Source organism: Ziziphus jujuba, chromosome 1, assembly GCF_031755915.1.
Source record: "Ziziphus jujuba cultivar Dongzao chromosome 1, ASM3175591v1".
Classification (NCBI taxonomy): domain Eukaryota; kingdom Viridiplantae; phylum Streptophyta; class Magnoliopsida; order Rosales; family Rhamnaceae; genus Ziziphus; species Ziziphus jujuba.
The window spans coordinates 44,185,544-44,257,072 of record NC_083379.1 but is presented as its reverse complement, the minus strand read 5'-3'; the positions used below and the strand labels follow the sequence as shown (position 1 = coordinate 44,257,072).

The 71,529-nt window shown below is 31.8% G+C and overlaps 7 protein-coding genes across 11 annotated transcripts in view; 3 read left to right on the top strand and 4 right to left on the bottom strand.

Annotated features, from left to right (window-relative positions):
* The window catches only part of LOC132803399 (polyadenylate-binding protein 6-like), a 4,769-nt gene extending 1,939 nt beyond the window's left edge, over positions 1 to 2,830 (top strand). Inside the window, exons 2-6 of one of the 2 annotated variants that reach the window (XM_060816260.1) lie at positions 963 to 1,272; positions 1,934 to 2,007; positions 2,103 to 2,245; positions 2,403 to 2,488; positions 2,600 to 2,830. In XM_060816260.1, coding sequence (XP_060672243.1) covers positions 963 to 1,272; positions 1,934 to 2,007; positions 2,103 to 2,245; positions 2,403 to 2,480 — 605 coding nt within the window. In that variant the 3' untranslated portion in view covers positions 2,481 to 2,488; positions 2,600 to 2,830. The remainder of the gene's footprint in view (positions 1 to 962; positions 1,273 to 1,933; positions 2,008 to 2,102; positions 2,246 to 2,402; positions 2,489 to 2,599) is intronic. The other variant, XM_060816257.1, reaches the window with a different exon arrangement.
* Positions 2,831 to 14,440: 11,610 nt separating this feature from the next.
* On the top strand, positions 14,441 to 18,630 carry LOC107404383 (polyadenylate-binding protein 6). Of its 4 annotated transcripts, none has more exons than XM_060812959.1 (8): positions 14,441 to 14,807; positions 15,606 to 15,915; positions 16,768 to 17,027; positions 17,108 to 17,404; positions 17,483 to 17,751; positions 17,837 to 17,893; positions 18,069 to 18,213; positions 18,341 to 18,630. In XM_060812959.1, the coding sequence occupies exons 1-8, from the start codon at positions 14,576 to 14,578 to the stop codon at positions 18,388 to 18,390; spliced, it is 1,620 nt and encodes a 539-aa protein (XP_060668942.1). In that variant the 5' UTR covers positions 14,441 to 14,575; the 3' UTR covers positions 18,391 to 18,630. The 4 variants fall into 4 exon arrangements, 2 of the variants coding, with proteins under 2 accessions (XP_060668942.1, XP_024924392.3); XM_025068624.3 differs by having other exon boundaries at positions 14,442 to 14,807; positions 18,066 to 18,213; XR_009634950.1 differs by lacking the exon at positions 18,341 to 18,630 and having other exon boundaries at positions 17,483 to 17,689; positions 17,808 to 17,893; positions 18,066 to 18,157.
* A 1,328-nt stretch (positions 18,631 to 19,958) lies between these two features.
* LOC107404386 (GDSL esterase/lipase APG) lies at positions 19,959 to 22,669 on the bottom strand. The gene is made up of 5 exons (XM_016011335.4): positions 22,148 to 22,669; positions 21,756 to 21,886; positions 20,954 to 21,187; positions 20,600 to 20,855; positions 19,959 to 20,385 (listed from the first exon to the last, which is right to left on the bottom strand). The coding sequence occupies exons 1-5, from the start codon at positions 22,413 to 22,415 to the stop codon at positions 20,189 to 20,191; spliced, it is 1,086 nt and encodes a 361-aa protein (XP_015866821.1). The 5' UTR covers positions 22,416 to 22,669; the 3' UTR covers positions 19,959 to 20,188.
* Positions 22,670 to 26,403: 3,734 nt separating this feature from the next.
* LOC107404388 (UDP-glucosyltransferase 29-like) lies at positions 26,404 to 28,189 on the top strand. Its single transcript, XM_016011336.4, has one exon. The coding sequence runs from the start codon at positions 26,511 to 26,513 to the stop codon at positions 27,888 to 27,890; it is 1,380 nt and encodes a 459-aa protein (XP_015866822.2). The 5' UTR covers positions 26,404 to 26,510; the 3' UTR covers positions 27,891 to 28,189.
* A 68-nt stretch (positions 28,190 to 28,257) lies between these two features.
* Positions 28,258 to 31,580, bottom strand: LOC107404389 (GDSL esterase/lipase APG-like). Its single transcript, XM_025068622.3, has 6 exons — positions 31,434 to 31,580; positions 30,092 to 30,816; positions 29,610 to 29,740; positions 29,253 to 29,486; positions 28,862 to 29,117; positions 28,258 to 28,755 (listed from the first exon to the last, which is right to left on the bottom strand). The coding sequence occupies exons 2-6, from the start codon at positions 30,342 to 30,344 to the stop codon at positions 28,559 to 28,561; spliced, it is 1,071 nt and encodes a 356-aa protein (XP_024924390.2). The 5' UTR covers positions 30,345 to 30,816; positions 31,434 to 31,580; the 3' UTR covers positions 28,258 to 28,558.
* A 2,629-nt stretch (positions 31,581 to 34,209) lies between these two features.
* On the bottom strand, positions 34,210 to 40,228 carry LOC107404390 (LRR receptor-like serine/threonine-protein kinase IOS1). Its single transcript, XM_016011338.4, has 14 exons — positions 40,099 to 40,228; positions 39,863 to 39,983; positions 38,923 to 39,466; positions 38,047 to 38,522; positions 36,902 to 37,037; positions 36,733 to 36,804; positions 36,550 to 36,621; positions 36,374 to 36,454; positions 36,067 to 36,233; positions 35,772 to 35,989; positions 35,545 to 35,671; positions 35,365 to 35,427; positions 35,051 to 35,249; positions 34,210 to 34,934 (listed from the first exon to the last, which is right to left on the bottom strand). Exons 2-14 carry the CDS (start codon positions 39,951 to 39,953, stop codon positions 34,517 to 34,519), a joined length of 2,664 nt encoding a protein of 887 aa, XP_015866824.3. The 5' UTR covers positions 39,954 to 39,983; positions 40,099 to 40,228; the 3' UTR covers positions 34,210 to 34,516.
* A 2,708-nt stretch (positions 40,229 to 42,936) lies between these two features.
* LOC107404822 (probable LRR receptor-like serine/threonine-protein kinase At1g05700) lies at positions 42,937 to 48,760 on the bottom strand. Its single transcript, XM_016011825.3, has 14 exons — positions 48,587 to 48,760; positions 48,313 to 48,415; positions 47,487 to 48,021; positions 46,665 to 47,146; positions 45,736 to 45,871; positions 45,564 to 45,635; positions 45,403 to 45,471; positions 45,221 to 45,301; positions 44,916 to 45,073; positions 44,283 to 44,500; positions 44,053 to 44,179; positions 43,874 to 43,936; positions 43,567 to 43,765; positions 42,937 to 43,462 (listed from the first exon to the last, which is right to left on the bottom strand). The coding sequence occupies exons 1-14, from the start codon at positions 48,587 to 48,589 to the stop codon at positions 43,045 to 43,047; spliced, it is 2,664 nt and encodes an 887-aa protein (XP_015867311.2). The 5' UTR covers positions 48,590 to 48,760; the 3' UTR covers positions 42,937 to 43,044.
* Between the last annotated feature and the right edge of the window lie 22,769 nt (positions 48,761 to 71,529).

Genomic DNA, 71,529 nt, shown 5'->3' with positions numbered 1-71,529 from the left:
GTGATTGGGGTTTTGGCGCTTCTTCTTTTTTTATGAGTATCTGTCACTGTTTGTTATTTATTTTTTGTTTTTATGGAATGGCATGCCTTATTCTCGTTGATACAACATCTCTATGCGAAATTGTGCTCTGTATAATATTGGTTGATGATTTCTTTGTGAAATCGAATGGGTCTTGTTGCTTTTTCCCTTTTATTCTTTTTTTTCTTTTTTTTTACCCCGCTTGCTTAATAATCAAACATTAATAAAATATGTTCTAAATATCCTTTTTTTGCCATTAGAAATGACGAGCTAGATCGTATCTTTCTAAAAAAATTGAGTAAAGTTTCATTCAATTTTTTTTTTATTTTTGGTGATTGGGGATTTTGCGGTGCTTCTCTTTTTCTATGAGTTTCTGTTTCCTATTTTTATTTTTATTTTTTGTTATTTATGAAACGTCATGTCTTTCTTTTTGTTGATGCAGCTTCTATATGCAAAGTTGTTCTCTGTGAAATGGGTTTTTTATTCTTCATTTCTTGAACCTTGAATGATTGAATCTATTCTGTGTCCTTTCGGTTCTTCAAGAATTTATAGGTGATTCTTCTTCTTGTTTGTTACTAAAACTTGTAACTTTGCTCTGTTTGTTGTTTTTATTTCCTTCTACTTTCTTTTGGTGAATGTGGTTTTTGCGGTTCTTCTTTTTCTATGAGTATCTTTTTCTTTTTTCTTTTTTGTTCTTCATGGAATGGCTTGTCTTTCTTCTTGTCGATACGACTTCTTTCTATATGCAAAATTGTGCTCTGTATAAAATTGGTGGTGATTTTCTAGTTTGTATGATGATTGAATTTGCCCACTTTGTTTGTCAAATCAAATGGTTGTTGTTGAATCTTTAGTAAAAAATTGAATAGACTTTCATTTTGTAAGAGTTTTATAGTTTTGCATAGCTATCGGTAATTTACTCTAACTTTCTCCTCTGCTTTGATCAGCATCCACAGCTTTAACATTTCTAAATCACAAAGAGCTGAAGGGACAATCAATGAGAATTATGTGGTCGCAGAGATACCCATTGACAAGAAAAACGGGTATTGCAAATCTTTTTGTTAAAAACCTTCACCCATCCTTCACCAGTGGTCAATTGCAGTCTATGTTCTCCAAGTTTGGGAGGATATTATCTTGCAAGGTCGCCTCAGAGAATGGCAACAGCAAGGGTTTTGGTTTTGTGCAATTTAATTCTAAACTATCTGCTATGACTGCTCGTAATGCTCTACATGGTACACTGCTTAAGGGGAAGAAAATGTAAGCCCTCTATTTGTTTGTTCCTATTTTTCTTCCTTATCTAGACCTCTCTTCGATGCTGAAAACACCTTCAAGGATATAACTCTTTTAACCTGTCATCATCTGTCATCATGGCTTTGGATTTTTAGCTCACACAGTAAAGAATTTCGTTGTTATGTAGAGTAAAAAGGGTCAAAGGTGGTGAATATAATATCATTGTTAAGGTCAAACAGTGGGGAATGAAACACCATAGCTTCAATTTTATGGTGTCCCACTGGATGGAAAAAAAAAAAATGTGCTTCAGTTTCCTATCAGAAAAGGTGTATGAGCAATCTCAGAAAGAAATAAAACAATAAATTTCAACCTTCTAGCTGACTAATCTCTTATCACTCTGATATATCTTGACTATGTGTTATCCTATCTTAGCAAATGCTATTTTTAAGATATAGGTTTTAGATGTTTCAAAGAGATTCCCCTGGTTCATATCTTTCTTGGCTGTTTAGTGCATTAGGTAGCAACTTGTATTCTTTTCTTATTACAAATTCTAAATTCTAAATTCTATTCTTCGATTGTTTACCTGTTTATACATAGGTTGAATATTAAAGTTTTAAGATTATTGATCTGTCTCTTTTCTGAATTTATGCTGTTGCAATTGATTTCCCATTCTGTTGGTGCCTCTTAGATATGTATCAAAATTTGTAAAAAAGAGCGTGAGAACAGTAGCCAATGAGGAGACTATGAAGGCTTCACTGCAAGGTAAACATAAACTTATGTATCCCATAGTTATAAATCTCATAGTTATAAGCCATGTCAACATATTCTCTAATAAAACAATTTAAAATATGGATCAGGGCAAAACAAACAATTATTTATAGCCAGGGCTCAGCAGGAGGAGATTGTCAACTGCCACACTGAAAAGTTGAAGGCTTCAAGCCTGCCCGCAAAGAACTCAACCCATCCTGTCCACTACTCTTCTTTCTACTCTTTGGGAAAGGTATTCCATCCCGTCCAGTACTCTTTTTCTTTCTTTCCACTCTATGGCAAACTGTTTTGGTACAAACGTTGGCGTGCAGAATCTTATCCACTTCTCCACAAGTGTAGAGAAACAGCTTTCTTTCCTACCATTTTTTCATTCTTTCCGTTTCACCCAGGTATTCTTACATGATTATGAAATCACAGGACCTAATCAAACAGAGGCAACAAATCAATACCGGGAAACAAAGTTTTAAATCTGAGTGTATGTTCAATTTTCCTCCTTTGTCTTTGACAATTATAGTACCTTTTATTTTATCTTTATAGCATATTATATGCTAGCAAATGATCTCTCTCGTTTTTCTCTCCTGTCTAGCCTCTGTATGCGGCAACAACTTTGTCCAAGATACATAATTCCTCAGCTGCACAACATGAGATGGATTGAGGCAAATGCTAGGACCAGTGTAGATATGCCTCTGCATTGCCCTCTGCTTGAACCTTGTATTTTTCTTTTTTCCATATACTTTGCAAAACTATGGAAAATACAACACAGTGTATAAATCTCAAATAAGACCACTACTTATTTTAAGATTTTTTGTTTTTTTCATCTTCTGCTTTTTCTGGAGGTTGCCATATTCTCCGCTTCTGCTTGCTTTCTTTCTTTCTTTCCCCTTTTTTTTTTTTATCTTTTTTTTTTTTTTCTGTGCACCACAGTTTGCTTTCATTGGTTGAGATGTCAGAGCTCTTTGCTAGCAGACATGAAGCCTCAAACTTTTTATGGCTTTTCCCTTCGGTTCTGTATGACTTAGCCTTTGGTTCCATATGGTTTAGAAGAGCTAGAGCTTTATATGCTCATCCCAATTAGAAAACAAAAACAAAACTATATTACAAGAAGCTATCATATGCAGGATATTTACTGACTCACTAAAAAAAAAAAAAAAAAGAAAAAAAAAGAAAAAAACCTGTAAAGAACCAGACAAAACTCTCTAACAACTCAAACTAGAAAAATCATTCTCAGTGCCACGAAGGAGGAACTAGTAAAACAGTGAATCAACTTAAAAAGAACGTAAAATACATAAAATTAACAAACAAGAAAACTCAAGAAACTGAATACAAGAAATAATTTTTATCAAAAAAAGAATACAAGAAATAATACTAATATAAAAATGCAGGGTTTCTATAAAAAGAAACAGAGACAAACAAAACAATAAAAAAATAAAAAAAGCATAAAATTAACAACACATGGAAAACCAGTGGGAAGAAAGTAAAAGTTTATGAAAAGAAACAAATAAGTAAAAGAAATAATAATAATAAGAGTAATGAAACAGAGAGGGTAAAAAAAAAAAAAAAAAAAAAAAAAAAAAAAAAAAAAAAACCGTATACTAGAATTGGTAGAGCACCAGCTTTTAGAATATATGGATCAATAAGCTATTAAAAGCAGATATTTTGAACAACAACAATAAAAATAAATATTTAGTCAACAACAACGAAACAAATATTTAGAATTTATATTTCTTTTACGGTAAGCTATCAAACGCAGGATATTATCAAAGATGGAGAAAAAAAAAAAAATATGCAGAGAACCAGAAAAATTCTCTAACAAAGCGAACTAGAAAAGTCATCCTTAATACCACTAAAGAGGAACCAAACAAATAATGAAATAACTTAAAGAAAAATAAAATACATAAAATTAACAAACATGAAAACTTAATAAAACTGTAGGAAGAGAGTAAAGTTTCCTAGGAAAATCACATATATACGAAATAATATCAATAAAAAGATGCAGGATTTATTCAAACAGAAATAGAGAGATATAAAAATACATAAAATTAAAAAAAAGGAAAACCAAAAAAAAAAAAAAAAAAAAAGGAAAGCCAAAAAACTATGGCAAAAAGTAAAAGTTTACGAGGAGGAATAGGCAAGTGATAGAAGTAATTATGTTGAAAAGAAAAAGATGCAGTTTTTAGGGTTTTATAAAGAAGAAACAGATTTTGTAGAGTACTAGACATTCAATGGCTCTAGAAGTGTGGTATGAATATTTACTTGATAGACACTCAATTGTTTATTGGATAAACATTCAATTCAAAAATCACTTATCACTCAATCCAAAAATTGATCATTAATGGGTAATATCTAAATTTCATTTAATTATTGATGATCTGTATATTTATTTTTTCCATTTCAAAAAAATATCTCTATCTTTGTATTTTTTTTAAAAAATTACATTATTGATAATGATTGTTCTGTTGCATCTATGAAAGCAGTCGTAGCGAATTAATTATGTGTATATATATTTTTTTCTTATTTTTACATATAACCTCTACTATAATGCATTATTTTTGTGGTTTTATCTAAAGCATAATTAACGAATAATGTACATATTTATTTTTTTTCTTTTTAAAAAATAATAATAATAAATAATAATAGAGTTTATTTTTTTTAGATGAATGTCTATATGTATGATGTGTGGTAAAAAAATTTAAGAAATTGACAAAGCCATTTGAGATGTTTTATATTTCTATTACCATTGCATTATTAATTACACAAATAATTTTCTCATTATCAAAAATCAGAATCATATGGATAAGGATCGAACCAGAAGAAAGAAAATGGAAAAGGAAGATTAATCAAAATCAACAACCGTAAAGATATTTGTAGCAGCTTACGTGGAAATGATTGAAATATATAATGAATCAATTATATTTTTAACAAACATAATTTGGTAATAAGCCGGATCATCTTTTCAAGGTTTACAAGCAAATTGCATAACATATGGACCTTGAAAATGTCAAACGCAACAATTTTAAGACCAGGAATTTGCTTTTTGAGATTGACTGCAGAGGAGTTGAGCTTCTTATCGAATCACTGTGGAAGCTAGAGAACCAGCCATTTTCATGAAAACCAAATAAGGTTTTTGCAGCTGGAAGGCAGCCCATTGGAGGAAGTGAAGCCACTCTGGACTCTGCCCAATTTTCCTGCCTCCCTATCCATACAACTCCTTTAAGTTTGCCAACCTTATTAAGCGTTAATTAAACTTTGAATTTTATGGTTAATTTACTCAAAAGTAATTCAGAATTTCAACATTAAACAAAAGTTTATTAATGCAATATCCTGAAAGACAACATTTTTTTATATATATATATACATGTCGAGAAACTATAAACCAGTCCATTAATATTTCTTCAACATAATTACTCAAAAACAGGGGATTATGGCGTCCGTTATGCAATTGAACACTCATACCCACATAATTACCATTCAGTCTCTTTCCCTTTGGCAAAGTAACGAAAACAAAAATAAAAAATAAAAAATGCGTTGTTCCTACTTTTAAGTGTTTTAAATAACTGTCTTCAATAAAAATGTATATAAATGTGTTCACATATTCAAGTAAGTGTTCAATTTTTTTTTCTGCTGAATGTTTTTTTTGAATCAAAACTACAGAATAGACCATATTTTCATGGCTATAACTAGAAACGATTGTAGAATTCACATTTTGGTAGCACCGAAAGTGGAAAAGAAAAACATTTTTAAAAAATAAAAATCCAAAATGAGGATAATTACAGAAAAAATGGTTGTAGATAAAAAATTCCATTACATAATATATGATGATTTTCATAAATCCTGGTTTTTGGAGCTTCCCCCACTATTGAACCTTAAATAGGGGGGAGCAAATTTATGCAGCACGGAACAATCATGTTGGATGATGGAATCAACAATTTATATTTTTTTTTATTCTAAAACATGCAAAAGAGGCTATCCTTTAACTAATAAAAATTCATGTAAATCTACCACATACCACATAGTCTATTTCCTTTGCTTGGGTGCCAAGAAAAAACAACAAATTAGGTCACCTACTTGCTAGGTGGAATTTTGTGAATTGTTGTTCAGGTGGATTACCATCTATTTTGCTTTCTGACACGTTTTTAGAGGTTGCTAATCAGGATAGTGGTCTTTCTGCTGCTATCTGATTTGATTCTTCCCTGATGTATTCCTCTTTTTGGTTAATACAACCTTCCCTTCCTACCCAAAAAAAAAAAAAAAAAAAAAAGACTACAATATTTGTGTCCGTGCGCATGTTTGCTTTTAATGTATTTTAATTTAATTAACTTTATACACTATTTATTTATTTTTAGTTTAATAATAAGTGTGTAACAAACCACGCTTGTACAGTTTTAGTGGTTCGGATCAAACTGTGATTTTGAAACAAAGGGAGGGTCTTAATCATTTTATGTATCTATTGAACTTCTTTAAAAAGAAAACTGTGGTTATAATTAATTAATTCAAGTTAATCATGTTTAAGGGTTGGGTAAGATCTGTAAAAATGAACTTACGGTGCTGAATTCGTTTCTGTTTAGAAGTGTGTAGAGAATTTATTGCCAACTCGAACCCCAACAGACCTCTTTAGAAATTTATAGCTCCTTATTTTAATAAAAAGGCGATCACCAGATTTTGAGCACCATGAATTATAGCTTTTAGATACGAGTTAAAAAAAAAAAAAAGGTATCCTACAGCTTTAAGAATTTGTAGAGGGTATTAGCTTGGTATCAATATGACATGAATTTGATAAACACTCAATTCAAAAGTTATTAAATCACTCAACGCAAAAATCTATCTTTAATGGTTAATGTCTAAGTCCCAATTAATTAATTAATAATGTGTATATTTATTTTTTTAAAAAAAATAATAACATTGATAATGATTGTTTTGTTGAGTCACACAATCTAACACATATTCAAACTGCATTTTTTTTTAACTAAATCATAATAAAATTAATAATGTGTATATTTAATTTTTTTGTAAAAGATAATAACAATTGATAATGATGTATTTATATATATTTTTATTTTTAATAAAGAATACATTATTGATAATGGTTGTATATTATTGATAATGATCGTAATTTTCAACATTTGATTATATTATTGATAACAAAGATAATGAGTCACACAGTCTAACACATACTCAAAATGAATCTATTTTTTTTTATTTATCTAAATCATAAGTAATTAATTTTTAAAATATTATAATAATTGATAAAGATGTATTTTTATTTTCTTTTATTTGTTAATAAAGATTATATTATTGATAATGATTGTAATTTTTAACAATTGATTATATTATTGATGACAAAGATAGTGACTCACATAGTCTAGCACATACTCAAACTGCATCTATTTTTTTTTTTTTTATCTAAGCCATAAGTAATTACTTATGTGTGTACTTTTTTTAAAATATAATAACAATAGATTATGATGTATTTATATTTTCTTTTATTTTTTAATAAAGATTATATTATTGATAATAATTGTAATTTTCAACATTTGATTATATTATTGATAACAAAGATAATGAGTCACATAGTCTAACACATACTCAAACTGCATATATTTTTGTTTATTTATCTAAATCATAAGTAATTAGTTATGTCTTTTTTTTAAAAATATATATATATATATATAATAACAATTGATAATGATGTATTTATATTTTCTTTTATTTTTTAACAAAGATTATATTATTGACAATGATTGTTTTTTTGGGTGATATGATCTAACAAATACTTTGAAAGAAAACATCTTCCATGAACCGTATATATATGTATATATTGGACTACTGGACAAGGCTTCTTCTGGGCAAAGCTTGGGATAGAAGGAGGAGAACTCAGACATTAAAGACCCATGACCAAGGATAAAAGAAAATTGTGCATTCATTTGATTCACAAATTTTACTGCAAACCAAATAAAAGTTATTAATAACCAAAAACAAATAAAAGTTATTAATTAGAGAACCAAAAAGAAAAAAGAAAAAAAGAAAAAAGAAAGCTTGTTGTCGGTTAGACAAAGATCAAATGGTATCACTTTATTTTTCGTCATTGCAACTTATTACTTAGCAATTGCATAAGGTTCATAACCATCATGTTTCAGTAAAGCAAATAACAACTCAAATTACATAAATTTGTTGATACATTTTAGTTTAGTAAGTATTACGATTGGGCTTATGCTTTAAACATATAATTTCGATATTGAGCCTTTGTTATATTAATGATTAAATCATGGCGGTATATATATATATATATAATTTTTTTTTTTGGTAATATCGATTAATTTGTGAGTATGGTTAATTGACTAGTGTTTTTGGGTCTTGCCCAAGCAAAAATTTGAAATAGTATACTCAAATTGGGTGAAATATATCATTTTCTTCTGATCATCACCTAACTCTTCCAGTTATTAATTACTACTATATCCACAAAACTAGTTTGTAATTTATTGATTCATCGCCAATTATATCAATTGGAAAAGCAAGAATCTAAACACAGCAATAGACCAAAATGAATTGTGGACAAATTAACAATATATGTATTGACCAAAAATCCCAGTCCATTATGTACTTTATGTCATCTTAAAGAGATGGATTATTTATTAATAATAATAATGGTGACGTGGCAGAGCAGGGCTGGCCACTAGTTGTGTTAGAGCAGTTGTCATTGCAAGAATCCTTCGTTTCCATCACATGAGAAGCGTCTGAAATTAATTGACAACCAAAATGCACAAAAAAAAAAAAAAAAAATAATAATAATAATAATTCCATTAAAAACTTATTAAAACTAAATCAAAAAACTAGAAAAGAAGATGATCAATTAATGGGTATTAAATAGTATATAATTACCAGTAGTTTGTGAATGGTTGGAGAAAATGGAGTGTGCACGATCATGAGCAGAGTGATGGAGAGGAGAAGGATGCTTACAATTACGCATGCAATCGTCATAGCATTTACGACTCCACCTACATTTAAGGCCACATTTGAGACCACAAAGTCTGTTTTTGGAGTGAACCGCAGGGGTTGAAGAGATCTCAGCTGCATGATCCACCTCCACTGCACTCGCCAATAATAAAACCATGCTCATCACCAAAATCAATATTGCAACTCTCATTAACATTGTGTTTCCACCTTCCATGCCTCTCTCTTCTTTTCACTCTCTTTTTCTTAATATAATTTCTCAATGATGTTTATAATAAGATGGTTTAATGTGTTTCCAAATTCAAACTAAACCTCTAATTTATAGATGAAATCTTTTATCCATATAAGAAAATCCTCATAATTATTTAACATAGCCTTTTTTTTTTTTTAAATTACTTACTTCAAATGTATGTTTGTAGTAATAAGAACAAGAACTCATTAAGCATATGAAGTAACTAAAAGTAAACTAAAACATAAATTTTGTTAGAGGGCTCCTAATTAAATTAACTCCACCCCGTGGAGTGTTTGAATCCCATTAAGAAATTAAACCAAACTAAGTACTTTTAAATAAACATTAATATATTGTACCTTACTGTAGGTTCAATATTAGAGTTTTAAGATTATTGATTTGTCTCTTTTCTGAATTTATGCTGTTGCAATTGATTTTCCATTCTGTTGGTGCCCCTTAGATATGTATCAAATTTTCTAAAAAAGAGCATGAGAACAGTAGCCCATGGAGATGTTAGAAAATAATATGAATATAATATGAATATATGTATATACATGTGGATCTACAGATGTAAACAAAATACAGGAAAAATAAATAAATCAAAGATTAGATTTGAAACCTGTGAGCCTTAGTATTCGATCTGCTTTTGATGAATTTGTCCGAGGCCTGTGTAGTACCACAGTTTTCTTAAGACAATTTCCGTTCCACCGGTGCAGATGTTTCCCGACAGTTGTCTTCCAGGATACAACGGAGTCTAAGCTTTTGGATGTAGTACCTTCAAAGCTTCCCTTCGAACTCTCGGTATACCTTTGCTTTACCACTCTCTAAATGCAAACATTTTCGAAAATTATTTCACTGTTCAAACAAGAATAAAAAAAAAAAACAATCGTTTTTCTTACTCTCTTATCTCTTTTTTTTTCTCGTACCCCAGAAAAGCCTCTATTCCTTCTTTTTCTCTTTCCTTTTTCCAAAAACCCAAAATGGCAACAAAATAAATTTCATTTAATGCCCACTATTACAAACCATCCAAACCATTCAAATTCCTTCCAAATCATTCAAATTCCTTAAAACATTACAGGAGAGGCTATGAAGGCTTCACTGCAAGGTAAACATAAACTTATGATTCTCAGAGTTATAAATCTCATAGTTATAAGCCATGTCAGCATATTCTCTAATAAAACAAATCAAAATATGGATCAGGGGCAAAACAAACAATTATTTATAGCAAGGGATCAGCAGGAGGAATTTGTCAACTGCCACATTGAAAAGTTGAAGGCTCCAAGCCTGCAAGAGAAGAACTCAACCCATCCTGTCCACTACTTTTCTTTCTTTCCACTCTTTTGCAAACTGTTTTGGTACAAACGTTGGCATGCAGAATCTTCTCCGCCTTTCCACAAGTCTAAAGAAACAGCTTTCTTTCCTATCATTTTTTCATTCTTTCCGTTTTCACCAAGCTATTCGGACATGATTATGAAATCACAGGACCTAATGAAACAGAGGCAACAAATCAATACCGGGAATCAAAAGTTTTAAATCTGAATGTATGTTCAATTTTCCTCCTTTGTCTTTGACAATTTTAATACCTTTTATTTTATCTTCAGAGCATATTATATGCTGGCAAATGATCTCTCTTGTTTTCTCTTCCTGTCCAGCCTCTGTATGCGGCAACAACTTTGTCAAAGTCACATAATTATTCAGCTATCACAAGATGAGATGGATTGGAGCACCATTTGAATGAGGCAAATGCTAGGACCAGTGTAGATGTGCCTCTGCATTGCCCTCTGCTTGAACCTTGTATTTCCTTGTGATACAACACTGTGTATAAATCTCTGATAGGACCACTACTAGATGTTTTGAGATTTTGTTTTCATCTTCTTTTGCTTTTGCTGGAGGTCGCCATATTCTCTAATTCTGCTTGCTTTCTATTTTTTTTATTTTTTATTTTTTGGCACCACAGTTTGATTTCATTGGTTGAGGTGTCAGAGCTCTTTGCTAGCAGACATGAAGCCTCGAACTTTTCATGGATTTTCCCTTCAGTTCTGTATGACTTAACCTTTGGTTCCATATAGTTTAGAAAAGCTAGAGCCTTACATGCTCATCCTAAGCAGAGGAAGAAATAAAATATAGATGGAACGAAATACAAGCAGAAAACCCAAAAAAAAAAAAAGGAAGCCGAATTCTCTAACAACGCAAACTAGAAAAATCATCCTCAAGGTGGAACCAGTAAAATAGTTGAATCAACTTAAAAATAAATAAATAAAATACATAAAATTAACAAACACAAAGCTAAAAAAGAATAAGAAAAAATAGAAAAAATACTAGTAAAAAGATGCATGGTTTTATGGAAACAAAAACAGAGACCAAAAAGAAAAAAAATTAACAACATATGGAAAACCAAGAAACTGTGGGAAGAGTAAAAGAGTAATAATAATCACAATAATAAAAAAAATGCAGGATTTTATAAAGAAAAAACAGAGAGGAAAAAGAAAATAACAAACCGTATCCTATTGCCTTTAGAATTTGTAGAGCACTAGTTTTAAAAATAAAGAAAATAACAAACCGTATCCTATTGCTTTTAGAATTTGTAGAGCACTACTTTGAAAGATATGTGGATCAATAAGCTATCAAACGCAGATATTTAGAATATTAATCAAAAAAAAAAAAAAAAAACAAAACGAAAACAAAACAAAACAAAACGCAGATATTTAGAGCAAAACCCCAGCCAAATTTTCTAACAAAGCAACGTGGAAAAATCATCCTCAATACCACTAAGGAAGAACCAGAAAAATAATGAATCAACTTAAAGAAAACATAAAATATATAAAATTAACAAATGTGAAACTTAAAAAAACTATGGAAAGCAAGTAAAGTTTATCAGAAGAATCATATAAGAAATAATATTAATAAAGAGATGCATGGTTTATGGAAAAATAAACAAAGACAAACAAAAATACCTAAAATTAACAAACATAAAACACCAAAAAACTATGAGAAGAAAGTAAAAGTTTATAAGAAGAAACCCGCAAGTAAAAGAAGTAATGATAGTAACAGTAATAAAACGATGCGGGTTTTTTTTTTTTTTTTTTTTTAAATTTATTTTTTAATTTATTTATTTATAATTAAGTACAGGGTTTTATAAAGAAGAAATAGAAAGGGTAAAAACATAAAGTCTTATCCTATAGCTTTTAGATTTTGTACAGCACTAGAGTTTCAACGGCTATTTAAATCAGTGTGGTATGAGTGTTACTTGATTAATACTCAATCTAAAAGACACTTATGGATCTATTCAAAAATTATCATTAATGATTAATGTTTAAATTTCAATTAATTAATTAATTATGTGTATATATTTATTTTTTTTAAAAAAATATCTTTGTCTATTTATTATTTTTTAAGAAAATTATATTATTAATAATGATTGTTTTGCTGTGTCACAACTTTGAAAGCGATAAATAGCTTCTTTGATCGTGCTTATTTTTCTTTTTGGTTATGTTTAAATCCTAATGAATTAATGATGTGTATTTTTTTTTCTTGTTTTAAAAAAATAATAACGATTGATAATAATGCATTTATATATATATTTTTATTTTTATTTTTAAAATTATATTATTGATAATGATTATTTTATTGGGTCACAGACAACAGCTTCTGTTATAATATATATTTTTTTGCTTCGATCTAAATCTGAATTAATTAATAATGTAGGTAATTTTTTTTCCTTTTGAAAAATTAATAATAAATAATAATAATGTATCTATCTATTTTTTTAAAGTATATTATTGATAATATGATTATTTGGTTTAAGTTTTATTGTCTGAAAGTATACAGTTTTCTGCGCATGCTGCAACAAAAGTTATTTCTCCTTTTCGAAATGCAAAAAATCTTTGCAATTTTATGATTAGCTATTTGCTAATATACTAGATTTTTCTTTTTAATGGTTACTCCCCTTATGATTTTGTTGACTTTTCTATTAACTTTTGACCAAGTTAAGCACATGATATTGTTGTAACATTATTGACAAAACTATGGATTCTAACCCAAAATAAAATTGGTTATTTCAATTATACTAAAAAAGATTGATTATTGTCATATAATATGTATATATACACACACACAGCTGTTTATCTCACACACTTCAAACTTAACTAGTCAACCATAGTGTAACATAATAGTATACCTTTATGTGTTTTGTGTTTTGTTTTGCAATAGTATGTACTTGTAATTTCCAAGAGTGCAAAATACAAAAAATAAGGTCTTACAAGGAATTTAGGAAATATAATTATTTACGTAGCTAATAAAGCTTTCATGATTATTCTTAACGCAATGTATAAAGGCAGACTAAGCAGAGTCCAGTATTGGTTTCCCACATAGCTCTGTATTTGCAGTAGATTGCAAAAAATAGTTCAAATCAAATAACAATAATAATATTTCAAAAGAGCAGATATACCTATTTACAAATAGCGACTACACACTCTAGAACTCTGTTGTCATAAGGTAGACCAAACCCTATAACTCAAACACATAAACACAAATTACAATTTTATTCTTTAAAATGTATAGCAAATAAGCCAAGCAAATATTCAAATTATCTTATTCAGGAAATATTTTGATTGGTATATAAGATTTCCTTTAATGTACAAAAATTTTCAATAACAAACAAAAGTATTATTTTTTTCATTTAAATAAATATTCACGTTTGATGATGACAAAAATGCGAGGTGTATATGAAACTTAATAAGTTTTATAGTAAATATTTACCTATATAAATATAAGTAGTACCTACCTTTAGACTACTTTATAAAAGTCTAATAAATAGTAAAAAAAGGAAAAAAAGAAAAAAAGAAAAAGTAATTACTATTTATCCATTGCTTGATTATTTGATGCTTCATGAATCCTATTCATTTATATTTTTATAATGGAATTTTAATAGTATTCTAAAACAGAATTAAGAAGTTTCAAAATTTGTTCATAGCACTAAAATAAATATCTTAAAAAACAGAAAATAGATAAAAATATTTTTTCGATTGTCAAGCAGATTTTTTTTATTTTTTGGACAAATTGTTTGAGAACTAAAAAGGAGAAAAAATAAAGACAATAAAAGTCTTTTGGCGAAATTATTGAAATTACGTAAAAAGAAATATGTGCAGGTATTAGAAAAAAATAAAAAGTCCATATATATATATATATATATGGACCGGCCTACGTAGATATATATGTGTGTATATATATATGGACCGTACTACGGAGAGACACACCATCCTCACCGTTACAACAAACGCACTCTCTCTTCTCTCTCTTTCTCTCTCTCTCTCTCTCTCTCTCTCTCTATATCCAACCTTTTCATTTTCTCTGTGAAAGCTGTGAGTGGATTTGAAAAAAAGAAAAATGGCGGCAGAGGTGGGTGTTCTACCAACGCCGAAGCCACCATCGCCGGCGGATGATCCTGTGAGAAAATCGTCGCTGTACGTGGGAGACCTGGACCCGCAAGTCACAGAAGCAGACCTCATGGATACGTTTCGTTGCATGGGTCCCATTGCCTCTGTTCGTCTCTGCCGCGACTCTCTCACCGGTGACTCCCTTCGCTACGCCTACGTCAACTTCTTCTCTTTCTCACATGGTAATCATCTACTCCCTCTTTCTCTTTTTCTTTTTCCCAAATAACGCCTTCCTTCTTGCACTTTCTTGAATATATTTTTTTGTTCTCTGTAATTGTTTTTTGTAAAATGGGTTTTCGATTCTTTGTTTCTCTCCGATTTCGTTTCTTAAACTTTGAATCTTGTTCTGGTTTCCTTTTGGTTCTTCAAGAATTGAGTGGTCATTCTTCTTCTTGCGATATTTTGCTCTTTTTTTTTTTTTTTTTTTTTCATTTTCTTGTTTTTATTTCTTCGTCTTTCTTTTCGTAATTGAAGGTTTTTGCGGTTCTTCGTTTTCTATGATTTATCTGTTTCTTATTTCTTGTTTTGTTCTTTAAGAAATGGTTTGTGTTTCTTCTTGTTGATACAGCTTCTATATGGAAAATTGTTCTCTGTGTAATATTGGTCGTGATTTTCTAGTTTGTGTGATAATAGAATCTGCTCACTTTGTTTGTGAAGTGGAATGGGTCTTCTTGTTTTTTCACCTGCACTTTCTTTTTTGCTTATGAAGTTGAATGGTGATTTTCTAGTTTGTTTGTGAAGTGGAATGGGTCTTGTCATATTATTCCCTGCAATTCTTTTTTGCGCCGCTTGATTAATAATCAAACATTAAGAAAATAAGTTCTAAATAATCTTTTTTGACGAGCTAAATCAAATCTTTGTAAAAAATAAGATAAACTTTCAGGCAATTTCTTATTTTAGGTTTCATTTTGGCAACTTAGAGTTTTGCATGGCTATTATTGGTGATTTGATTTTTTAACTTAGTCCTCTGCTTTGTTCAGCATCTAAGGCTCTAAATTTCCTGAATCATACGGAGCTGAAGGGAAAACCCATGAGAATAATGTGGTCGCAAAGAGACCCATTGACAAGAAAAACGGGAATTGGAAATCTGTTCGTGAAGAACCTTGACCCTTCAATCACCAGTGGCCAACTGCAGCATATGTTCAGCAACTATGGGACGATACTATCTTGCAAGGTAGCTGAAGAAAATGGCAAGAGCAAGGGTTTTGGGTTTGTCCAGTTTAATTCAGAGGAATCTGCTTTGGCAGCTCGTGACGCTCTACACGATACACTGGTTAAGGGGAAGAAGATGTAAGCCCTCTATTTGTTTGTTTATTTGTTTCTTCCTTATCTATACCTCTCTTCTACCATCTTGAAAACACCTTCAAGGATATAACTCTTAGAACTCCTCGTCATGACTTTAGATTTTCATTTCACAATATACGTAAGTAAAGAAATCCAACTTACATTATTTGACTGCCAGTGAGCCACAATGAAAATATTTTGTTATTGTAAAAGGTGGGGGAATGTAAAATCATTGTTATACTCAAAAAGTGGGGAATGAAACACAATAATTTCAGTTTTTATGTTTTCTCTTGGTTGAAACTTACAGGTAGAAAAAATAAAACAAAACAAAATTGTACTTCAATCTCCTATCGTATAAAGTGTATGAGATGCAAAACCTTTAATGAAGTCCACAATCTCAAAAAGAAATGAAACCAATAGTTCTTAGCCGACTACAACAGTAATAATCTCTCATCTATCTCTTGAGTTTTTTTTTTTTTTTTTTTTTTTTTAAATATTTATTTTTAGATATATTGTTTTGGGTACTTTCCTATTATCTCCATAACTTTTACTGTTGTTACTCTGCCTTAGTAATTTCTAATTTGTTTATATCTTTCCTTTTTTTTAATGCTTAAGTAGGTCTTAGACATTTTAAAGAGATTCCCTGTGATCATATTGTTTCTAGCTGTTTAGCGTATTAGGTAGCAACACATATTCATTTCTTTGACAAATTCTAAATTCTATCCTCTGAATGCATCCTCTGATTGTTTTCCAGTTTATATCGTAGGTTCATTTTTCAATGTTTTAAAATTGATGATTCGTCTGTTTTCTGAATTTATGCTGTTGCGATTGATTATCCCTTCTCTTGGTTCCCTTTAGATATGTTTCGAAATTTGTGAAGAAGAGCATGAGAACAGTAGTCCATGAAGAATCAAGCTTTACAAACCTGTACGTGAAAAATCTTCCTGAAGATGTGACTGAGGATCTCCTTCTAGACATGTTCTCTAGATTCGGAAAGGTTTCTAGTATTGCCATCATGAGAAATGACCAGGGGAAATCAAGAGGTTTCGGGTTTGTAAACTTTCACACACCAGAAGAGGCAATGAAGGCTGTTGAGGTGTTGAATGGTTCACTACAAGGTAAACGCATACTTATTCATCTCATTGTTATAAGCCATGTCAGGATACTCTCTAATAAAGCAAATTAAAATATGGATCAGGACCAAACGGTTTATCTGTAGCAAGGGCTCAAAAGAAAGCTGAGAGGATAGAGGTTTTAAAGAATCAGCGCAAGGAAATTTTCAACTGCCACATTGAGAAGTTGAAGGCGCAAAACCTGTACGTTAAAAACTTAGACATTTCTGTTGATGAAAGCAAACTGCAAAAACATTTCAGTGTCTGTGGAAAAATAATCTCAGTCAAAGTGATGCGACATGCCAATGGGATCAGTAGGAGATTTGGTTTTGTTTGTTTCTCCACTCCTGAGGAAGCAACAAAGGCCTTGCATACATTTAATGGTATACTAAGTCTTGACATGTTTATTTTCAGTTTTATTATGTATTTGGATTTCTTTAACTTCGGCTTATTTTACCCAGGATCTGTTTTAGGAGGAAGGTCTTTGTATGTGGCCTTTGCTCAGAGCAAAGAAGATCGCAACAGGGAGCTAAGGCATTACAGCCAACTATCGCAGAGAGATTTGCGTCATACTGCTCTCCATCCAACCCGTCCTGTCCACTACAACTTCACTCCTTACTCTTCTTTCTACTCTCCTCCATACTTGCCATTGACGTATCAACATTATGGTACAAATATTGGCATGCAGTTTCCATTTTTCCAGAATTACCATCATCACCTCTCCACAAATGTAAAGAAACAGCTTTCTTTTCTAACCATTTTTTCGTTCTTTCCTTTTTCAACAAGCTATCCTTACTTGATTGATGACATCACAGGACTTAATGAGACAAAAACAGCAGGGTAACAATGGGAATCAGAGTTTCCAACAGAATGTATGTTCAATTTTCCTCCTTTGTGAAAAGGGACAGTTACAATAACTATTATTTTATCTTCATAGCATATGGTTTTCATAGCATATGATATCCTGTTATGGCTTTTACTATAATGAAGTCATGGTCTCTTGGTTTCATTTCTCATTTTTCTTCTTTTCTATGGTGCTTGAAGAAGAATGGTTTTACTCCAATTGCGAAGTCGAATGATAGTCGTCTTAGAATTAGCCGGGCGAAAAATGAAAATAAGCAGGGGGGACTTCAAGAACGGTCAGGATCAGTTGTTCCTACTGAACGCAGGAATTCTGATGATCTTGATGCTTGTAAGTAATCATGTTCTTTGAAAAGTATATTTCACATTCAATATAAGGATATTCATTTTTGTGAGTATAACCCAATTACAACTCCTATATGCTTGCCAATTACCTCTCTTTTTCTCTTTCTGTCTAGCCTCGGTATGCGGCCAAGATAACAAGAAGAACTCTGCCAAGTCTATATGACTGACATCATTTCTCAGGTGCACAAGATAAGAATGAATGGTGCACACTTTGAATGAGGCAAATGCTAGGACCAGTGTAGATATGCCTCTGCATTGAACGTTATACTTCTTTGTATACGCTTACTTTCTTTTTAAAACTTTTAGAATACTTGCAAAACTGTGGAAAATACAGTACTGTGTATAAATCCTCTGATAAGACCACCACTAGATGTTTTAAGATTTTGTTTTCTTCTTTTGCTTTTGTTTGAGGTTGCCAAATTCTCTGCTTGCTTTTTTTTTTTTTTTTTTTTTTTTTTTTTTTTTTTCTTTTTTTTTCCTCCTCCACTGACACACTGCTTTTATTGGTTAAATTTCAAAGCTCTTAACGTACAGATTTGAAGCCTCAAACTTCTTGTGGCTTTTCCTTTCAGTTCCGTATGATTTTACCTTCGGATCCTTATGATTTAGAAAAGCTAGAGCCTTAAATGCTCATCAAAGCAGAGCAGGCAGAAGAAACAGACAAGTAAAAGACATAATACCAATAGCAAAATAAACAAGAAAAAGATGCAGGGTTTTATAGAAGAGAAACGGAGGGAAAAAAATAAAAAAGAACCGTACACTATAGCTATTTAGAATTTTTAGAGTTTCATTCTAAATCAAACTCCACTCTCCATGTACTTTAAAATAGTATATATAGGTTATATATAAATGTTAGAGCGGCATCAGTATCTCTAATGGTTCTGTATATTGGAGTTTCTATAGCATATGGAATGAAAGATGTTAGTATTTATGTGGCAGAATATCTATTCAATTGAATAGACAATGTAATTTAAAAATCAATCTCTATTGGATTCTATTTATCGAAAAAATCTCTATTGGATTCTGCGGTTTATTTTTCATTTAATTTTATTTTTTTATTACCTTTTTATTGAAATTTTTTGTTTTCCTTCACCAATGGCAAAAATCGTAAAGCAAGAAAAAAGAACAAAGAAAAAATTATGAAATTATGGAAAAGATAAGAACGTTTTAAGACCATCGCAGTTGAAGAGGAAGGCATCGATTGAATCTAAGAAAATTGTAGAGGTTGTGAGCAGAGAGGAGATGAGAGGTGGAAATGCTTGCAGTTGCAGAGTTCATCGTGTCGTCTGTTGAAAAAGTTCCCAAAATTTGCTAAAATTTTGGTAGATGGTATCCGATGTGAATGGGTTGACGCTGCCATCAACGTTTGCGAGAGAGAGACAGAGACCCGCAACAATGTTGTTTTTCTTTTGCTGGCCATGGTTTCATGGTAATTTTAGACAGAGAGAGAGAGAGAGAGAGAGAGAGAGAGAGAGAGAGAGAGGAAGGGGCCAGCATTTTGGAAAGGAAAGAGAGACGAGAGAGGGTAAATTGCTATTCAGCATGTCTAACAGACTTATTAGAAGTTAACAGACTTTTTAAAAGTTGAGAATTATCTTGGTAAATATTTGATAAAGTAATAAACGGGCATTGAAGATGCTTTTAGTCTTCATTTTTAATTACACAAACAAATTATACATTATCAAAACTCACAATTATATGGATGAGGATGCAACCAAAAGAAAGAAAATCTGAAAGGGAAGAGCAATAAATAACATCAATTATATCAAGAAGAATTAAATCCTAGGAAAGCACAGTAGAGTTGGACCAGTTCAAGTGGCAATAGTTAAATATATCGCAATCAAACATATTACTTGCATATGGACATGATTCTGGGAATAAAACCAACCATCTTTTTTAAGGTTTACAAGCAAATTGCATAACATTAAGGATCTTGACACACACCATAAAATACTTCATAATCAAATGAGAGCAATGCCTTGTAGAAGCATTGCTTCGGAAACAACCTGATTAGCAGCTTCAGATGGATGAACACTGTCCCAAAATACGTATTGACTAGAATTTGAGCATGTTCCTCCTAACTTTGGATTGCATAAAACGGATGTTTTCTCTATACTTTTCTTGCTTGTGCAGCAACCTCTTCTTGCTTCCACAAATCCTACAAAATGAAAATTTATGATTAGTTGCTAAATCATCATCTTTTTAATATTAAAATGTACAATCAGCATTCAATAATCCATATATACTTATCGCTACTAAATATGTCTTAATTAATTAGGAAAGATTTTAAGAACAATTGGAGTTTGTACTTCTATCTCTAATACACCACACCCGGAGCACCATAATTTTTTTCCTTAATTGTAAGTATATACCATATTTTGAGGGAGATTTGACAGCATCATAAATAGGATTGAAAATGTCAAACACAACAATTTTGAGACCAGGAAGTTGCTTTTTGAGATTGACTGCAGAGGAGTTGAGCTTCTCATTGAATACTTGGGCATCATTGTTGAACCTAGAGTAACACCCTTTCTCATGAAAACCAAATAAGGTTTTTGCCGCTGGAAGGCAACCCAGTGGAGGGAGTGAAGTCACCCCAATTCTCCTGCCTCCCAATCCATACAACTCCTGTTCATTTATCAACCACATAAAGACTTTGAATTATATGGTCAATTTACTCAAAAGTAATTTAGAAATTGAGCATAATAAGAGATTTAGATATATACCTTAACAAAGCTAGAGAATACACCAACAAGGTAGTTGGAATATTGCTGAGGAGTGTAAGCTTTTCTAAGTGAAGCATTGAAATAGTAACTCTGAATAAAGTCAGCAGTACCGGCGCTTAATATATACAATGAGTCATTGACAATGGATGCTGCTTTCTTAGTGCCTGCTATCTTGGCCAGCTTAGTTTTGTATTTTTTGAAATACTTCAACTGCTGGGACAATGGAATGGCATGCTGCAACAAAATTTATTTCATCGTTTTCAAATACAAAGAATTGTCAGCAATTTTGTGTTTCCTCTTACGATTAATCATTATTAATCTATCCACTAGATTTTTTTTTTTTTTTTTAAATTACAGGCCACTTTTGTTGGCATTTCTTTTCAATTTTTACGAAATTAAGTCCATGCTATTCTCGTAACATTCTTTATAAAATTATTGAGACATAACCAAAAATAAAATTGGTTATGTAGCTGTCCTTTTTAACATTATTAGTTTTTAATTTTTATTTTTATATACCAATATTTTGTTTATGCCAAATAGTAACAAACGATAATTATAATTTTTTAAATATTTTAAACAACTATAAATTTAAAAAAATTATATTTGTATTTTTTTAATTTTATAATTAATTTAAATACCTGACAAATTTTAACTGCTAATTAATATTTTAAATAAACAAATTATTATTATTATTTTTTTGTTTTGGCCAACACCGTCAACGATACCTTAGTTAAACTAAACGATTGAGATTATTATATATGCAGTAAAAAGTGGTAAAAAGTATGTGTGCGTGTGTTCTAACATTTGAGACTACAGCATTCTCGTCAAAACCAGATCCAGCTGAAGCAAAGTTGGCTCCAATGAGTAGGTTTTTCCCTGAGGCCTGTGGACTAAGATAAGCTGGTGCATAAGCCTTGAACCCCAGAATTTCAGCTGCATATAATATATATATATATATATATAAGGAATTCCCATGTTATATTTTGCACTCAAAATCCAGTATATGTGATCAAACAATTGTATATTTTTGTGTTTATTATTTATTAAAAGGTAAAGTACTAGTACTGGAGGCTTTTGTGCGTACTGCACGGAAAATTATTCAAAAAAGGAAAAGTAGTAGTACTTCTCATGACTTAGTATGAAAAATACAGTATATAAAGTCCCATCTGAGACTAAAGTGTATCGCCTACTTACCAGTGAAATCAACTGCTAGTTTCCCATTGGAAAATCTCCCAGTAGGTTGGTGATTTATAAAGTCTTTTCCGTAAGGAAGGAAATTAGCCTTGAAAGGAGTTGGAAGATAGTTATTGTTCCCCACATCTACACCAGAGTCACCAAATGATATGACAGCGGGAACAAGAGTAGTAGATGATTCTTGTGCGTTGCCACCATTTACAGTTGCATACACAGACAGTACCAAAACCAAAACCAAGGCTTCTCTAATCTTCTTATATATACCCATAATTGTTATTGTTTTGAGGGCTCTAATCTAAACAAATGGAATTGGAAACTACCCCCTAGTAAAAGCTCCGCTTGAACAGAACGATGAACCTGAGAGTTTCTTGTACTTGGTTGTTGTTCCAACATTTAAACAAACAAATTCGTATCTCAGTAGGTAATAAATTTCCACATGTATATATATATGTATATACACTATACGATCTTCATTTCTTTGGTAATGGTTCTTTCTATTTGGTCATAGTTTCTGTACATACATAATTTTATTTTCATGGTACCCATACCTGACAGAGATGCCTTAAATGGAGTTGTCAGTGACTTGGTAGCTGTCAATCCAGCTAGTGGTATTATGAGTTACGGTCATCGTCAGAGCGTTACTTGTCATACAAGTTATTTTGGTGGTTGTAAAACTAGCTTCATCTGTTGCCACTAGTAGGGTATATCTAGGCTGACTTGCCAGCTAGATATGCTAGGAAAGATACTTAATGTGATTTAAGTAGTGTGAGAAATTGCCACCTTTTCCTAAAATCATGCTTATCTAAAACTTGTTTTTTTAATTTTTTTTTTCAATAGTTTACAAACAATATCCTTTTTGGATCTCATATTTATGATCATGAAAAATATAGGTGTAAAAGGGTTATTGGCCAAATTTTTTTTGACAATAATAAACATTGCTGTAATGGGATCTTTAAGCCCAGAGCATGTTTCTTCTTATTTTATGAACTGTATCATTTTGGAGGAAACCTTACTGGCTAACTCTTTGAATTGGCCTTTTGGTTTAACACAATCTGAATTTTCAGCCACCAAAAAAAGAAAAAAAAAATCAGATATTCAGCCATTGTTAACATATTCCTAATTTAAAATATCAATCATGCATAGGAGACTAATAATACCTGTGAAATAAAAAATGGTTAGTGACTTTATCAATTCTTTAATTATTTGAAGATACTTGGCACAGTTGACACAGACCTCTCAACCAGGGTGCAGCCAGGACTGTAGAGGTTGTTGAGCACGGGTCCTTTATTAAATATCGTTAATAAATTTTTAAAATTAATTTTATTTTTTATTTAATATATATATATATATATTTTGTACTTTTGAGATAAGCTTTGATAGTAAATATTTTACAAATGGGGTATATATAGGTTGATGTGCCAGTTAGGTAAGCTAGGAAATATAATTAATGTGATTAGATAGTGTGGGAAAAATTGACATTTTTTCCTAAAAACTTGCCCATCAAAAACAGATTTTATTTATTTATTTTTTATTTTATTTCATCGTTTACGGACAATTTCCTTTTCTGTCTCATTTCCATATTTGTCTCAAATTTACGATAGGTAAGGATTTTAGGTGTAATGGGGATCTTTTAACCCAGAGACAGTTTGTCAACCGTATCATTCAGGAGGAAGTCTTACTGTATCAATTCTATAATTATCTGTTTCATAAAAAAAAAAAAAAAAATTTCTATAATTATCTGAAGGTACTTGGCACCATAAACCCAAACCTCTCAACCAGGAAGCACCCACGACTGTTGAGGTTGTAAAGTGTCGTGCCCTTTCTCAAATATTGTTAATAAATTTTTAAACTTTATTTTAATTTTTTATTTAAAATATACGTTTCTTTTTTCCTTTTTGTGATAAGCTTTGATAGCAAATATTTTTTGACCGACAATGAATTATACAAGTGCTAAAGTTCTAATATTTATAAAAAAAAAATAAAATTGCCAAGTTCTAATCAATTTAATCGTTTTTAAAAAATAAAAATAAATTAGAGAATGCATATTAAAACATATAGGTGGTTTTATTTTTAAATGATGAATAGTAATAGATGGAAAAATTGGTAATTACAAACATAAAGTTGTGAAAAACATATTTATATGTGTATATATATATATATATATCATATGAGAATGAACATTATGAATTCCTTGATTAAATAAAATCTAATAACTAGTATGAGCAAAAAAAGAAAAGCTAAAACTAATAACTAATAAGATTATCTTTTTTTTAGGGGGTCTTTTGAATAAAAAATTTATAAAGTATATACAATATGTGGTTAAAAATTAAACAACTTAGATATATAAGTTGAGTGAACGAAAAAAAAAAAAAAGATTAGATAAAATGAGAAACTCATGAGCAAAGAGGATTTTGATTTTTTTTCTTTTTCATTTTAAGTTTTAGCTAATAAAGATTTAATAGATAATACAAATATAGAAAATAGGAAAAATGGAATTTAATAGTTGATAGAAGCTCTTTTCCAAAAATAAAAGATAATTATAGATATAAAAAAATAAATTGAAATCAATTTAGAATTAAAAGAAAGTCAAAATTCATATATTTCCGAAAAATATAAAATATTCTATCTTATTTATTAAATACAAAATGCCAAAAGTATATAAACAGTATATAATGCTCTATATCAAGATTTTATTTTTGGGCCCTTCTTAGCTGGGGCCCTACTGGTAGGCCTTAAGCCAGGGCCTAGGCGAAGTGGGATGGGACATGGTTTGTCCCGCCATTATGAGAATGAGACAGGGCACTACACCAGAAATTTGATTTTCATTTTCCAACTGCATTATTATATTTTTATTGACTTTTTTTTTTTTTTGGATTACACTACTGAAATGTTTAATTCTTATCTCAAATTATAAAAATTAAGGATCTTACTTGCAACACATTATTTTTTTAAATTTTTTTTTCTTTTTTTTGTTCATTTATATCATTTATGTAATTTTGATGTTGAGGTTGTATTGAAGGTTATGGGTTCGTTTGATATGGCTAATCTAAATAAAATTTTAGTTTGTAGAATTTTGTATAATAAATTTTTTTGAAAAATTTTTTTTATTAAAAAGTTAATAAATATTTGATTGTTAATAAAAAAATTATATTAAATGCTTATTAAATTATATTAAATGTTTATTAAATTTTTATATAAAATAAAAAAAAAACAAAATTTAGAAAGCTCAAAATTTGGACTTCTATTAATAAATATTTATTAATTTTTAACTTTCCAATAGAACTTTTGAAAAAAAAAAAAAAAATTCCTTCTAAACAGAACCAATATATGTTTATTTGAATTTTGGTTATGTTTTGGATTTAATAGAAAACTCATGACAGCTTTCAAATTGATAAATATTATTTTAAACCATATAATTGTATAAATGTTATTTCCTCCCAGAGGACGCTCGAGATATTTTATGGGACAATTGCTGGTCATGGATGTTACTTTACTTTACATTTTTTTTTTTTGAAAGAATTATTTTACTTAATTATTGTAAAAAAAGTTAAAAAAAAAAAAAAGTTACTTTACTTCACCATACTCAGTAACTTTTGCTTACAGATTGTTTCATAGTAGAAACTGTGAAGAGGCGTTTTCAACATTATGCTGGCTTTTCTTTTGTCTTTTCTACCTCGATCATCATCTAGTAAAGTTGGCCAGTGTCACACAAACTAGGTAGATTATCTTTACATCTTAATTAATTTTAGTGCATGGTTGGAAACTTAGAAGAGGGCCTTAGGTGGCTCCAGCATCGTTTAAATAATTATGTATTATTCCTTATATTTAATACACCAGATGATTTCTTTTTCAAAAAAAAAGAAAAAAAGATTCACATGATCTTTTCAATTAAGCAACTACAAATCTAATCCATATATATATATAGTATATATTTGAAAAAATCTAACCCATATGTTATTTCAATAGATATTGTAGATTTTGTGGTATGTCCATGTAATAATTATTTATTCCAATATATACTTTCTATGACATTTCTGACTTAAAAAAAAAATATATATATATATATATATATATATATACAAACAGACACACAAATAGATACAACATGATTTTTTTATTCAAATATATTACCACAAAAAGCATGGTTTTTCCAAATAAAATGATGTGGAATTGTCTGTTATTTCCCAAAAAAAAAAAAAAAACCTCAATTTTTAGGAACTTATTTTATACGAGAATCGTCAGACCTATTTATTCAGAAATATATCCGGACATTTACTATTCCCCAAAAAGAAAAAAAAAAAAAAAAAAAAAAAAGGAAAAAGAACAGAGATAAGACTTCAGAAAGACAGAGAGAGCATCATTCATGGTCATGGAGAAGGAGGAAGCTAGGCAGAAGAGTATGAGAGTTCTAATGCTTCCATGGTTGGCCTGTGGTCACATAACTCCATTCCTAGAGCTAGCTAAGAAGCTCACTCACGGAAACTTTAACATCTATCTGTGCACTTCTCCTGTTAATCTCAATTTCATCAAGAACCAAGTTCCTCATCATCTTCGTCCAAACTACCCCTCCAATTCTATACAACTAGTAGAGCTTCATCTACCATCTCTTCCTGACCTTCCTCCTCACCACCACACAACCAGAGGCCTCCCGCTACATCTCTTTCCCACCTTCGTAAAGGCCGTACACATGACCAAACCTCAAGTCTCCCATATCATTCAGACCCTTAAGCCAGACTTGCTCATATATGATGTTTTTCCATTTTGGGTGCCCGATTTAACTTCTTCTCTCAACATTCCATCTGTTGCCTTCATAACTAGCGGACTGGCCTTCGTTTCTCTAATGTTTCACCAAATCAAAAATGATCATGAAGAATTCCCTTTTCCAGAAATCTCTCCTGATTATTTGAGAATTAAGTTTTCCCATATGCGCAAGCATCTTCCTTTCACTGATGATCAGGGAAGAGATATATCACCCATCAGCATGTATCAAAGATCTTCTAAAATCATTCTGGCAAGATCTTGTAGAGAACTTGAGGGAAAATATATCGATTATCTTTCACTTTCTTTTGGCAAGAAGATTGTTCCTGTTGGTCCTCTGGTTACAAATCCTGCCCATGGCAATGAGGGTATTGACATCATCAACTGGCTCAACAAGAAAGACAAGTCTTCGACTGTGTTTGTGTCCTTTGGCAGTGAGCATTGTCTGGATAAGGAAGATATGGAGGAGATCGCTCATGGGCTAGAGCTTAGCAAGGTGAATTTCATTTGGGTTGTTAGGTTTGAAGAGGGAGAGAAAATGAAGCTTGAAGATGCTCTTCCAAATGGGTTTTTAGAAAGGGTGGGAGAGAAGGGAATGGTTGTTGAGAATTGGGCACCCCAAATAAAGATTCTGAACCATACAAGCATTGGTGGGTTTGTGAGTCACTGTGGATGGGGTTCAGTCATGGAGAGCATAACATTTGGTGTCCCGATCATAGCAATGCCTATGCATATGGATCAGCCATGGAATGCAAGACTAGTAGAGGAGTTAGGGATTGGTTTAGAGATTAAGAGGGACAATGATAATGGAAAGCTTCAAAGAGGAAATGTTGGAAAAATTATTAATCAAGTGGTGGTGGAAAAAACTGGAGAAGATATTAGAAGGAAAGCAAGAGAAATGAATGACTGCATAAAAAGTAAAGCTGAGGAAGAGGTGGATGAAGTGGTAAATGAACTTTTAAAGCTAGCTGAAGGGCACATATAAAGCAACCTAAGGGTGATTTTATGTTACCTACCAAATTACAGATCATGTGTGATTGTAAAATAAGCTCAGTTTCTCTTTCTGTCTGGCATGGAAATGCAGCAATTGTGACAGGCATTCTATTGGAGAGGAATGAAAGGATAACATAATTGTGTTATATATATCTCTCTTATGCTATTGTATGTATTTCATTATGTATGTATATCAGTTAGAGGTTGTACTTATCCTTTGTTATCCCTGGTTACGTAACTTTTATATATGTACTGGTTATTCACATCAATAATATTAGTGCCTTTTCAAGATATTTGCTTCCCTTACAAGGAACAACTCCCTTGTAACTAAGCTACTTAATTAAAACTCTGTATCCCGGTTCTCACAACTTTCATTTTCATTACAAAGTTAATGCCAATCGAAAATTTCATTTTGACTTTTACATATTTGTTGCTTAAATAATAAACATCTTTCTACACAAATTATACCAAAGCATTCTGATAATTAATAAACTTAACCAGTATTTCTAAACCCTTTAATCAAAGGAAGCTCACCCATATCTTCAAACAGAACAAATTTTATGAACCACATGATTATTATGACAAGTAAATAGTAGCAAGGTCTTGGACCGTCTGACCCCCAAAAAAAAAAAAAAAAAAAACTGTATATCATCATCATCATCATCCAATGAGAGCTATGCCTTGGACAATCAGTGCATCGGCAAGAACCTGATTAGCTGCTTGAGATGGATGCACACTGTCCCAAAATACGTACTGAGTCGCATTTGGACAAGTTCCTATTGATTTGGAATTGCATAAGAATGATGTTGTCTCTACAGTCCCTGTACCACAGCAACCTCTTGTTGCTTCAGTAAATCCTACAAAATAAATTCAACGAAATATGTTTAATTATCTCATTAAATTGTTATATCAAATATTGAAACTAGAGATCTTCTTCCAATGGCAAAGTTTTGTTTTAAGTACCATATTGGGATGGAGACTTAACAACATCATAAAGAGGCTTGAAAATGTCAAAGATAACAACTCTAAGATCAGGGTATTGCTTTTGAAGACTTGTTGCAGCAGAGCTGATCCTCTTATTAAATCCTTGGGCATCGGTGTTGATCCTAGAGATGCATCCACTCTCATGAAAACCAAACAAGGTTCTTGCAGCTGGAAGGCAACCCAATGGAGGGAGTGAAGTCACCCCAATTTTCCTGCCTCCCAACCTATACCACTCCTGTTCATCAGCCAAAGAAAGCGAATCCTTCAATCAACATTCAGAGATTGACAATACTGATAGCATATTTTGACCACAACCACATTTTTTTAAACTGTCAGACCACGAAAGCAGTGACAAGTAGAAATAGTATACCTTAATAAAACTTGTGAGTGAACCAAGAAGGTAGGAGGAATACTGGTCAAACGTGTAGACTTTGTTAAGCAGAGGATTGACATAGTAGTTCTGAAGAAGGTCACTACTACCAGCACTCAATATGTATATTGCATCCTTGATAATGGATGCTGCTTTCTTAGCACCAGCTACCTTGACCAGCTTTGTCTGGTATTCCTTGAAATATTCTAGCTGCTGGGACAACGGAATTGCATGCTGCCAAAAAAGCACAATTTTTCTTTCAAAATATGAAATTTTATGGGGGAAAAAAGAAAAAAAAAAGGAAGGCTACAAACTTAATTAAAGGTTGATTATCCTAAAATAGAATAAAATCCTTACGTTCAAGATTGCCGCTTTCTCATCATAACCAGATGCAGCTGAAGCAAAGTTGGCTCCAATAAGTAGGTTTTTACCTGATGCCTGTGGACTAAGATATGCCGGCGCATAAGTCTTGAAGCCCAAAGTTTCAGCTGCATATTTAAAGAATTCCCAGATTATATTTTGTGCTCAAAAACTGGTAAATGTGATCAAACAAGCATGTATTTTTAACTAGCCAATTTAGACTTCCCTGAATCAGAAATTCTATTACCCTATGTTCAACATGGTAAAGTACTTCTCTTGCTTTATATTGCAGAAGTTATTATCTTTGACTTAGTTTGTTTTATCTTTTGAAATGCTTTAACAAATGAGGTCAGTGCCCCCTATTTGGCTCCTCATTCTACCCCCCCACCCCCCACCAAAAAAAAAAAAAAAAAAAAAAAAAAAAAACCACTTGTGAAGCTATAAAAACAGTTTGGAAAGACTGAAGCTTGTGCACTTACCCGTGATGTCAGTAGCTAGTTTACCATTGCAAAACCTCCCAGTAGGTTGATGATTGATGAAGTCCCTTCCATAAGGAGGGTAATTAGCCTTGAAAATGGTGGGAAGGTAGTCATTGTTCCCAACATCTACAGCAGAGTCACCAAAAGTAATGATGGCCGGAACTAGAGTAGTTGATTCCTGCGCATTGCCTCCATTCACAAGTGCACATACAAACACCAAAATCAAAGCTCCTCTCATATTGCAGATATCCATTTCCACTAACAACGCTGTTTGAGGCTTTGAACTTTGAATTAGACCTTATAGCGGTACTAAGATTGACCTTAGTGGTGGTGCTCTTGAAGGAGGAGTTGGGAGTTGTGGATATTAATGGGGGTTCTTAAATTAGTTTGCCAGCATTTAAAACAAAAGAAAAAAAAATAAATAAAAAAAATCTTGCATGTGGGTAAGAAAATTCTATAAATTTCAAAAATTTTGCTAGAGAAGTTCTTTTCCTTTCTACATACACCTGAAAGACTCAGAACCACAATGAAGCTGTTCTCTGTTTTTTGAATGAGAGGGGACTTGGTAGTTGAGAGTCATTAATACACAGGTGGTAGCATTATGTGCCAGAGCAAATGGGAGCTGCATGTGATGGAGTTATTTTGGTGGTTGCAGAAGTAGCTGACTTGTAGCGACTGGTGTTATATAGAACAAATATATAGTATCGGTGGACTAATTTAATAGCCTGAAATATTAGGAAAGAGTTAGAAAAACAATGTGGTGGAACAGTTATGCCCTTTGACATTAACATACATAATTTATCATCTACATTTTCTTCTCTTTTCCCTTTTCTCCAAAACTTGCTTAAAAACAAGACTATTAATATGATTCTAAGTTCTATATTTTGGGAACATAATCTTCTTTGATTACTGCTATTATTATTATTATTATTGATTACGAACAAAATGTAACTGCTTTTATTTAGTCATACTTGTTTCATGAGGGACTTCATAAAGGAGCGACGTGTGGTATATATATACCTTTTCAGAAAAAAGAAAAGAAAAAGGTAAAACTTTAAAATGTAAAAGGGGACAGAACCAAACAAAAAAAAAAAAGGTTTGTTTTTGGTAAACGAAAGATCATTCAGTTCTACGTACCCAAAAGGGGACAAAAAGAAGAAAATATACAATGCTAAAGATCTACCAAACTACATTGGAAAAACGAACTGGGCAACATGTTTAGGACCATCAAAATGTACATAATAAGATCTTATATCCAACCAACATCTTAGTATTGTCTTAGAACATGGAATATGGGAATGGAATACAATTGCAATGGATGGGATTGAGGTATCGAGCTTACAAGAGAGATGGGGTCTATGTGCCATGACGACCATTAATCCGTCGTCTTTTGTCTCCATCTCCAAATAAATGGAATGGGGAAGCTGTTCCCAATCCCACCTTCATCTACTATTTTTTCATCTGCATTTTTCTTTTGAAAATAGAGGACCACTTTCATTTCATCATTCAAAACCACTAGCACATTAGATATTTTACATGGGCTACACAAACTAGCATTACCAAAGCTACATAGTAAATAGTATTGCTAATCTCTCTCAACACCGACTCTCTTTGCCAGCAGAATTATTGTCGCTATGTTTTATATTTAAATTGGGAAACAGAGTCGATTAAATGAGACGACCAATAAAAGAAGAGAAAATAATATGAGCCACCTAAACCACTTTTACTTTCAGTGGTCCAGTGGACCTCATTTTGTTGGATCTTATCCCATTCCAAGTGCAAAACAGTAGAGATATGAGATGGTCGATCGCGTGTTGTTGTTAATGATATTGACTTAGTAGTCGTAGTAGTTGGCAGTATATGTGTATCGTTGTGTTTGTGAAATGCACGCAAGATGTTTGAGAATTTGCCCAACTGCAACCGTGTGTCTTACTCGAAAGGCAGACTCGCATTCAAGTATGATGGTGCTTGCTATGCTTGTTTTGGATGCTTTGATTTGATGGCCTTTAAAGTTGGAGACGTGAATATAACATGGTCCCACCACGTCTCCAATCTAGTCAATGCGAATGGGCCAGCGGCCCAGCAAGTGCTTGATCTCATCTCCACTTTAATTTTAGTTAATTAAATGTGCACTGCCTAATTTGTTGAAATAAAAGCTCTTAATTCCTTTTTGCCCCATGTTTTTTTTTTTTTCAAAACCCACCCTTTTAATAACTAAGAGTACAATAGTCATTTTATGTGCTTAATTTGACGTTATCCATCTCCAACACTCCTGTTGTTAAGAAACGGAATTCCTTTTAAATCTTTTTACACATTAATCTGTTATATCTAGTGCCCAAAACCTCCAATAGGGCAGCAGGCTTGGATGGCTAAACCAACATGAGCAAATATGATAGTTTGTTTGATCAATATTTTGTTGGTATTATAAAGAACTAATGTGATAATAAAATTTCTTATTATTTTGCGTGTGGTTAATATTGAAAGATTGCTTATTATTTTGCATGTGGATAATATCGACTTTGTTTCCATATACTTCTCTGCGTCAATGGGTTAATAAACTGGGAACATGCACTAATGCATTTTTCATCACCAATGAATAGTAATGGACTAATGGTCAAAGTCGATGCACATGATTTTCCTTCATGTCCTTAATTTTCTGCCTATATGCGACCCTTGATTTCTTTAAAGTCTTTGTGCCAACGTTTGATGTTTAGCGTTTTTTAGTCCAATAATTTCTAGCCTTTATTAAAAAAAAAAAAAAAAAAAATCTAAAGCCTAATTAAATCATCATCTACCATCTTTTTCCAACCCAAGTTGCCTGTTTGCACTGACCAACTGTAAAGGAAGTGGTAGCTTAAGCAAGCAAAATTAATTACACTCACAAATTAAGCACAGCCATCCAATCTCTCTTCAAATAATTTCTCTCTCAGTTCTGTCTATCAATGAACTACATATAACCCCCCTGTTGTAGCTCGGCCTCTCTAAATAAATAAAATCCCACTCACAAAAAGTCAACCGATTGTTTATTGGTGTTACTTTTTAACTTGAAAAAAAATCTTTTTTAATTATTATTTTATTTTTGAAAATGATCAATTGACGACTCAATATCTTGGTATACGGAAATATATTTTATTTTTGCATTAAATATTGTATTATTATCTACGCGTCAATTTCTGTAGCCATCGTTAAGCACCTAAGCAGTTGACTAGTATGTTGCCATCGTTTATTGACAACTGTAATGACTAAAGACGATGTTCATCATTAATTTCTCTGACAATGAAATTTCTTATTATTTTTACATGACTGATATCGCCTTTCTTGTAAAATTATGAAAATGGTGAGTATGATATATAAAATATCTGCAAATTTCAGAGTCCTCAGACAGAGAAAAGTATCCTTGAGAAAGAGACCAAACCTTCAAGAACAGGGCTACTACCATATCACGTACGTATGAGATTTTGTGATGATCAAGTATTTAAAAAAAAAAAAAAAATTTGACAAATTAAGAAGGGAAAAAAGAAGAAGAAAACCAATAAAAAGTGCACATACCCATGCACATCCACGAGCTAGCTATCTACTACATAAACATTTATTATGGATTACATGAACAACAATAGATTTAGGAGAAATTAAGGGCTTCCTGAAAAGATAAAGAAATTATATATTATCTCCAAAAAATGTATATGATGGAGGACAGAGGATGTGGTAATGTAGTGCTTTTAGCCTCAGATCCACCTAACTAGCTTGTTACTAGTTTGTTTTTGTTTTTATTTTTTAACATTTATATAATTTGTTATATTATATAAAGTGACATGAGGATGTTCCATTTTTTATGCCTCTTTGCTTGCTGGTGTAAGAAATATATAATTGCTACTCCTAAGCTCTGTTTTTACAGAGATGGCTTGTGCACACAAGCTAATGTTTGGGCGGTCATACCCATAGACATACAAGTTCACTCCAAATACGGGGGTATAAATCTTCTAAGTGTTCCATATTTGGCCCTCTCCTAAGTTGCCACAGTGTTTTTTTTTTTTTTTTTTGGGGTGTGGTTCTGTTTCTTCTTATAGATATTGGTTCTTTATTTTATTTTATTTTTTCTCGGAGAACAGAAGGAAAGATAATCAAGGTTCCACTCTGGCTATTGCCATTGGCCAATTCCTGAGCACTAGCTGAATATGCTTTCTCTATGTACAAACCTATTAGTGGACTGCGTTCATCCAGTATTTATAAGTTGGACTGGTGCTCAATTGAAATAAATGAAAGCGGTTACTGTAACCTATCTCAATCCAAACTCATACGTAATGTGAATGATTGAAATACAATCAATGAGAAAAATTAAACTATGCTACATTGCCACCATCGTGCCCAGATGATTTTACCATGTGGTCTGCTTATTGCTTAATACATTTCAAAACTAAATCCTTCCTACCTAGGTGGGGGACTCAGCTGAGTGATTGAATCCGAAGGCCGCGTTCCAATGGAGTCTTTCCAATTAATATTGTCTCTGCTCTCCATGTTCCAGGCCAGTCCTTTATCCAAACAATCCTTTAGTTCAATCACTACTTGACTCATGGTTGGTCTCTGGATGGACGTAGGAGACACACAGTTCATTGCTAACTCAACAGCCTTCCATGCTGAGCTTATATCGAAATTGCCCTGCAACCTTGGATCAACAATACTTCTTATGTCCCCATTTCCAAGTATGGCAGTGATCCAGTCACAAATGTGTATCTTCCGATTGTGAGATTCATCAATGGCAGGTCGACCTGTGATAATCTCCAACAGTACAACCCCAAAGCTATAAATGTCACTCTTCTCATTTAATCTGTTTGATACGTAGTACCTGGAAATCAGATAATCGTGTATGCAACTAATTAAAAATCCATACCTCTTGACAAACAAAAACAATTCCTTCATTTTGAAAACAGAGGTGAAATAAGAACCAAAACATTTACTTACACAGGATCAAGGTACCCTGGAGTTCCAGCAACTACTGAAGTTGAAACATGAGAACCAGTAGTACTATCAGTTGAAAATGTTTTGGATAGACCAAAATCAGATAGCTTGGCATGGAGATTTTCGTTTAGCAAGATATTTGTGGATTTCACGTCTCTGTGAACTATAGGGGGCTTACAGCCATCGTGAAGATATTCCAGTCCTATTCACCAAACACCATGAGTTTATTATAGCGGCAATTTTTCAAAAAAATGAAAAAAAGCTACATGAGGTCACAGTCTACAGAGGATATTTGAGAGAACCATCAACTTGCTAACCTTGTGCTGCGTGCAATGCAATTCGAAGTCTAACTTCCCACTTCAAGATATATGGACAGTCATCTACAAACCCATGAAAAAAGTTCAAGTCGCTGTTTTCTTTTCTTTATTTATTTATATATTTTTTAACGTCTTAGTTACTCAAAATTATTACAACTAACTGGAAACAAATTGGCTAACCCGAAAGATGTGCTTGCAAGTTTCCATTGGCCATGTACTCATAGATAAGCCCTGTGTTAGTTCCATCATTGCAGTATCCAACCAGTTTTGTTAAGTTTCTATGATGCACTCTCATTAGAAGATTTACCTGCATTTTGAAAATTAGGATTTGTGACTAATTATTATGCACACAAGATCAAGGTCATATTTTGATTTTTGTACATATTACTTGTAATTAAATTATGCACCTCAGCATGAAATTGTCGATGTCCTCGAACAGCTGATGGAGACAGCATTTTTACAGCCACCTGAGTGTCACCTAGGTGGCCGTGGTAAACTGTTCCGAATCCGCCTTTACCAATAACCCTCTCAAAGTTGTTGGTTATTTTGAGTATATAAGAGTATGTAAGCTGTAGATCCCTTGATTTCCGTGAATCAGTTTTAATGGTGGATGTTGATGGCATATCTGTTCATTATCAGCTAAACTCATCATATATTCAGAAAGAAAGAAGACATGTTCAGAGAAAGGGATGGTAGTCTTACGATGTTGTCTTTTCCTTTTAAGGCCCCACCAAATTGCTGTAACGGTTGATAAGACAACAATTATTCCCAAAACTGATGCCACTACAACAATAATAACTACATTCTTCTTCTGCATCTCCTTGTTGTGGCAAGAAACTGGTGCATTTACATCTTGATTTCCGCACACACTGCATCGATTGATTTACATATAAGTAAATTTTATCAATCCTTTTATATGGCAATGCATATATTTGATAATTTTATGAATAATAAATTACAAAGCATGTTAATTCTAATTAAGCGTTATAATTTCAATAGCCAGACACACCTTAATAAGAGCATCTTATTCTTCCACTTTTCTAAGAGTCCCGGTGGAACTGAACCTCTGAGATGGTTGTTCTGCAAGTTTCTGCATAGACATAAATATACATAAATCGCCAAATCTATAAATCATAACGTATAAGTATAAGCCATGTCTGCCCAGAACCCAAATTAAATACTTACAAGACCGTCAAGTTTGGCAACAGAGAAAGGAAGTCTGGCAATGATCCTGTAAGGTTATTGTTCGATAAATCCCTGAAAACGAATAAAATATTATATTGTTCGTTGCCCATTTTAGTCCCTTTAATCAAATTGAGCTAGATATTTCTACTTATAAAACTAGCTACCTATACCTCGCATACTTACAGAGTTTGAAGCATCTTGAGATTCGATATAGAAGGAGAAATCTCCCCGGTTAATCCACTCGAGGACAAGTTCCTGATTGTAATGTTCCATAATATTTTAATTTGGCTAAAATAAGAATAGAATTAGATGGAAAAAAAAAAACGTTTATTTGAAATATATATACACTTACAGCGATATGATTCTAGGGACTTCAGAATCGTCATACAGACAGCTGACACCTTGCCACAAGTACTCACGGGTACATGGATCTCCTTGCCAGTTTCTTTTTACTCCGTACGTCGACTTGAGTGTTGTAATTGCATCAACTAACATTTTCATACAAAAATTTATTATATTACTCTATCTTGCACAAATATACAATAAAGTTATATCAATCTCTTATTTATTTAAGTTTTTACACACACATATTTAAACATATTTTGTATTTTCAAAATACAATTTTACTATAGAGAAACCTTATTTACTTTATAAAGTAAAAATCTAATATCGAATATTATTTGAAATGGTTAGTTTTATTCTAAATGGACATGTTTATGATAGAGTGTTCATTTTGGAGCAAAATTAATTCTTATAAAATGATATTTAACTTTAAATTTTCATCTTATAAAATGAATTTGGTTTTCTTTATAACAAAATATTTCAAAATATATAAAGATATTTATACATTTTATTATTATTCAATTTTTATTTTCCAATATGTATATAAAATAATATAGCATTCTCAAATAAAATAAAAAATAATTAATATATATTTGCTCAAGTAAAATACTTAACTAATAAATAAAAAATGATATTATTTATCTTGATGAAATGGAAGTCGTACTTTTGGTTTTCCCCTTAAATATATTTATAAGGTAGTAATATTGATTTGTCCTCGTTATAAATTATATTTCATGCATTAATATCAGGAGCATCATGGCTAGGTAGATCCTAGAGAGTTATAAATTAATCAGTATCATATACATATATGTATGCCTCTGAATTAATCAATATATATATGGTAAATATATATATATATATATATATAAATATAAATATATAAGGGTAAAGCTTACTAAGTTTTTTAACTAATGTTTTTTTAACAAATAATTACAGCCGTTGAAATAGTTTAATTGAATAATAGATAAAAAAAAAATAAAAATAAAAAGTTAAAAATTTTAAATTCTTAATTGATTGTAACTTTTTATCTTCTATAAACCGTTGGATTATATTTTTTTAATGGCTATAATTATTTATCAAAAACATCTGTCAAAAACCTTAGCGCACAAGGGACGGGCTATGTGTGTGTGTGTGTGTGAAAAACCTTTGACTTACCATCATTTTGGTCAGCTTCTGATGTTAAGAATTCTTTAACCATATAAACTTCATAGGCATTAATGATGGGTGGAAGAGTTGAGTTATGAGTCGCATAGATTGAAATACGACGTCCTCCCTTCAGTCCTCGAGAGCTGAACACAGTGGTTAGTGATAAGTAACGAGGAGAATGAGGTCCAGACCAGTTCTCCACATCATCATATGAAATATTGAATTCCCTAATCTGGTTGTCTTTGAGCTTTTGGAGTTCCGCGAAGTGCATGAAGATGTAATATAATTCCGAAGAGTTGCCATTCGGTAGCCAAAAGTCCAAGGAATCTCTTTTCTTTTTGCGTGTGGCAGCAGTGCTCATGACGATAGGTGGTGGTTGGTATGAATTTCGAACATTAATATCGTTGGTCAGCGAGCTACTTAAACTAGTCCAATTACTGGGGTTATAGCTAGACCAGGAGCGATCATAAGCATCAAAGGGATACCTAATCAACAATTCAATGTTAATTAACTTCTTCGTATTAGACTATAGAGTTTTTTTATTTGACCATAGCATGTGCAGTAGTTGGTCGAAGTCAGTTAGCACTCAATCGCTAATTAAAACTTCCTTTCTCTATATATCTAATAACAACTATCAATAATAAGCTTCTTAATTAAAATAATTAATTGGTTACAGATGACCACGGGTCGGTTAGGAAGTGAAATTCTTAGAAATCACTTTAACTGATTTTTTAAGAATCACTTAATTAAATAGGCGATTTTTCAAGAAAATCACTAAAAAGTGATTTTAGATTTTCTAACCAAACATTATATGAAAAGTTTTTATCTATTTGGAAGTGATCTTAGCCTTTTCAAAATCACTCTCAAACTGGCAACGGTACGTACCTGTATCCGGTTTCAACTTTAGGGGTGCCAGTGTCGTAGCGATTGACTAAAGCCAGAGACCCCATTTGGGTTTGATAAGCAGTATTATTCAAAGGCCGTAATTCTATGGACGTAATAAATGGAGTGGACGAGTCTTCCGTTTTCACCAGACAAACATGTAAGTAGTTCTGAGAAGGAACATGTATGATCTGCATGACTATAGCCTCGGATGCGTCTGTTATACTTACTGTATCCCATAAGTTCGACCCAAGATGGACGTCGAATTTCGGTAGAGTATTTTTTCCATCATAATTCCCATACAAGAACGTCGTTCTGATCAAATATTTGGCCCCACTTGTAACATTTATTCTGTAACAGTTCCTGATTCCTTCCGGAAAGCTTCTCAGAGACCACATCTGCTGTTGGTAAGTGCCTCTGTTTTCTGGTAATAGGAAAATACTTTCACCACTGTCTGTGAACCCTGCGTCTGAAATGTAAAACAAGCCTGTTGTCTTCTCATAATAACTAGAATTACGTGGTAGGCTGCAATCTATGCTGAGGAACCCTGATCACAAACACACATGAATTTAATTGCATATATTTTGAATAATTGGACACATATTCTAAAATACATAACAATTTGATATAAATATTGATGATTATATTGAGAGAATACTAATGACTTATAAGCAACTTTGCTGCTTCTAAGGACAGCAAATTTGTATAATAATATGTATAATTAAGTTCTTTTAAGTTACTTGCAGATAATGTATGTATAAAATTTTTTTCTCATCCAGAACAAAGTGTACCAAAAAACGCCTATACACATATGGGTAGATGTGTAAATTTTTATAACACATCTATCCACATGTGAATATATAGACATTATCCGGAACAGATTCTAAATAAAAAATGATTGTTGATGAGAGAAAGTGTATGTGTATAAAAAATAAATTAATACCTCTTTGATTTTGGGCATGAGCTAAAAGAGCAAAGCCACCTGTAGCAACAAGCAATGCAAGGAAATGCTTCAACGTCCGCAACATCACCATATTAATTTCCTGTTTAATTGAAGAAGAAGGCTGATAACAACGAAGTTAGTTTTGACTTACAAATAACAGTTAATTAATTACTTAAGTGTAGCATTAGCAGCAAGAGCCAAAGCAGTTGCTCTCATATATATATTAGAAAACACACCTAGTACGTAAGCTTTTCCAAAATATAACTGAAAATTGAAGGGGAAAAAGAAAAAAATATTCCGACTGTTTTAGATATATATGGTGATTGCCATATATATATAACTGAAAATAGAGTTCAACTGGTAAAGGATGAGTGTGGTGTAATTGATAGGAAAAGGACTATCTAGCGCTTTTTATATCAGACAAAAGTGTACGGGGACCGCGTTACCACACTTTCATAGAAGATACAATAACGCGTGTTTTTTGGTTGGACTGACGCAAGCGATCGACCATTAATGTAAAGAAATGGTCAACTTTGAAAACTACGGAAATATATAATAAACTCAATTCTTCAACTCTTTAATGAAATTGGTTTTTTTAAGTAACAAACAAAACTCACGTGTATATATATATATTTATATATATATATATATATAAGAATAATAATAATAATAACTTTTATCAATTGAAATTGAAATCAAACAATTTTTAATTCGAATTGATTTTTATATTATTAATTAAAAATTTACCATCAAATGAATTTAAAAGAAAAAAACAATTTAGAATCATTCAACATGACCCAGTCAAAGCCGAAGGTTCGGCCATGGATCAATTTGATTTGATATGTCGGTTCACTTTCGGATTTCAACCCAGTCAATACTCAATAGACTTTTAAGAAAATAGTAATACCACGTGGATGTGATCCTTTCAGGTAACATTAAAATTTATTGAAATTGCTTCGTACTTTCAGGTAATACCACCTTTTTTCTCTTTTTCTTTTTTTCTTTTTTCTTTGTGGAAATAAGTGGGATCCACCTTTTGTGGAAGCCTTTTTCTTGAAAGAGTTTCTACTGCCCGACCGTGAGAAACCTATCTACAGGATTGCTTTCAGGGTTAAAGGAACACGTCTATATTTCATATTGAGTCCTTAAGGAGTTCCATATCTGAAGACAATCTAAGTTACAAAAGTGAAATTGAAGAATGGTGTTTAATTATGCATCAGGATTGGGAGTCCTCTATCTGAAAAATCTCATTAAATTACTCTAACCTCCACGGCCATGGGAAAGGGCTTCGGGTACATGTTAATATTATTGCTAGAGTTTATCATGATGCAGTTGTTCCTGTTCCTGTTAAATAAATAAATATTTGTAGATCTAGCATAATTAGTTACTTATTTATAGAATTCATTTATGTTATTAATGGAATCGATTTGTTTATTATTTTGTAGTAGGATCTTTGGTCATACACTTTCTGTAATACTCCGGTTGGTCCATTGGCTTATATATATTTTTCTATCATTATTATATTATTAAATTATTATTATTTTGATCTGCGTTAAAATTAATGGATAAATCTAACTTGTAGAAACTATAAAAGGTTTAGAGCAAGCAAACAAATACATACAATATTTTTGAGATTAGGATTTTTAGAAATCATTGAGAACGGTTCTAAAGTAATATATCCATAGATACTACTATTACATTATTTTTTATTTTACAAAATTAAAAATTTAATTTATTAATAATTATATTTAAACATTAATATTTTAGACTTAATAAAAATTATTATGTATATTTAGATATATAAATTCTAACATTCCCTCATATATTATTCCAATTAAAACATTAAAAGACCAAGTGGGTCCCGCCAGTACCAGATTCTCTCTAGCTATCTGCAGAACAAAGAAGAGAGAGAAAGAACAGGGTCACAAATTGTGATGTTTTATAGCCTCAAATACAGCAACTATTTAGCATTTATATGGCAGTGACATTTGCATGTGCACTTTTTAAACATATATATATATATATATGTGACTTTTGCATAGTGAAAGTAGAATTAGAAATTGCTAACTAACTACCAGGCTTCGGTTTTGCAGAAATAGCCATAAAAGTTCACTCCAAATACAGGGCACAATCTTCTAAACTTTACATTGGGCAAATCTCCTTTAGCTTGTCGGAGAATGGAAAAAAGGTTTTGCATACCTGACTATTTGATTAGTAGTTGAACTTGAACCTACAGGATCAAATTGTTTGCAATGAACGTCCAAGGATCCAGCCCTGGCAATTGCCATTGGCCAACTTGTGAGCGCTAGCAGAATATATGCTCTCTCTATATGTATTTCCAACCCCTTTGTGACTGCGAAATTAACCAATATTTGGATGCGCGAATGCTCATTTTCAATGTTATTTATAAATTCTTGGTTCTTAATGAATTTTTGTCTCTTTCCAAATTAAAGATGAAGCGAGGACTTTGAACCGTCTGCAAATCCATGCATTTATGTAATCAAATGATAGAAATAAATTATGCATTATGACCATATATAATTAAGTCGTTTCCTGTCCAACAAAATCCATCCCCTTCAATTTATTTTCTTTACAAATCCCGGCTCTTGCATTTTGTTAATGTGAATATTCAACAAATTGGTATCACAAAACAATAATGTAAGCTAGACTTTATAAGGTTTTAGCATTTGAAGGCACGTAGGAAATGTAGTTTAAAGATAGAGAAATGAGTATTTATGCCCCCCCCAAAAATGTATGTATATGATGGAACTGATACATGCTAGATGCTGTCTAGAACTGTTTGACAAAGAAGAGAAAATTAACCAAGCCCCAAGTTTTATACAATGACATGTGGATGTGCCATTTTTTTAAGCTTCTTTGCATGCTAGAGATGCTCTGTTTCGACAGAGAGGTGCTCTGTTTTTACACAGATAGCTTGTGTACACAAGCTATTTTTGGGTGTTAATACTGGGGAACAAATCTACTAAACTTTCCATTGGCCATCTCCTCAAATTGGCCACAGTGGTTATAATCAATCCGCATCCATAATTTGAATAATTGAAATACAGTCAACGAGAAAAATTAAATTATGCATTATGATCATCATGTCATGAGGATTTTACCATCTAGTCTGCTTAATATATTTCAGTACAAAACGAGTGCTTCATACACAGCCACAAATCCTATCTAACTGAGGGACTCAGCTGAGTGATTGGATTCAAAGGCCACGTTTCAATGGAGTCTTTCCAATCAATATCGCCACTCTCCTCTGTCGAAGCAATTCCTTTATCCAAACACTCCTTTAGTTCAATCACTACTTGACTCATGGATGGCCTTTGGGTGGATTTGGAAGAGACACAGTTGATTGCTAATTCAACAACTTTCCAGGCTGAGTTTATATCAAAATTTCCCTCTAACCTTGAATCAACAATTCTTTTAATGTCCCCATTTCTAATTATGGAAGTAATCCAATTACTGACGTGTATGCTCCGATCATGATGAGATTTAGAAATGGCAGGTCGACCTGTAATAATCTCCAATAATACTACCCCAAAGCTATAAACATCACTCTTCTCATTTAATCTGTTTGATATGTAGTACCTGCATATTAAATCATGTGGATGCAATTAAAAAAACTTAATAAAATAATTCCCTGAAAAAAAAAAAAAAAAAAAAAAAAAAAACAAACAAACAAACAAACTTACTCGGGGTCAAGGTACCCTGGAGTTCCAGCAACTACTGTGGTTGATATATGAGATTTATCAGTACTATCAGTTGAAAATGTTTTGGATAGACCGAAATCAGATAGCTTGGCCTGAAGATTTTCATTTAGCAAGATATTTGTGGATTTCACATCTCTGTGGACTATTGGAGGCTTACAACCATCATGAAGATATTCCAGTCCTATGCACCAAACACCATGAGTTTATTAGTTACAATTTCTCATAAATGAAAAAAAAAACTAGTCAGTAGTCTAGAGAGAATATTTGAAAGAATCATTAACTTGCTAACCTTGTGCAGCCTGCAATGCAATTCGAAGTCTAACTTCCCACATCAAGATTTTTGAATACTCATCTACATACCCATAAAAAAAATATATATTCAAGTCTCCGTTTTATTTATTTATTTATTTATTTTTTGGGTAAAACAAAAAATATCATTACAACCAATTGGAAAGAAAATTTGCTAACCTGAGAGACGTGCTTGCAAGTTTCCATTGGCCATGTACTCATAGATAAGCCCGGTATTAGTTCCATCATTGCAGTATCCAACCAGTTTTGTTAAGTTTCTATGATGCACTCTAGTTAGAAGATTTGCCTGCGGCATTTTGAGAATTAGCATGTGTTACTTTAATCACCATAAACACACAATGGAGGTCTTATTTTGATTTTGTTACATTACTTGTAATTAAATTACCTACCTCAGCATGAAATTGTTGATGTCCTCGAGCAGCGGATGGAGACAGCATTTTTACAGCTACCTGAGTATCACCTAGGTGGCCATGGTAAGTTGTTCCAAATCCGCCTTTACCAAGAACCTTCTCAAAGTTCTTAGTTATTGTGAGTACTTCAGAGTATGTAAATTGTTGTTTCTTTGATTCCAGTGATCCATTTTCAACGGTGGATGATAGTGCAATAACTGTTCATTATAAGCAATAACTGAACTTTGTGATCTTAGGAGAAGGGAACTAACATACCTAAGAAATTATTCTATTGGGTGATATAGTATCTCGTAACATGTAAAGAGACATAGTCACCAACATAATATCTTGGCCTATAAAGCCCAGGAGAATGGAACTAATAATATATAGGAAAACATTCTACTAGGTTACAAAGTCCATGGTATGCTTAGATGACACGGCGTCTCACAATATATTATGGAACATCGATTTTGATTTTACACCTGTTGCAACATGTTGTAAGACTTAGTCGCCCAACATAATATCCTGGTCGCCTAGGAGAATTAATGGAACCATATATATATACATATATGCTCACAAAGAAAAAAAAAAGAAAGAAGAATTGTTCAGTAGATATATGGATGGTATTCTTACGTTGCTGTCTTTTCCTTCTAAGGCCCCACCAAATTGCTGAAACGGTTAATAACACGACGAAAACTCCAACAGTTGATGCCACTATTGCAATAATAGCCATATTCTTCTGCTTGTTTTTGCAAGAGACTGGTGAAATTAGATCTTCATTTCCACACACACTGCATATATTTGATAATTTGTATGAATTATGTAGTAGTTTGGCACCCAAAAAAAAAAAAAAAATGAAGCTAAGTTGGTGGTGATTATGTTAGCGCAAAATTTGTTAACCAATTAATGGTTTATGGTTTCACGCTGGACAAGCATACCTTAATAAGAGCATATTATTATTCCACTTTTCTACGAGTCCAGCTGGAACTGAACCTATGAGAATGTTATTCTCCAGGTTTCTGCAAACATATATATACTCCCATAAATAAATCACCAAATTTATAAAAATCATAACAAATCAGGATGCACCATGTGTAAGCCCCGCACCCAGATCACTTACAAGACCGTCAAGTTTGTCAACTGAGAAAAGTCTGGCAGTGATCCAGTAAACTTATTGTTTGATAGATCCCTGAAAGAAATAAATAGCAATATTGTATTGGTTGCCACCTGATTTAGTCCCTCTAGCTCGCCTCACAGAATTACCAAAACATGCATACTTACAAAATTTGAATCATCTTGAGATTGGATACAGAAGGAGGAATCTCTCCGGTTAATCCACTTGAGGACAAGTTCCTGATTGTATGTTCGATTCTTAATTATCTTGGCTAAAATAAGAACTCAATTAGGTGAAACGAAATACATACGCTTATTTAAAACATATATATTTACTTACAACGATATAATTCTAGGAGCTTCAAAATCGTGATAGCTACAGCTTAGACCTTCCCACAAATATTCACGGGTACATGGATCTCCTTGCCAGTTTCTTTTTACTCCATATGTTGACTTCAGTATTGTAATTGCATCAACTACATTCACATACGTTGACTCGAATACTTATTACCAAAAAACAAACGTAGATGCAAACAGAAACTTTACATTTAAATTAAGTAATCTTGCACAAATATCATTACAAAACAAGTTATTAGCTGCGGCTAAAAGTTTATTTTTCATTACCATAATTTTAGCCACAATATATGTCATAACCATGCTGTGGGGACTAATTGTGGTTAAAGTTTTCAGCACCAATTTGTTTTGTCTAAAATTATTGTGGCCAAAAAGTGGTTTATGCTTTTTTTTTTTTAATTTACTATAAACATTAAAAAAATATTAATCTTCCATTACTTAATTTATAAGTTTTCTAGACATACATTTTTCAAAAATTATAAAAATCTCCGGCCTGTACGTTTGATTATCATTAAATTAAGTAATAGTATCTTTTTGTATATATTTATTTTTAAAACATTTTACAAGTATATTGGATTTACAAATTTATATACAAGGTTAATTTTTCAACTTAAATAGATTCTCTCCGTATACGAATATATAAAAAGTATGAATATATAAAAATAAATGTTATTATTTATATAATTGATCGTGATCATCAGTATATGCGATAAATTTTAATTAAAATATTTAATTTTAATTGAATGATTATCATTTAAATTATCATATAACATATAAAGGCAAATAATATTTTTCATAAAAAAATATATATCACATGCATGAAAAATTTCAAATTTTAAAACTTTTAAAAAATAATATATATATCTTGCTCAAATAAATACTCAAACATTATATGTGTGGAAAGATGTGACTTACCATCATTTTGGTCAGCTTCTGATTGTAAGAACTCTTTAACTTTATAAACCTCATAGCCATTAACGATGGGTGGAAGGGTTGAGTTACGAGTCGCAAAGATTGAAATACGACGTCCCGCCTCCAGTGCTATAGGACTGAATACAGTGGTTGTTCGTGAATAATTAGGAGAAAAAGGTCCATACCAGTCCTCTACATCGTCATAAGAAATATTAAATTCTCTGATTTGGTGGTCTTTGAGATCCTCAATTTCCGCAAAGTGGATGTATACATAATATAATTGGGAACTAGACTCGTCATTTGGGAGCCAGAAGTCCAATGAATCTTCTATATTTTTGCGCGTGGCAGCCGTGCTCATGACAATTGCTGGTGGGTGGTATGAATTGCGAACACGGATATTTCTGATCAGCGAGCTATTTGATAAACTAGTCCAATTATTGGGGTTATATGGATCCCAGAAGCGATCATAAATATCATCAGGATACCTAATCAACAATTCACTGTTAATTTAATTTCTTCATCTTAGTTAATAGACATTTTTGTATTGACTATAACATATATGTATAACAGTTTGCACTTTTATTATCAATCAATAAAATAAAATAAAGATATTATTATTTATCACCGATGTTAATGAATTTGTTTTTATTTATTTTTTTATTTTATATTAAAAATTTAAGAAAGGAAAGTGAAGCTAATCAAATTGCAAGATAACATATAGGTGCCATTGATGCTCTATCATATTGATGGTGATCACAAATAGCATTATTTCATAATAAAATAGCTACATTAATAAGCTGGTTGATCAAACATTCGGGTACCTACCTGTATGCCTTCTCAACTGTACCCGTATCGAAGCGGTTGACTAGTGCGATAGACCCCATTTGAGTTTGATAAGCAGTATTATTCATAGGCCTCAATTCTATTGCGGAAATAATTGGAGAAGAAAAGCCCGTTTTCACGAGACAAAGATGGATGTAGTTTTGGGGAGGTACATGTATTATCTCCTTCACTACACTAAAGCTTGCGTTGGTTACATTTACCGTATCCCACAAGTTTGCTCCAAGATGGATGTCGAATATGGGCAGAGTATTTTTACCATCATAATTCCGGTACAAGAAGGAGGCTCTGATCAAATATTTGACCCCACTTGTAACGTTTATTCTGTAACAGTTCCTGATTCCTTCCGGAAATCTTCTGAGAGACCACATCTGCTGTTGGTAATTGCCTCTGTTATCTGGCAATAGGAAAACACTTTCGCCGCCGTCTGTGAACTCCGCATCTGAAATGTAAAACAAGCCTGTTGTCTTCTCAACGTAACTAGAATTTTTTGGTAGGCCGCAATCTATGCTGATGAACCCTGGATCACAAACACACATGAATATATATATATAATCAATTAATTCATCAGAGAGATCAATCCATATAACTAATTAAGATTTTGCGCATACACATACACACACACATATATATATTGATTAATAATTAAACACATAACAATTGATATAATTAATAAATATTGATTTTGCTTCAATATATATATATATATATATTAGCGAGTGAGAATATGAATTAGCTACTAATAGCCACTTTGCTGATTCTAATTAAGGACATCTAATTTGTATATAATAAACTATATATTAATTAATACCTGCTTGATCTTGGGCATAAGCTACAAGAGCAAAACCGCCGGTCGCAACAAGCAATGCAAGGTGGAAATGCTTCAACGTCCCCAACATCATCATCATAATTTCCTGTTTTGTAATTGGCGAAGAAGGCTGAGGGTTATTTATAATTAATCATGCCTATATACTCACTAATTAATATTTTCGATTAATAACTATATGTTATGCGATACATACATAGGATGAAGTTAGTTTTGACTTGAAAATGCTAGCTAAATTAATTAATAAGAGCAGGCTTACCATTACCAGCAAAAGCAAAGAGCACTTGCTCTTAACTAGAAAGACCTAGCCAGTACGTAGTTACGACTGAAATTTGAAAGGGAAAGAAGAAAATATTCCGACTGTTTTAGATATAGATAATATTGGAGGTTACCATATATAATATCGATTACCAAAAAAACACAAATAAAAATTGACATCTATACCAGAGATAGACAATTCAAAAGGTTTAGTGCCTGCGCTTCTTATATTATGTGAGACAACGCCGTAACGTGCAGCGTTACGGATACTTTACTAGAAGATTCAACAATTCTGTGTTTTTGGTTTGAATTGACAAATTAATGCTACCTACTCTAAAAGAAAGAATAAGTCAATTTAGAAAAAAACAACCTAAGTGAACATAAACATAGAAAAATTAGGGATCTGTTTGGTCATGTTTTTTATTTTTTGTTTTGAAAATATTATTTTCAAAATATAGAAAAAAATAATTTTATAGTATTTTATGAAAATAATAAGTGTTTGACCAATTGTGTTTGAAAATAATTTTCAAAAATCAAAAACATACTTTTAGAGATGGTGTACGCGATTTCGGATTGTGCGGAGTAAATTGTTATTATTTTTCCTCTATCAACGTTCAAGTGTCAGATATAATGAACCAATATACTTATAATTTTTTTGAAAACCATAAAAAATATATATATTTTTTATTTTTATTTTTTTCTATTTATTTTTCAAAAATAGTTTTTGAAAACTGATAGCCAAATAATACATTTTTGTTTTGAGAATAATTTTTTATTTTTAAAAATAAAAAATAATTTTTAAAACAGATAGCCAAACAAAGATTCTAGTCGACCTTCCTCTATAAAGTTCTTCCATTCAAATTTTGACAAGTATTAAAAAATTTAATTGAATAAGATTTTAAATAGCAAAATCAATCAAATCAAAATAAAAAAATAATAATTGTATTGAGAAAAAAATATTAAACTGGGAAAAAATTATTTTTAAGTGTTAAATATTAAAAAAATTAAAAATTTAATTGGAGAAAAATTAAATAGAGAAATTTTTACTTGGAAAAATGAGGAAAAAAAAAATTCCACACATTTAATGGGGGAAAAAAATTTTAGCGAAAGGAATTTTTTAAGTGGAAAAATGGGGAAAAAAAGGATTTAAAATCCTAGTCAGCTAATTTTTGCCAATTGTTGAAATTTGAATAACGAGACTTTGTAGAGAACGTTGGTTCAGGGATCATTTGAGTTTTGGCTATATAAACCCATGATATGAAGGTTATAGGTTTGAAATTTGAGAGCAGAGGAATAGAGAAATATTGTAAATAATTACACAAATAAAAAAACTACATACATATAAATATAATTATATTCTATGATATTAATATCTGTATTTTTTTAAACATATGAAAGTTTTGAAAAGATGAGAGTTTGCAAAAATTGTCATCTTTAATTTATTTTTTAAATCATTTTCATATAACTATATTGACGATAATTTTTTTAAAAATTATAATTTTACAAAAGTTTGCACATTAAAAAAATATGAATGTCCAAATCATAAAATGATTTTATAAATATAATAATAGTTTTCATTAACTTTATCTAGCGTATTCCAAATTAAGTACCAAAAAAATGTATTAGAAATTAAACTTTTTGATTCAAATTTACTTTGGGATAATTAAGTAAAAATTATAATAACAAAATATTACGTGAAAATTGTTATAATTAAAGAAGAAAAACGACTTATAGTCAACGTGACTGGTCCACCTGACCCTGTCAACACCGAAGGTTCGGCTAAAAATTAATTTAATAAATTTGATATGTCGGTTCGGTTACGGATTTGTACCCAGCGATGCTCACTGGATTTTTTTCTTTCTTTCTTCTTTTCTTTTTTCTTTCCTTTTTTTTTTTTTCCCCCAAAGTATACTCACTGGATTTTTAAGAAAATATTACATCGTTATTACCAAAAAATATATATATATATATATATATATATATATATATTTATATTATCATTTCGTGCGTGGATGCAACCAAATTTCTTTTCCTTCCCAACAAACCAAAAAAAAAAAAAAAAAAAAATCATTTTTAGTCTTTCTCTTTTTTTTTTTACAACATTATAAATTATCCAAAATTTCTGTATTCTCATCATTAAAATGTTTAACTATTAAATTATCCTCTTCGTATTAGTCTCTCTCTTTTTATCCCGTTCACTCTCACTTATAATTTAATTACAAATCTAAACAAAGTTCAACTGCCATTTATTTTCTTTTATTTTCTTGTGTTTTTTGCGCAAACGACTACCATTTACTTGCTTTACTTTACTTTTTACGTTAATTATATAATCTTGAAAATATTAAGTATGCTCTTTTGTTAATAATTTTTGTAGAACAACAATTTTTTTTATCATTTATAACAAATTTTCTCATTTTATTATTTTAAGTTTATGATTTTCTAAATGTAAATCTTATCAATTAGACCAATTTAAATTTTATTAATTCATTAACCATTAATTGACTTTTTTTTTTTCAGCAAAACCATTAATTAACTCGTTGCTATATCAATTTTTACCAAAAAGTTGACAAACAAATTGATATACCAAAAAAGTCATCAATTTGATAGTTTGTGTAACATATAAACAAAACAATATTATTATTATAATATTTAATCAGAAAATATGTTTTACTTACAAATAAAGTGGGAAAAGTGGAGAACCTCTTTTTTTTTTTTTTTTTTTTCTGAAACGATATTTTTGGAGAGTTAAAAGAGCATTTCAGTGGATTAATAAGAATAAGCAGAGACGTGCACAGGCGGACCCGAATAAGCAGAGACGAGCACAGGCGGACCCACATGGGTCCCAGGGGCCACGTGCTCCCTCGATCTTTTTTTTTTTTTTTTTTTTTTTTTTTTTTTTTCTTGTTTTATATTTTTAGTAATTTGATTTTTCAGTTTACAATTTTGTTTACAATTTTATCCCCAAAAGTATAATGGTGCGCCCCCATCTCTTCCCCTACTGGTCTTTTGGCATTTTTGTTCTTTTTGTTTTACATCTACTTTGGTTTTAATTTATTTCCCAACTATCTAATATTATTTTTATTTATTTATCATTTATTTATGATAAAATTTATTATAATTATAATATTCATCTATGATATTTTAGCAATATAATATTTATTTAATTAATTTCTTTAATATAATCTTTATCTGCAAACTAAAATTATTTAATACAATTAGTTAATTACAAAACTAAATGTAGTTTAAATAAAAATTATTTATTTATATTATTTTTGTTTTAATTAGAGAGAATTTAAAGCTGAAATAATTTTTCATACTTTTAATTGCATTTATTTATAATGAAACTTTTTTAAAAAATTCATAAAATAAAATTTTTTCTTTCCTATTGAACCAAGGAGTATATTTATTTTTTCAATAAAAAAATTGTACATTTTTATATATTTGTTTAGTCTGCTTTTTCTCGGACCACAAATAAATAAATAAATAAAGTTTCATCATATAATGGTACCCTTCCAAAAAAAAAAAAAAAAAAATTGGGTTAGCCATTGAAGACAAGACTCATTATTAACAAATAAATCGGGTCTCCTCAAAAATCGAATATAATGCATTTGGAAGGTCGATATATAACATTCAACATCAAAAATATAACATTCAGTTTTTAAAAAAATCTTACGAACAATTTTATTTAAAAATTTTATCAAGTTAATGTATCAAAAATAACGTTTATTTTCAGAAATTCTATTAGATTTTGTAATCCAGCAAAATAATTTTTGTTAAGAATATAATTTTTTTAAAAAAATAATACATTATTATCCATTTTTATTTTTTAAAAAATAAAATAGATATAAATATTATTAATTAATTCGAATTTAAACCATTAGAAGTTATAGATTTCAAAACCTTCCAACTTCTGAATATTGACACAATAAATTAATTTATTTCGACATAAACATAAAGAAATCGATACAAAAATAAATAAAATCGAAAAGAGATATATTAGCAAATTAGAAACCAAAAGATACGATGATAAGAATTAAAGTTTTTTTTTTATTTTTTTATTCTTGGTCTCCTAGTAATCGAATTTGTTTAGTCCATCCTTTTATTTTATTACCGTTATTTTTTAAATTTTCATTACCATTCATCTTTTGAATTTTCTATACGTTAACTAATTATTGTTTTGCTTTGAAAAAAAAAAAGCAATTATTTGTTTTTTTCTTTGAATTTCTATACGTTAAAAAATAATTAATAAACACATAATATATAGATATTCTCAGCTTCCAAAATGAAAAAATAAAATAAAGGGATTCAAAAGAATTGGAAGAACTCTAACGGTCACTTCAATGGGGGACCGAGTTTCCTTCTTTAGAGGCATAGTTAGGGTTTAATTTTCGGCCGAGAAGAGATGGAAATTGCAGAGACAGAGATCTTCAAAAGAAACTGGCTTCTCAAAATCCGTCACCCTTTCGGCCTTTCATTACATCCGCCGAGGTCTAACCCTTCGACTTTTCTTTTTCTTTTTTCTTTTTTTCTTTTTTTTTTTTTGGGTTTTTCCCAAACGACTACTTGTATTGTATATTAGTAGTCTATTGAATTGGAAATTAACCTATTTAATGGCCTATTTTAACAAATAATTATAAAGCTTTTTTTTAATTGTTTTTTGTAACTCGAATGAAAACAATTTTTTGTTTTTGTTTTTTGAAAAATAAGAATTAACAGCAAAATATTGGCATGGTGCGAAAGATTGTACAGTTCTCTACAAGACAAAAATTGCATTTGGAAGCTTTTTATTTTAGTCTTAACTCGTGAAAGGCTCGTTATTGACGCCGTAGCCGATAGCTACAATAACCAATCAAAATCTTCCGTATCATATCCGCCTTGGCAGAGAGTTCAAGCCCCATCGAATACGTTTTGACTGGGTCAGTTGGTCCTATCACCTTCTGCTGTGGAAATTAAATTCAAATTTCACTTTATAATAAGTAGTGAAACCCAAAGGTGATGACTGATGCGATATATAGCTCCAAAAATCAGAATTTTAATGTTCGAAACCAATCATATTTAAAGCTTCGACATATTACTTTACATCAGCCAATGACCAAAAGTTGTATTAACTGCATTTACAGAATAATTGAAAGTAATGTACGAAGACGGATACAAGGGCAGAGGGGTAGACAATAGAGGGTCATCTTTTCTTTAATAATACTTTAGCTATTTGCTTGCAAAATCTATCTACTATTGACTTGGTATAATATTCCTTGTCTGGAAAAATCTATCAAATTAATTCTTGGTCAACTACGGGTCAACCCCATCGAAAAACTTGACTGGGTCATCATTCACACAAAAAAATAAAACATAAAAAACTTGACTGGGTCATCTAAGATGAAATTAATCAACCTTTTAAATTAATTTCTATGTAATTAATTCACTTCATAATATGATATTGAAGATGAGAATTCAATTGAACTCGAAGTTATTGTCTGGAAACCGCTCCATATGGATATATAATAACTATTAATTAAACAACGCATATTTTATAATTATCAATGGTAAGTCCCATATTATTAAAATATCAAAAATATGTGAAAATAAATAATATAATTGTTTATTATTAAATATTTTAATGATGACTAGTTAAGATCTTTTTCTCTTCTCATACCGCCAGTTCTAAAAAGGGGCTAAAAGTACACTCGAGACTTTCAGTTCAATTTTCATACTATCAGGTAATCTCCATATCTTAAAACAGTCACATTAATCTTTTCTTGCTTTCATCCTAATTTCGATTATAATAAGGACTCATGAAGAAAAAAAAACCAATAGCAGGGCATGGAATATATATATATATATATATATAGGTATTTTCGTCGATCCTGTTAACCTCTTTTATGATCGATTGCATGTCTACTAGAAATAATTGAAAAGTCAAGCATACTAAAATGGATTTAAAATAGTTGCAAGGAAGAATGTATTGGTCTTTTCGTCAACGCTATTAACCTACTTTAATAATCGTCATTAGAAATAATTCTAAAATCAAAGAGTTAAATTAGAGATTATAGTTTGAATTATTTAAGATTTATTTAGATAAAATTGATGGAAAATAAATTTATTGTTTGTATTTCCTTTTCTTTTTTTTTAACCCAGTTTTCCAACACTTTTTGGATCACATGTAAATACTAGTATCATTTTATTTGACAAGTCAGATTTGATTAGCCGAAGTGTTTTTTTAAAGTGAAAGTCTAAGGGCATAATCGAAGTGGATGAAATTAAAATGGGTAAAAATAAAGGACATACAGAGAGAAATTAGGTACGTTGTCCTTCTAAAGCATCAACCTACTTTTTTTTTTTTAAATTTATTTTTATTTTATATTGGTGAAACCTGGGGAGACAAAGCACCGCAAACAAACATCAACCTCTAACTCCAGGTTACATTTGTGCATGCTTTCACTTTTTTTTTTTTTCTTTTTTTTCTCTTTTTATAATTTGAAAAGTCTACTGTACGATGAGGACCCAGGCCAAAGTGTGAGTAAGCAACTAGGTTTGAAAAATTCCATCACTATGAGTCTACGACGATCGACTTGGAAGACCCCACGGATAATGTCTGAGTCAAGCCAATCCAAGAAGTTGACTACGTTTTATAAAAAACAAAACACAAAAAACAGAAGTTGCACCTGTCTTGTCACCCTTTAGTACGTATTGTATACTAATTTAAGCTTTTTTCAAGGGTCTGGAAGCAGATATATATATATATATATACAATTCGGATTAGATGAAGATAACATATTAGGATAAATGAATTTGATCATTTAAAATTATTGAATTAATTATATATCATATCAAATATATATAATCTAATAGTTATAAAAATTGAATTCATTTATCTTTAATTTGAAAAAATTAAAATATTCATATATGTCACATTAAATTCTTATAATCCAATGACTCTAAATCTTCAATTTAAAAAAATTAAAAATATTTTCATCTGAGCACCATTATATGTACATATACAATCATGATCAAATCAAAATATATAAATTTTAAAAAGTTAAAATATAGTGCATATCAGTTAAGATAGAATTATCATTTACATTTCATAATTTATTTGCATTATTAAAACACACTATCATTTGTCTATATATGTAGTTCTTTTTTCTTTTTTTGTTAAAATTTTCAATTTCATCCATTTTTAATTGCTTTTGTACAAAATCGTTGTCCATTAGAAGACATGTGATTTTTTTCATCGAAATTTTGAATGATGTAAATGTTTTTGAAAATTGGTATACAAAGTGAGAAACATAGCATGCATAGTGTATTTAAGCGTTGGACTTTTTTTATATTTTACTAGATAGCTTTTATTTAGACACGCTTAATCAATAAGCATTACATACTTAAATTAATTGGGTATCTATGTATATATATACTCTTTAATTAATTAAAGTATCTAAATATATATAGCTTTATGTATATATATACTCTTCAATTAATTAAAGTATGTAATGATTATATCTATGCAATTAATTAAAGTATGTAATGATTATATCTATGCATGTCTAAGAAAAAGCTATATATATTTAGATACTTAAATTAATTAGGTGTATATAAATATATTCTCTTTAATTAATTAAGTATCTAACTATATGTGTATATATATATATATATATATTTTTTTTTTTCTTTTTGCATATTTTAGTAAAATTAAGTACTATCATAATTGTATGTACCAATACACTCACCTTAAAAATAAAAAAGATATAAATTTAAAATGATCAAATGGAATGCTATTCAAAACAAAAACTATCACAGCTTTCTCTCTGCTCAGCTATAAAGGAATCAGTCAGCTTCCTTGCAAGCTAATTTTTCTCTGAACTGTGGCACCAAGAATACTGGGCGGTGATTCTAGCTAAGAGCAAGCGCAGTTCTCGCGCTTTTGCTCCTGGTAAGGGTGCTAATCGATCTGTGTTAGTATATTATAGTTCAAATAAAATAATTAGCTTTCAGCTTATCTATTAATAAATATCAAAATAAAACTTCTTGCGCATTTATATATACATCTCATTAGAAGACGCTATATTTAAAAATTAGTCTATCTTTAGCTTTCATTTCCCAAACAAGAAATTAACCATGTTGATTTTGAGGAAGTTAAAGCGTTTCCTCTTTGCAATGTTATGGCTTGTTGCAACTGATGGTCTTACTACCACAGTTTTTGCTCAATAAACAGGTAATTTTTTTTTTCTTTTTATTTGATCATTTATAATAATGGATCCATGACTTTTCAAATATAAATGGGAGTCGTTTACTAATTGAACCAGCCTTATTTAGATATATTTATATTACTATTATTATTTTTATATGTCTTAATGATGTCCCATAGAACAGTGATGCATGTTTTTGTGATGATCAGGGTTCATCAACATAGACTGCGGTTGGTCACAGCAAGATCCTAACTATGTTGAGAATACCATAAAATTATTTTACTTATCAGATGCGGGCTTCATTTACACGGGTGAAAGTAGGTCCCTACCACAAAATGACGAGACATACAAAAAACAACAGCAGATGTTGTCTCTGAGAAGTTTTCCTGAAGGAATTAGGAACTGTTACGGGATAAACATTACAAGGGGGACCAAATATTTTATCCAGGCCTCATTCTTCTACGGGAATTATGATGGCAATAAAATCATACCAGTATTCGACCTCCATCTTGGGTCAGATTTGTGGGATACAATAGAAATGGAAGACATATACGATGTGGAAGTGAAGGAGGATCATACATGTCCCTCTCCGAAACTACATTCATATTTTTTCTGGTGAAGACCGGCTTTTCCACTCCATTTATTTCCGAAATACAGTTAAGGGCTTTAAATAATAGCATTTATCCAACTCAAAGGGATCCCTGGCATTAGTCAAACGGTTGGATATTAGTAGCTAAGATGATCAAGGAGTCGAGTGAGTCATCCATCATCATATATATATATAACTTCAATTTTAATATTAAATCTTCTTCTGTTAGCTTTTTATATGTTTAATAACATATTAAAATTCTATTTTAGAAAAAATAAATTTTGTTGGAAATCCTGAGGATGTTCTTGCTCGCTACTGGAGTCCCTCTCTCCCCTCGGGTTGGTTGCGAAATCTTAAGCACCACATCCCCTGTTGAATCTAAAGATGACATTAATGAGTACCATCTGTTGTCATGCAGACTGCAGTCAATGGAGATTCCTTGAATTTTTTGCTGTCGAAGGATGACACTACTACTTCTCAGTTCTGAATATTATGTCTTCACGCACTTTGCCGAAGTTGAAGAGCTCCAACCCAATTACACCAGAGAATTCAAAATATCTTATGCGGATGTTGACTGGAATATTCAACCTTTTTCTCCTAAATACTTGGAAACAGAGACTCTATACAACGATGAACCACTCTTCGGGGGACAACTGCTTTCAATCTATGCCACTCACAACTCAAACCTTCCACCCATCATCAATGCCGACGAAGTTTATTTGCCAAAAACCTTCTCTGATTCCGAAGTGGACCAAAATGATTGTAAGTCAAACTTTCTATCCTCTACATATCTATACTAGTTTTACTTCTTCTTTTTTTAATTAATTTATTTCGAAAAGTTAAAAAGTATCTTATAAATTATTTGACAGAGCCATTATAGACTCTAAGGCTTTCCTTTCTTTAATTTTCAATCGATATGCGCCTGAAGCAAGGGTCTATCCAAGTATTGGCCGATTGGATTTAGAGAAAAAGCTTTTGTTAATTACAAAACACAAACTTTAAAGTTGCGCAGGAAACAAGAACACTGGTGATCACAATCGTTAAGGGGATCCATCTATTATTTGACGATTTAAGGAGTTGCAAAGTAATTTATTTTCTTATATTAGGATTTTAAAATAAAAGACCACTATATAATTAAATACTGCAAGTTAGCAATTGGTATGCAATGAACCTGATAATGACAAATAGCAAACATAAGAGTTAGGTGCAGTGCAGCTATTTCTGTAAAAATATATTAATAATATAAATTACGATAATGTTAGCTGCAAAAACGAATTAATCATTTGCTTAATCTAGACTGTGTTTCAATTTAGTTTTAATTTTTTTCCTATATTATAAAATGATAAATTTTACTGGCAAATTATACTAAGGCATGTTTATAAAATAAACTTCTAAATCAGTAAGAGATTCATGTACACATACTATATAATTGTGCACGATTAACTTTTATGAAATTTTCTGTATGCATCAACTATAAAACTAGCAAAGCCAGCCGGAGCAACAAGCAATGCAAGGAAATGCTTCAACGTCGGCAACATCATCATATTAATTTCCTGTTTAATTGAAGAAGAAGGCAGATACAATGAAGTTAGTTTTGACTTACAAATAACAGTTAATTAATTAATTAAGTGTAGCATTAGAAGCAAAAGCCAAAGCACTTGCTCTTAGATATGTATATATTAGAAAACACACCTAGTACGTAAGCTTTTCCACGTTATAACTGAAAATTGAAAGGGAAAAAGAAAAAACATATTCCGACTGATTTAGATATACATGGTGACTGCCATATATATAACTGAAAATAGAGTTCAACTGGTAAAGGATGAGTGTGGTGTAATTGATAGGAATCGGACTATCTAGCGCTTTTTATATCAGACAAAAGTGTACGGAACCGCGTTATCACACATTCATAGAAGATACAATAATGCGTGTTTTTTAGTTGGACTGACGCAAGCGATCGACCATTAAAGAAAAGAAATGGTCAACTTTGAAAACTACGGAAATAATAAACTCAATTCTTCAACTCTTTAATGACATTGGTTTTTTCACGTAACAGACAAACTCATGTATATATAATAATAATATTAATAATATCAATTGAAATTGAAATCAAACCAATTTTAATTCGAATTAATTTTTATATAATTAATTAAAATTTGCCATCAAATTAATTTAAAAGAAAAAAACAATTTAGAATCAACATGACCCAGTCAAAGCCGAAGGTTCGGCCACGAAACAATTTGATTTGATTTATTTTTATAATTTTTAAATATAGATTTGGATAACTTTCTACACTTGTAAAGAGAGAGAAAAATTTTCTTTTGAATAAATAAAGTAAAATTATAAATTATAAAAGAATTCATGATTATATTATTATAGAATTACATGGACTCTATATAGTTTTGAAAAGAATACAATTAGATCTTTCAAAAAGAGGTTAGATTTCAAATGGACGTGTTTTGTATTCATAACTTTCCTTTTATAAAGTTGCATAGATTCTATATAGTTTTCATAAAAATATAATTGGATCTTTTGAAGAAAAGGTGGATTTCAAATAATAAACTTTTTTTCATAATTTTTCTTTTAAAATCACTTCAAATTCATTAAAATCTATTACTTTTTTAAACTATTTCACATCCAAAACTTCTTATATATTCTGAATTTTAAAATATTTTCATAAAGTTTTAATTAAACAAACTTGAATTTTAATATATCTTTATAAAATCCATTAAAATTTAAAAACTTCATATAGAAATTATAAAAATCTTGGAAAATCCACTAAATTAAGGTGAGTTTCAAATGGACATTTTTATTTATGTTTTGTCTTTTAAAATCTTACAAAATCTACAATTTTGTAAAATATTTTAAAATTAATAACATTTCAAATGTCTTATTTTTTAAAAAATTTCACAAAATCTTAATTAAATATGTTTGTATTTAATAGAATTGAATATCCCTTAATTTATATGAATTTTTTTAAAATTTAAATTGATTACCGTAAACTGTTTTAGAATATTGAAACTCCAAATTAAACATACCCCTCAAATTCAATACTCTTTCACTTATATAAACTATTTTAAAATTTAGATTTTTAAACATTCTTAAAATTTAACAAACTGAATACACTACCCTAATTGGCGAATGGAGAAAATAAGTGTTGACAATGAGATTTAATTTCTTCTATGTAATACTAATCGATAGGACATCATTTGTAAGTACCATAAAATCTAATATATTGAAACATATGGTTATGAATCCGAATACATTAATTTGGAAAATGTTCCTTTCCAAGTAAAATCCCCTAATGTATACAAAAGTGTAAAAAGTATTTTTATTGTCGTGTAATAAACAACCTTTGTATCTTAATGCATATGTTTAACCTATTTAGAAAGCCTTTTTCTTAAAAGAGTTTCTGCTACACCAATGAGAAACCTATTTACAAAACGACTTTCGGATTAAAGGAGCACTTTTATATTTCATATTGGGTCCTTAAGGAATTGCAGATCTAAACACAATCTAGTTACGAAAGTGAAATCGAAGGAACGGTGTTTAATTATGCATCAGGATTGGGAGTACTCTATCTGAAAAAACTAATTAAAGTACTCTAACAGCCGCGGCCATGGGAAAGGGTGTGCTTGGGGAACATGTTAATATTATTGCTAGAATTTATCGTGATGAAGTTGTTGCTGTCTTCCACCAGAGATATTATTTGAGGTGTCAATGAGAACCGTAAAGCCAAGTGGGTCCCACCAGTACTAGATGCTCTCTAGCTTTCTGCAGGACGAGTAGAGAGAAAGAACAGGGTCACAAATTTTGATGTTTTATAGCCTCAAATCCAGCAACTAGTTAGCATTTATGTGGCAGTGACATTTGCATGTGCCATTTTTTTTTTTTTTTGTTAGTTATATGACTTTTCTATTGTGAAATTAGAACTAGAAATTGGTAACTGCGTGCTATGTCGTATACAGAGGATTAAAAAGTAAATAAAGAACTGATTTCTATTAATTAATAGAAAATCATTAATTCTGTCACACACACAAGTGAGCAATTCCCACTATCACACACTCACTTGATTTTCAATGGCTAATACTAGGACACGATTACTCACTGACACAAATCCAATTACTAACACTCTTCTCACTTAATAAAAAGCAGCACACTCACATAATCATTCACTCTCTTAGATTATACATGCGACGAGCACTAATCACCTATTTATACTAAATAGGAGTCGGTTCACTTCACCGACTTGGATGGTTTTACATAGGCTTTTAATATTGATTTTTTAATCAATTTCTAGATTCTTCTAACTGCCAACTTAACTAGAGGCTATTCATTCTAGCTGTAGATTATTCTGGAGAGTAATTATTCTAAAAAAAATTTAAAAAATAGCTAGAGTCAGCATTGATATTTATCATACCACGCTCTGGCTGTTGCCATTGGCCAACTTTTCAGCGCTAACAAAAAGAATGTATGCTCTCTATATGTGCAAGCACAATAGTATGGTCAAGAAAATAAATTTCGCTATGTTATTCATTGTGAAAGAAACATGATATATATGCGACAGTAGCTTGATCTCTGTCACAGTATATTTGTCAATAGTAGCTAAATTACTGTTATAGCTAAACACAGCAAGGTACAATAGTTATCTATTTGTTGGTGGGACACTTATCTAAAATGTCAGGACCCGTCTAAGACCCCTCACCGAAACCCTGGACGAGTCTTAATCCCAAGGAAACACCACCGAACCTTCCAATGGAAAATTCGACAGCATTTCCCTTAAAGAAAGGACTTACCACAAAATTTACCTGCACAAAGTTACACTCCTATATGGTACCACCTTACTATAATAATTTCCATAGTAGCAGCACTTCGATAACAATTTATATAAAACACATACATATATATATGGAATAGGAATAAACAACTAAATAAACAACCAATTATACCTTTAATCATTCACGTCCGTCCACACCACCCACTGATTGCCGTACATTTCAAATATATTTCAAATATTGTGTTACAAAATATACCGATGCGTAATATAAGAAGAAAAGTAAAACAATCATCACATCAACAATAATAATAATAGCAATCATTTTCATGATAAAAATAGTACTAATATCATATGTCATATTTACTCGAAGGTAATCACTTGTCCAAGAACTATCACAGCTGTCCCAAGGACTATCTCACCTGCCCAAAGGCTACCACTTATCCAAGAACTATTATACTTGTCCAATGGCTATCTTTCTTACTCGTAGGCTGTGATACTTGTCCGGATATATCATATGCTAATAATAATAATAGAAATAATAAAAATAAAAATAAATAATGGCAATAATAATAAAAATAATAGTAATAATCATAATGACGATGATAATATTAGTAATAATGAAAATAATTGTAAACATAATTCTGATAAATAATAATTGTAATATTAATAACGAGAATAATATGAATAATAGTAATGACAATAAAAGCAATTAAGTATAATGCTAGAAAATCAGATTATGAATAAATCAAATAATACGAGATCAAATAATAATTTAAAATTCAAAAAAATATTATCAAATATACACTCATATAAGGGGTACAAACGATACCCTCTAACATGTTACGCAATCCATGATTCCAGCTGTCGTCAGCCTCCTGCTACCAATATAGTCCGGGGTGGTTACCTAGATTGGCCGTCCAATCCCCTAGATTCGTAGGTAACATAGTTACAAGGCTAGCTCTTCATGGACCACATCGGATCGATGTTCCCGTACAGTGTGATACATACAAATATAACATATATATATACACAAAAGATATTTGATGCACATACTATATACCAGTGTTGTCCTACGGTGCCCAGCATCTCAAAGCACCGTCTGACGGGAAGGTTAAAGAGAGAAACCGGCATACGGTCCTGTGGCGGCCCATCGTGCCGCTACTTAAACCATCATCCAGGCCATGGATGGGGGCGGCTATGACCAATATCAAACTTGCCTGCCTTCGGTCCGATGGCAACTCATGGGAGACATTACAACCTGTGCGCTAATCACATCCACATCCACCTGTGCGCTAATCACATTCACAACTACAAAACACCGGTACGTGTAAGGTGCATCTAAAAACTATAAATTTTTTATAGTATTACTAAAATAATAAATTTCGATAAAATAAGATAAAATCAAATTTATGAATAATTAATTAATTAATGAATAAATATATTTTTTTGGAAATACTAAATTTTAAATAAATATTTTTCTTCAAATCCATGAAATCAATTTTCACCAAAACAATATAAAAATTCTTACATAATTTAAATCACACAAAAGTAATACATTTAAATCAAATAACAATTCCTCTTAAAATTTAAAACATATATAATATTCTTCAAAAAATTTGAATGATATAAAATATAATATGTGTGGACATTTTTATGTACTAAGTATATAAATATATATATATATATATTCACACACACACACACGCACATACATATATATATATATATATATGTCTCATGTATATGCGCATCAATATATATAAACTTAAGAAGTTAAAGTTGGGCATTATGATCACATAACTATAGTACACAGTATACAAGCATTTCAAATGTTCCAATTACTCACCCAAACTCAATGTCAACCAAAGCTTCCTGGCACCCATACACCATTTCCGTTGGTGAACCTCTAATTGAGTGTACAGATGTCTATATATATATATATACACACACATATATAGAGTACAACAACTCCTCCATATGGTCATCTAACTATATATACCCCAACTTAAGCTCTTATTAATTCGGCACCACAAACAAGTAGCATATATAAACTCTCTTGAGCACTATAAACCAGTAGCATATATATATATATATATATATGTATATATAGGAACCTTGCTCATTTATAAACTCAAATCCTCTAAAATGTAAACCACCTTAGCATTGTGAATTCTAAAACATGTCAAAACCTCATATTGGTATAGACACGCACACATATATACATACACATATACATATATATATAATTTATTCAAATTTCACCATAATTGTGATATTAACCCAGAAATAGCAAAATTCTAAATACCCACAAACAATTGATATAATATATATCAAATAGAAGTTTGAGACATAGATTACCAATATTTTAATTAACTTAGCTTAACTCGTCGGCGGTGGTCGGAATTTCTGTCAGAAAATGCTGTCAAGTGTGTCCTCTTGATGCGCCACAAATGAGCTCAAATTGAGCTAAACGGGGATCACCATCATCTTCAGAAGGTTCAGATTAGTGAGAGAGGACCAGAAGTTGACCAAAAACAGTCAAAATCCGACGCATTGAAAGGAAGCCAGCAGCCGGCTTTTATGGTGTTTTCCGGCGCGTCTCCCGCTATCTCGGTGAACGGCAAGCACCATGGAATTTTTGGCATGATGGGTCGTCAGCTGGGCATGGCGGTGATGCTCAGTCCGGCCGGCATTGATGGCAGCACAAGGAGGAGGATGACCGGCGGGGAGGAAGAGAGGGAGAGCTCCAGAGAGTTCCAGAAAGAAGAAGAAAAGGAAGAAGAAGGAAGGAGAATAGGGGCCCCGTTGGGGGTATTTTTCCCAGGTGAGGAAAGAAAGAAAATATATAGAAAAAGAAAAAGAAAATTAAAAAAATATAAAAAATATATATATAAATAAATAAACAAATAATATTAAAATAATATTATAATAGTATAATATATAAAATAATAACAAAAATAATATAATATATCATTTACTTGTGTCTGACATGTGGCATTTTCTCATCATGACACACGGCACCATTACTAAGTTACACGTGGCATATACTATTAAAAAAAAAATAATATTAAAATAATACAGTATTTGAAAAACTTTATAGGTCCATAACTTTAAAACCACATATCCAAATCGGGCGTGCCACTAGTCTACAAACTCGTATCGACGAGTACTTCACAATTATGTATGATTCAAAACTCAATTTCACAAAAATAAAAAGTCAACTCGGCATCCTCGGACAATTCATACATCAACTTGTTTTACTCATAACTTTCAAACCGTAGCTCTGTTTTTGACGTGCTACTAGTCTACAGACTTGGATCGATGCGTACTTCAAAATGGTGCCTCGGTCAATTTAGAATTCTTACCGAGTCAAAAAGTCAAAATTTGACTTTTCTCCTTCAACGACTGCCAACTTGAGAAATTTCTGATGTACTTCGGGACGGGATGTTACATAAAACATTATTGTGGGATACTCCTGATACAAATCGGCTAACATCCCCCTACAATCTAAATAATTTAGCTTGGTTCGAAGTTGCTGAAAGCGATTTGTAACTAAACATTTGGTGAGAATGTCTGCAACCTATTCTTCATTGGGTATGCAACGGATGTCCAAGGAACATTGAACTACTCTATCACAGACAAAATGAACGTTGACCTCGATATGCTTTGTCCATTGATGAAAATTTGGATTGGCTGCAAGTGAATCAGCCCCCATATTATCACACCATAGTATTGGAATATCGGGGAAAGAGATGTGGAGCTCTTTAAGAAGTTGTTGCAGCCAGGCAAGTTCAGAAACACCATGTGCCATGGCATGGTATTTGGACTTTATACTGGAGCGAGCAACAACATTTTGTTTTTTCTGATGACCAGGAGTCTAAGGAATCCACAAGATAGATACAATACCCACCTGTAGACTTATGATCATCGATGTTAGATACCCAATCAATATCAGTGAAGCCGGTGAGTTTAAGATGACGAGATGGTCGTAAAAGAATATCAAAATGCTTTGTTCCTTGAAGGTAACGGATAATTCTCTTGCAGGCAGACCAATGTTGTTATGTGGGATGGTGCATATATTGATTAAGTTTATTCACAATAAAGAAAATTTCAGGCCTTGTGATGGTGAGGTATTGTAGCATACCAATGGTACTACGATATAAAAAGTCATCAGCAAAAGAATTGCCCACATTAGCAGCTAGTTGGACAAAGGAGCTTGTCAGGACTCGTCCAAGATCCCTCACCGGAATCCTAGACAAGTCCTGATCCCAGAGAAACCCAATCGGACCTTCCAATTGAAAATCCAGCAAAACCTCGCCTAAAGGTTGGACTTACCACAAATCCTTTGCACTGAAAACACACTTCTACATATATCATCTTATTCCTCCCACCTTACTACAATTTAATTCCACAATAATCAGCACTTCCACTGTGAAGTCCCACATCAGTTGGAAAGGAGAACGAATCATGACTTATAAGCGTGTTGATACCTTTCCCTTGCGACGCCTTTTAAAACCTTGAGGGCTGGGTTGTAAGAGGATTTTCCAGGCCCAAAGAGGACAATATCGCATGTGGGTAGTCTGGGCTGTCACAGATGGTATCAGAGCCGGACCCGGATCGGTGTGCCAGTGAGGATGCTGGGCCCTAAGGGGGGAGGATTGTGAAGTCCCACATCTGTTGGAAAGGGGAACGAAGCATGGCTTATAAGCGTGTGGATACTTTTCCCTTGTGACGTCTTTTAAAACCTTGAAGACTGGGTTGTAAGAGGATTATCCAGCCCCAAAGAGGACAATATCGCATGCGGGTGGTCTGGGCTGTCACATCCACAAATTAAACAGGGAACTAATGCAGTATTTAATAAAATATATCCAATATAGTATACAGAGCATCATAGGGTACAATTAAGTATGAAAGTTATACAACAAAGGATAGAAAGAAATATTACAAATGAAAAAAAAGAGAACTCCTCGAAACACAACAGCAACGAAGGTCAAGCTCGCTTTGGACGAACATCTATCAATCCTTGTACTTAGGAGAACGGATTTAAAAATATGAGATGCTAATCATCTCAGTGAATGACCCAATCTACTATATAATTATAATAGTAATAATAATCATAGCACACTTGATTAATTAAGAATAAATAAATAAATAAATAATTAAAAATAATATTTTCCCTCAAAACCCTCACCATTCACTCTGTTGGAAAGGTTCCCCTTTTAAAATATTTTCACAAAACCCAATATTTTATGCCCCAAAAATCAAGGAATAATTAATTAAATAATCCAAATACGAATAAAATACAAGAAAATAATTTAAAATACTTGCATTAGAGAAATGTAACATACAAGTGAAATTCAATATATAATTTGTAAAATTTGATTTAATAAATCAAAATAAACAGTGTCAAAAAAATAATTAAAATAATTACAAACAATCATGTAAAGTAAGTGGTAAAAATATTATAAAATTCATTTTGAAATATTCAATCAATCTATATAATAAAAAAATATGGCAAGATGCATTCTAAAAACATTGATTTAAAATAATTGACATAAAATATGAATAAACATATTTTAGAAAATACTAATTGGAAATATGTGATAAAACAATTTAAATACATTTAATTTAAATACGACTTTAAAACTTTAGGATTTGAATTTTATATCTAAAAAATAATACTTGATGCACCATACTATGTACCAGTGATACCTTACGATACCAAGCATCCCGAGCACCGTTCGGCGGAATGTTAAAGAGAGAACTTGCATACGGTCCCTTTGGCGTCCCAACAACGCCGCAGCTTAAACCGTCATCTCAGCCATGGAGGGGGGCGGCTTATGTGCACTATATAAAACTTGCCTGCTGTAACAGCCCAGACCACCCGCATGATATATTGTCTGCATTGGGCCCAACCCGCACGGTTTTGTCAAAACGCATCTTAGTGGTTAGGGGTCCCACCCCGTCAACTGTTAGTCCCACTGGCCCGGGCCTCCCAGACCCAACCAAGATACTGTCCGCTTTGGAAGCAAGGTGGTGAGCCCAAATCTTCCCCTTACGGGTTTCAATGCATCTCAAAGGAAAGGTATCCACACCCTTTTATAAGGCATGCTTTGTTCCCCTTTCCAACCGATGTAGGATCTCACAATCCAAGCTCCTTGGGGTCCAGCATCCTCGCTAGCACACCGATCCGGGTACTGGCTCTGATACCACCTGTAACAGCCTAGACCACCCGCATGAGATATTATCCGCTTTGAGCCCAGCCCGCACGGTTTTGTCAAAAAGCATCTCAGTGGTTAGGGGTCCCACCCCTTCACCTGCTAGTCCCACTGGTTCGGGCCTTCCAGGCCCAACCGAGATACTGTCCGCTTTGGAAGCAAGGTGGTGAGCCCAAACCTTCCCCTCACGGGTTTCAACGTGTCTTAAGAGAAAGGTATCCGCATCCTCTTATAAGGCATGCTTAATTTCCCTTTCCAACCAATGTGGGATCTCACACCTGCCTTTGGTCCAATAGCAACTCACGGGAGACATTACAACTTGCGCGCTCATCCACATATACAGTATAGAACACCAGTATTACATGAGTGCGTCTAAAACAAATAACCAAATAATTTTTAAAATAACAAGTTTTTCCAAAACTCACCGTGGGAATCATACCACTTTTCAAATTCACAATCCCACATTTTTCTTTAATATCACCAGCATAAATCCATCAATCATATATATATAATTTTTTCCAAATTATAAAATCAATCAAATAATATTTCAAGTGCATAAATATATATTTTGAAGGCACCATAATTTAAACCAATATTTTTCTTGAAATCTTTAAAATCAAATCATGCCAAAAACAATATTAAAACCACATAAAATTCATGTATTCTTAAAATCATGTAAACGCATTTATTATGCATTATAAAATCAACATCAAACTCAACAATAATTTATTAAAAACCTTAAACCATAATTCCTTTAAAATCCCAAATATATTTTTGGCAACAACACATATATAAAAACCATTATAGATTGGCATTGTAAAATTAAATGGAAATTCCTTCAAATATTAAACATATGTTAAAATTTACATGAAAGCATTTCTAAGTACACAATATTCCAACAATAAAATTTAACAATTATTAACAAAATCCCATATCCATAAAATTCTTGAAATCAAAATATTTCTTAATGCATAAATAATTATAATTCATTCAAATTTGGCATCAAAATTCCAAATATAAATTTACTAAATATTTAACACATGCAATATAATTTCCTAAATATATAATTAACACAAAAATATATACAATTTACCAACCCAAAATAATTTTGAAGGTGGGTCACTCACCTCAAGCACGTGTATCAATCGAGATCCTATGTAGGATCAACTCCACTAGCCACATGAGCACTTTTTGGAGATCGAATCCGTGGTGGCCGGAATCTCGTCGGAAAGCTCTCGGATTTTAGACCTTCGATTCTCACAATCCGTTAAGAATTGAGGAAAGTGGACACCGGATTTGGGTTCAGGGGGTCGAAATTAGTGGGAGAAGATAGGCGGTGCAACTGGAAACTCGTCGGAAATTGGTTTCCCGACGAGCCACTGTGGTCACCGGAACCCGTCACTATCGGCGGTGCGTCTAGTGGCCACTTATCGTGATTTTTGGGGAACAGGTAGATCAGGGAACAGGAGACTCAATAGGACCGATGGTGAGGCAAATGGAGGTCTGGTTTGGGAGAAATCAATCGGAGAAGGATTTGGTACCGCCACCGAAAATCACCTCGATCCTGGTGCGTCAGTGGTCGATTGGCCGTGATATTTGGCTGGCCGGTCGGTTTTTAGGTGGGCTTCAAGTTGGGGTGGCACGTGTATGGAAAGGGTGGCTGGAAAATGGCAAATAGATGGTGGCCGGTGGTGGTCTCTCCTCTCTCTCTCTCCTCCCCTCTTCCTCTCTCTCTCTTCCCCCCGGCCCACATATGTTTTGGCCAAAATAAAAGCCACCAGTGGGTGACACTGTTCACTCATGGGATTGGCTGAGAATATGACACATGGCACACACTGTTCACTCAATTAAAAAATATATTAAAATATTATGGTATTCAGAAAACTTTGTAAGTCCATAAGTTTCAAACCACATGTCCAAATTGAACGTGCCGCTAGTCTATGAACTCGTATCAATGAGTACTTCACAACTATGCATGAGTCAAAGCTCAACTTTGCATGAAAAAAAAGTCAACTCTGACACCCCTTGGACTGTTTGAACCTCAATTTGTTTTGCTCATAACTTTCAAACTGTAGCTCTGTTTTCGATGTGCTACTAGTCTACGAACTCGAGTCGATGTGTACTCCACCACGATGCCTCAGCCAGTGCCAAATTCCATCCAGAACAAAAAGTCAAATTTTTGACCCACTCAATCAACGGTCAACGTACAAAAATTCCGATGTACTTCAGGACGGGGTGTTACAAGCTGGTAGGCAATGAAGATGTCTTGCAATCCTACATGTGACTGCGTGCATGCCACATGGCATGCACGCAGTCACATGTGGAATGATGAACCTTTATGCCCAGAAAATGATGTAAAGGTCCCAAATCCTTTAGGAAAATATTGGTATCCAATTTGTGAATAAACTCATCAATTAATGACTTGTTATTGCCAATAATCAATATGTCATTTACGTATACTAAGACCTAAAGCACATCGGCAGATTTGTGAAGGATAAAGAGACATGAATCCATTTTGGAATTATAGAACCCCCAGGTACATAATGTTGTCTTTAATTGATCATACCAAGCCCAAGGAGCTTGACGAAGGCCAGACAAAGACCTATGAAATTTACACACTGCAGTAGGTTAAGAGGGATCAACGAAGCCTTCAAGTTGTAGCATATAGACATCTTCAGTAAGAACACCACTTGAGAAAGCATTATTGACATTAATTTGCAAGACATCCCAATTTCTAGAGACAGCAAGAGAGAGGACAACACACATTATGGATGGTTTGATGACAGGGCTAAATGTCTTTGTGAAATCCAGGCCTGGTTTCTGATGGAAACCTTTGGCAACTAGGTAGGCCTTGTGATGCAATATTGAACTATCAGGATGCCGTGTTATTTTGAAGATCCACTTGTTGCTAACAAGCCATTGATGGGGTTAAGGAGAAACTAAAGACCATGTTTTATTTTCTTTTTCAAAGCATTAAATCCGTCCTCCATGGCCGATTTCCACTATGGAAAAAGAAAAGTAGATGTTGGCGAGGAGGGCTCAACCAAAGTGGAGGCAAGTTTGATTTTAGCTGAGAACATTTTGGGCTTGAATATGCCTGCTTTTGCTTGGGTGATCCTTAAATAAGTAGGAAGTAAAAGCTGTGGTGGCGGTGAATTGGAAGTTCTGTTAAAGGTG

Coding starts and splice junctions, on each gene's coding strand:
- LOC107404383 (XM_025068624.3), top strand. CDS start 14,576: ATGGCGGCAGAGGTGGGTGTTCTACCAACGCCGAAGCCACCATCGCCG. Junction 17,028..17,107: donor GTTGAATGGTTCACTACAAG/GTAAACGCATAC, acceptor AATATGGATCAG/GACCAAACGGTTTATCTGTA. Junction 17,894..18,065: donor ATCAGAGTTTCCAACAGAAT/GTATGTTCAATT, acceptor TGGTGCTTGAAG/AAGAATGGTTTTACTCCAAT.
- LOC107404386 (XM_016011335.4), bottom strand. CDS start 22,415: ATGGGTATATATAAGAAGATTAGAGAAGCCTTGGTTTTGGTTTTGGTA. Junction 21,188..21,755: donor AGAATGCTGTAGTCTCAAAT/GTTAGAACACAC, acceptor ATTTTGTTGCAG/CATGCCATTCCATTGTCCCA. Junction 20,856..20,953: donor TATTCTCTAGCTTTGTTAAG/GTATATATCTAA, acceptor ATAAATGAACAG/GAGTTGTATGGATTGGGAGG.
- LOC107404388 (XM_016011336.4), top strand. CDS start 26,511: ATGGTCATGGAGAAGGAGGAAGCTAGGCAGAAGAGTATGAGAGTTCTA.
- LOC107404389 (XM_025068622.3), bottom strand. CDS start 30,344: ATGGATATCTGCAATATGAGAGGAGCTTTGATTTTGGTGTTTGTATGT. Junction 29,741..30,091: donor ACTAGCTACTGACATCACGG/GTAAGTGCACAA, acceptor TTAAATATGCAG/CTGAAACTTTGGGCTTCAAG. Junction 28,756..28,861: donor TAAGTCTCCATCCCAATATG/GTACTTAAAACA, acceptor TTTATTTTGTAG/GATTTACTGAAGCAACAAGA.
- LOC107404390 (XM_016011338.4), bottom strand. CDS start 39,953: ATGGTGATGTTGCGGACGTTGAAGCATTTCCTTGCATTGCTTGTTGCT. Junction 36,805..36,901: donor GTCCCTAGAATCATATCGCT/GTAAGTGTATAT, acceptor CATTACAATCAG/GAACTTGTCCTCGAGTGGAT. Junction 36,622..36,732: donor CTCAAGATGCTTCAAACTCT/GTAAGTATGCGA, acceptor ATTCGTTTTCAG/GGATTTATCGAACAATAACC.
- LOC107404822 (XM_016011825.3), bottom strand. Junction 45,872..46,664: donor AGAAGCTGACCAAAATGATG/GTAAGTCACATC, acceptor ATGTGAATGTAG/TTGATGCAATTACAATACTG. Junction 43,463..43,566: donor CCAGGGTACCTTGACCCCGA/GTAAGTTTGTTT, acceptor TTTAATATGCAG/GTACTACATATCAAACAGAT.